Genomic DNA, 71,151 nt, shown 5'->3' on the forward strand with positions numbered 1-71,151 from the left:
CCCCATGACTTCTTATGGCTGTGGTTGGCTAAAGTTCACCCTGCCTGCCAGAACCTGGCATCCCCCCTGAATGACTGACAACAACTCTGTCAGGCCCAATCTCCTCTGACATCAGCTTCTCCCAGCCCCCTAAGCCACAGGACTTCTCAAACCCAGCCCATCTGCCCTAGACTCCTAGCTTTTGCGCTGGCGGGAATGTTCTGTTTCTCTTGAAGCCTCTGAATAGCATGTCTAGTGGGTACTCTCAGCTCCCACGAGACCCTGCCAACCTCTCCATGTAAAATAGCACCTTCTGCCCTATGAGGTACCATCCTGTTGTGTGTCTTATTTCCTTCATAGCAATTAGTCTTGGAAATGACTTCATTTCTTTGCTCGTGTTTTGCTTGCCTGAACTCCACACCAGCTCAGGGAAGCTCCAGGGAGACAGAAGGCTCACTGTCTTGCTCATTGCAACATGTTGTACAGACATAGAGGTAGATGCTCTCAGCGCCTGCTTGGAGCTGGGCGCATGGGACATGCCAGCAATTCCAGCACTTGGGAGGTAGCCACAGGAGGATGAGGAATGCTTGGCTAGCTGCAGCAAATCCAAGGCCAGCCTGGGCTACATGAGATCTCATGTAGAAAGTAGGTGCAACAGTGCACATTGATAATCTCAGCACCGGGGAAGCAGAAACAGGCAGATCCCTCAATCTACTGGCCAGCCATTCTAGCCAAATGGTGGGAATCTGTTCTTGGCTACTTTGTGTGTTCTTTCTTCCACCCTTCTCTATCCCTTTTCTTCCTCCCTTTCAACGCCCCACCCCCCCCCCCCCCAATGCTAAATAAGAGAGAAAGAAAGGATGGAGGGGAGAGAGGAAAGGAAAGAGATCCCTGAATCTAATTTTTCCCCTTTGTTTCTTCTTCAACCACAACTACTAACAAACTGCAACGAACCCCCCTGAATAACTGACAACAACCCACCAACCCCTCCTCTCAGGGCTCCAGCATTTACGTACCTTCTAAAAAGTCCCCAGAATTCCAAACATCACACAATCACAGAAACTGTCTACCGCTGGCAAAATCACAAGGCAAGACACAGTCAGCTGCTGTGGACAGTCTGAAGAAGGCCCTTATCCCACACCTGGGGTTAAAATGAGAACATATTCTTATAACATTTCTGTGTGTTTTAAAATAATTATTTAAGTTATTTATATGAGTACACTGTAGCTGTCTTCAGACACACCAGTAGAAGGCATCAGATCCCATTACAGATGGTTGTGGTTGCTGGGAATTGAACTCAGGACCTCAGGAGGATCAGTCAGTGCTCTTAACCACTGAGCCATCTCTCAAAATTGTTGTTATACTGATGAGCTCCAGGTTCAAGAAGAAATCCTGTCTCAAAAAAATAGAGGAGCTGTTGAGAAAAATACCCAGTGTAAACTTCTGTCCTCCACATGCACCAGTCCACGCACCTGCGTGCACACACACACACACACACACACACACACACACACACACACACACACACACGTTGAGAACATTTCTCTTTATAGCCAGTAGAATCTTTGCTGGCCATCCCTGAAGAATAGTTGTGTTTTGTAGGCAGTTGTAGATACACCTCTCTCTTATTAGCTGACTCTGACCAAGTCACTCACCTACATACAACATCTTTTCTCTAGGCAAGTTGACTGTGCTCTTGGTTTATAGGTAAATAATTAGGATATTGAAAGACCATGATAATAAGTATCATCTGTTTTTCCTGTCCAGGTTTTGATTGTGTGAGAAGACAGAAAGCATGACAGAGTAAAATATCATTTTTTATTTAGTTGCTTCTTTTCAGCCAAGTATAGAGTTACATATCTATAATCCCAACAATCAAGGGATTGAACAGAGGGAGCCAGGTTCAAGGCCAGCCTGGGCTACATAGCAAAAACAACACATAGAAAATAAATAAGTAAATAAGAACATAAAAAAAAGAGGTTGGGGAGGTAAGAGATGGTTGGATGAGTAAAACCTTTGCTCCATATAATAGCCACTAGGCATAGCGGCCACCTATAATTCCTATAATTCCAGCACTGAGGAGAGACAGGGATCCCCCTCTCCCCAGCAATCTGTCAAATTAGACTAACCAGAGTTGGCAAACTCTAGGTTCAGGGAGAGAAATCGCTTCAATAAATAAGGTGAAGAGTGATCGAGGGCGATATCTGATGTTAACAGCATGCTCTACACACACATGGGCACTCGAGTACGCATGCGCGCAGCACCCTCTCACGTGCACCTGCCAGTGTGTCTCTTCTTCCCCTCCCCCTTTCTTCTTTAGGCTTATTCTCTGCATACGGCAGGCTGGCCTTCAACTCAGAGTCCTCGGCTAGGACTTCCCCATACCGAATCTTTACCTTTCTGGATCCATAGTCCAGAACCCAGGTTCTTTCCCCAAAGGGGAAGTGCAGGAAATGAGGTGAGTTTGCGCTTCTGAAATAACTCCCTGCCACTCCCTTAGGAGTGTAAATTAATAAAGAAATTAATTAGGGTAAAATTAATAAAGAAATGCAGGGAGCTGTGAACCTGGCAGGAAGTGAGGCTCCTCCACGCGGAAGGAGCAGTAAAGAAAAGATTTCTCCTAGTGAGGCATTCTGTTATCCTGGGATGTGTCTCACTATCATAGTCCTGGCTGGCCTGGAACTCACTGTGTAGACCAGGCTGGCCTCCAAATCACAAAGATCCATTTGCCTCTGCCTCCTGAGTACTCAGGCTTCAAGGCTTGCGCTACCATGCCCAGCCTCCCTGATTGCCTTGTTGCCTATATTTTCTCCAGATAAGTCAGGTTCTTTCCCCAAAGAGGAAAAGACCTGACCTACGCGGAGAGTAAATCTAAAGAAGAAAGGGGGAGAGGAAAAAGAGGCACACGGGCAGGTGTACGTGCGAGGGTGCTGCGCGCATGCGTACTCGAGTGCCCAAGTCTGTGTAGAGCATGCGGTTAATTTTAGATATCGTCAGATGCTTGGCAGCCCCCTGTCCTTTCCTGATCATATTCTTTGTTCAGTGCCACAGAAATGATACAGAGGGTATCATTCTCACTGAGCAATATGGCGGTGGCAGCAGCCGACTCTGGTGCTGGAATACTACAGGCGACATTCCTTGCTACCTTTCTTTTTTTTTTTTTTTAAAGATTTAGTATTTTATTTGATGTGTATGAGCATTTGCTTGCATATATGTATGTGTATCACATGTGTGCTCTTTTAAAAACCAATCTTTAATTTTTATTTTTATTATTTTTTAGGCATGTGTGTTGCATTATGTGTGTGGTATATATGTATATTACATGCATGTGAGTTTGTAGGTACATGTGCCCATATGTGTGGGCCCAGGCAGAGGCCAAGGGAGAATGTTGGCTGGGTCTCTTTCTCTGTCAGTCTCTGCCTTATTCCCTTGACACAGGGTCTCTCCCTGAACAAGAAACTTACTGTTTTGGCTACGCTGCCTGGCTAGCAAGCTCTTGTCTCTGCCCCTCAAAGCTGGGGTTACAGGCATGTGTGGCCATGACATTTTTACATGCATGTTGAGGATAAGATTCGTATGTTTGCTACATAGTGAGACCCTATCTAATACATACATACATACATATATATATACATGCTTGCATACATACATACATACATACATACATACATACACAGAGAGACAGATAAAGAGATAGAGATAAAGGGGATAGGTGATAAATAAATGGAAGAATAGATAAATGGGGAAGGGGGTAACAGGCTCTTGGGACTCCAAAACAGAAAGACCATTTAATTTATAATAGAAAAAACTTGGACTGGGATGTAGCTCAGTGGGCAGAGCACTTGGCTAGCACACGAAACCCTGGGTTCAGTGCCAGAGACTGATGAACCAGACATGATGGCAGAGTGATATACGCCTATGTTCCTGGCACTTGGGAGATAGAGGTAGGAAGAGCAGAAGTTCAAGGTCATCCTCAGTCAACAAAGACAATTTCAGGCCAGCCTGGGCATCATGAGATCCTACCTCAAATGTGTGTGTGTGTGTGTGTGTGTGTGTGTGTGTGTGTACGCATGCAAATAAATAAAATATACAAGTGATTTGAACAGATAACTTAGAGAGGGAGACATAAATACCTAATAAGCACATGAGAAAATTCTCAACATCCTTTGTCATCAGGAGATGTAAACTAAAACTAGAAGGAGAAGGTACCACCTAATGTGCCCAAGCCAGCGGCTCCAGAAGTCCTAGACAGCCCTGGCAGAGATGGTAGGGGTGCTGGGGTGGCTTCTCCCTTCCTTTCTGCCACATGGCTTTTTCACATGTTAATTTTGCAAGGCCTTCTGGACCTCATTCTCTACCCGATGGTTTTACATCACCCTGAGTGTAGAAAAGCATTCCAAGGGCTAGAGAGCTGGCTAAGTGGCTAAGAGAACATCCTGGTCTTCTCAGAGGACCCCAGTTTGGTTCCCAGGACCCAAGTCAGGCAGCTCAGAACCACCAGTCTAGCACCAAGGCTCCTCTAGTGTCCCCTTGCTCATTTTTTGAGACAGAATCTGTCACTAAACCTGGACTCACCTTTGTGGCCAAGCCAGCTAGTCCTTAGTAGCCCTGGTAAGCTCCAGAATCTGCCACCCCACCCACACTGGGGTTAAACCCCTGCCACTGTATTCATCTTTTAACATGGATGCCGGAGTCTTGACACGGGAGCTGACTTTACTCACACCCCACTCCCCAGCCTCTTTATCGTAGTCTTTTTATTTTTTTAAGATTTGCTTTTATCATCTTTAAGACTGTGTGTGCATGCCTGTGCATGAATGCAGGCGCCCACAGAGGCCAGAGGCATGGATCCCTGGAACAAGTTACACGTCAGTTGTGAGTTACCTGGCCTGCATGTTGAGAGCAGAGCTCCCGTCGTCTGCAAAAGCAGTGTCTTTTTTTTTTTTTTTTTTTTTTTTTTCTTTTCTGCCAAGCCATGTCTTCAGCCCCCTATCGTAGTCTCGAGTGGAGACTTTGGGGGACAATAGGGAATTCTGAGCATTCATATAATTTTTAAATTGAGAACAGAGTTAAGAGTCAGGTAAAAGGGCTTGTGGATTGTTGGTGTATCTTCCTCTGGGTGGAGCTGGATCTTAGGAAAGGACTGGATTAAGCAAGCCTTATCAGGTGACAGAGCTGGCTCCTGAGATGGTGGGCGCTCTGGGGTGGGAGAACAAAGGGCTGAAGAAGCTTGTGGGGTGACAGGTGAGAACACCTTGATTCCCAGGATGACAGAGGATAATGACTAAAGGACCCGTTGTGCCAACTCACTGAGGTGGACTTCATTCTATTTCCCCAAAGTTTTTAGACTAATAGCTTTTCTGAGGTCAGTGTCCTGTTCTGGTGATTGACAGGCCCCTCTGGATAAACTCTTAGGAGAAGAGATGCTGATATGCTTTGTTTCTTCTCTAGAACGCCCCATCTCTACCCAGGGCCATGGCCAGAAGGCAGAGTTGAGCATGTAAGAATGATCGATTGGTAACAATGCCAGGAGGAGCAGCCTGCCTTCCCTTCGTGGGCCTCAGCAAAGCTGTTCCCCACCCCTTCCCTTCTTCCCCTCCCTTTTTTAAATAGTGAGGAAGGAATGCTTTTACTTGTTTAATCTCATGCTATAATGTGTGTGTGAAAGAGGGACAGAGCCTTGAACTTCCCATTCCAAATATTAGAACTACAGTCCTCTCCCACCCACCGCGCCCAGTTTATAGCGAATGCCAGGCAAGCCCTCCTCTATCAACTGAGCCACACATCCAGGGCCTCTTTTTCACATCATTCTTTAAATACTAAGGAAAAGTGACTATGATGTGTCCCCCCATTCACATGGTGATTGTTCTGTTGCTGTTTGTTTGGTTTTATTGTTTTTTTTTTTAAAGACAGTATTACTATGCAACCTTGGCTGGCCTGGAACTCTCTCTGTAGAGCAGCCTGGCCTTGAACTCCCAGAGATCTGTCTGCCTCTTCTGCCTCCCAAGTTTTCTCTTTTCATGTGGAATTTTAGATTCTATGGAGAGGCAATTGTGATAGTTAGCCCTTGTTAAAATTGGACACGCAGTGGGCCAAGGTGGTTATGGGAAAAGGAGTCTACCCTTGATAACCTTCAAGCCTGCTTCTAATAGGATCATGACAACTAGGGGTCTATGTCCAGGTAAAGTGATATGTGAGAACGAGGGAAGCTTGGAAACGCTATTTCTCGACGTTTCTAGAAGTGACCATTAGGAAAAGCCCAGAGTGGGAGTCCAGAGCAAAAGATGACACAAGTCAAGTCATAAATAGTTGGAGAAAACATGAAAATACTTTTTAGGTATTCTTGGAACTGCAGGTGGAGAAAATGGAATTCCTTACAGTCAAATGGGGGTAGAGGGAGGTGAGGGCCCAGGGGATGACTCAGAGGTAAAAGCATCTGCCACCAAGCCTGATGACCTGAGTTCCATTCCATGACCCTGCATGGTGAAGGGTCAAGAATCACCCTTTCCCATAATTCCCCTGCATCCACATGAGCACTGTGGTGTACACACACAAAATAAGTAAGTTGTCATTTTAAAACAGTTAAGAAGGGGTCGGAGGTAAGACAAGCATTCACGTCTAGATTACTGATGTGATCTAGATTACTGAGTGTTTAGAGACTGTGGGCTCTAGGGAGGTGATAGGTCTATCATTCCCAAGACATAGAGAGATTAGCTGAATACACTCACCTTTGACCTTGCAAGGATTTCTAAAGAGAACTCAGAATTCTTGAGTTGTCCTGGACTTTGAGTCAAAGTAGTCACCCTGAAGCCGGGCTCAAGTGACCTATCTCTGAGGCTGGAAGCAGCCTGTACTATACGACCAGATCCTAACAACGAATTGCTTTGCCTGTATCAGTTAATGAGTGGACTTTGGACTTGAAAGACAGTTAAAACTCCAGGCAGCTAAGGAGAGGACACATTTCCTCCTTGGATGGTCAAGCAAAAGCAGCCGACATGAAAGGCTTCCTGCTTCTCTCTCTCGGTCTCCTTTTGGTGATCTCGGGTAAGAAACTTCTTTTTGTTGTTTTGTGGTTGCTTCTGTGACTTGATAACTTGAATTGGCATTGTGGTCTCTGAAACAGAAAGCAGGCTTGATCCTACAACTTCTTAAAGCTACTGCGAGTCTTGACATGGGACCGTTTCTTGTCTAGCTCAGCTCGGGGTCTCTGACATTTTCATCTGTGACCTCAAAGAGCAGTAGCAAAAGAAGTCCATGGCTGACATTGGGACACAGCAGGGCAGAGGTTTGTCTGAAGTCGGATAAGGATGACTCAGTATTTCAAGGAGGAGGTACCCTACTGCAGCAAGCTGGATCTGTTCCTGTGATGATCAGAGAGCCAGGCCTGGAGAGGTGGGAGAGGGAGGATACATCTGTTTTCACCAACTCTTGAAAATGGAGGTCGCTGGCCAAAAAGAGCAATTCCAGTGTAGGTTAGACTTCATACAGGTGTTCTTCTGGACTGGGGAGAGTTTTTTGGGGGTTTGAGTAGGTAAGGAATTTGCTCCCCTCCACGCCCCCTTCCCCCAACCCCCAATGTCTGAGAGAAATCCAGATCTAGAAGCCAGATGCAAAAAAGGAATAAGGCATTTGAGGCAGTGGAAAGGAGAAGAGAAATTGATCTCAGTGTAAAGACCCATTTGTTTTATTTGGGGGACAGAATCTCAAGCTACCAAGGCTAAACTGAAGTCTATGTACAGTGGATGAACTTCTGATCCAGCTGCTTTGGAGCACTGGGTTATGGTATGAGCTAACATACATGGCAAGATAGGAGTTTTTGAAAACCCCTACTACATTTAATTACCATATATATGGCGGTCAGAGGACAACTCACAGGAAGTGGCTCCTCTCCCCCCACTCCGGGATTCAACACAGGCGGTCAGCCTGGGCAGCAAGCCTTCTTTCTTCTCCTATTGAGCTATTTCTGTGGCCCAAGATTTTATTTTACTTCTTTGATCTGGTTTTAAGACTGGAGGAGAGGAGCTGTCCCAACAGGAGAAGAGGACTCACCAGATCTCCCTTGCCAAGTCTGGGTCAGGTGCTGTGGCCAAGCCTTCAGGTCCTCAAAAGATTAAGGACTATTAAACTGATTAAGATCTATGTGACCTTTCAGGAGTCACCGTGAAGAAATGCCTTCTGTAAGACATATGGGTGCTGAGAAGGGAATGCTTTGCTGGAAAGGCTTGGGGAAGTGGCTAGAGGTGAGAGGATCCATATACTTTAGAGGTATAGAAAGGAGTCTTGGGCCAGAGAATTCCCCCAGCAGGGTACAGGAGCAGGCTCTACACTTCAGAGTGAGGCAGGCAGGCATCCAGATACGGTGCAGTCAATTACGAGCTGTGGCTTCTCCCTACGTGATAATAGAAGAGACAGCCCATGGCAGGAAACCAGTAGATAAGTCACCTTGGGCACTTAGTGTCCTATCTGCCATTGGATCCAATATTTAAACATTTGTGTTTGCTCTTGTGTGCCTATGTTATTTTAGTAATGTAGACTTGGTGTAAGATGTTCAGGCCACCCAGAAATGCGTGAGAAGGAAGGGAGCACCTGCCCAGCCGCACCATCTGCCCCACCCCAGCAGCCTACTCTCACGTAGACTACAGTGGACAGACTTGTTTTTGAAGGAAAAAAAAATTTTTTTCATCCCTACAGAATTTTTAGAATTTGTTTGGTGAGTGGGTGCAGCCACCATGTCAAACATGAGTTCCATGTCAGTCTCAGCAGCTGAGGACAAGAAGTGGATCTTGTACACCTGCATGCCCCACCTAGAGATGTCATAAATACTTCCTGGACAATGAGGACATGTTCAGATGACACCCGAAGCCCCCTCATCAGGAACCATTTGCCAGCATTTTGCTTCCCCTGAGCACTAGGGCCCCTCTCTCCCATGGCATCTAGTGGCACCCAACATCTCTTACTATTAAGGACTTCCGTCTGTCAATGCATTTTATTGTGGCTTTCAGCTAGCACTAGGTACCATATGCTCTGGACAGATGGTGGTCCTGGAGTGTTCTCCAGAAAAGACCCCATAGAGGGAACCTTTTTTTTCTCATTTAAGCCAATAGTTGGCACCCTATAGGTAGGTGCTCTGTAGCTGTAGGGCTCTTATTGTTGTGTTGGTTAGAAAGCAACTCTCAGATCTGAGGGAGCAGAAAGATGGAAGCTGGGGCTGGAGAGATGCCTCAGTGGCTAAGAGTGTTTACAGCTCCTGTAGAGGTCCTGGGCTCACCTCCCAACTGCAACTCCAGTTGTACGAGATCCAGCACCCTCTTCTGACCTCGATAGGCTCATGCATGCCTCTCCACAGACCTCTGGCAAAGTTGCAGTTAAAAGAGTGACATGAACAAATAGTCTCAACCAATGTCCATGGGCTTTTCACATGTGGACATCCATGTCTGCCTCACAGGGTCACATCAGGCACAGGGTAAGGTCTCGCTAAATGAGAAAGTCCCAGGAGAACAGTAGTGGGCCACATGTGACTGTGGCCAGCTAGTGGCTATTTTCTTGGCGATGGAAGAACCACTGCTTATGTCTTTGTCTCATCTGAGCTACTAGCAGCCAAGCCCTGTCCAAGGTGAAGAACCAAGGCTTGCCTGGAGCATCTGAGCAGCCCACAGAATGTTAGCATTCTATGTCATGGGGCTTGTAAGTGGCTTCCTCTCTACAAAGGTTTTCATTTAATACTTTGTGTAATCTGTTGTCATTATCAGAGTTCTTAGAGACAAGAGGAGTTCCAGGAACTGGGTCATGAAGTGGGTGACTAAAAGGCAGTCTTCTAAGCTTCCTGGGGAGGTCTAGCAGCGGTAAATGCGGCTTTATGACTATCATAGTCTTTAGGACAAGGACCATTTTATTTATCTTATTCTCTCCAACTAGATGGGTCTAAAGAAATGCACTAGAAAACAACAACAAAAACAAAACAAACAAACAAAAACACTGGTCCAGCACTCAAAAGATTGTGAATTTCAGGCCAGCTAGACTGAAATAGCAAGACCTGTCACAAAAAAAAAAAAAAAAAAAAAACCCAAACCGTGGAAGAGCTATAATCAGCACTCAGTGAAATATTTCTATATAATTATTTTTTTAAGACCACCTTCTAAGGTTCCCTTCAACAGAGAAAACTGCCCCAATATGGACAATCAGGTCTGTTTCCTTAAAATGTAGAAAGTGCCAAAGAAGCCACTTCCTGGTGGTAGCAGCGCCACCTTGTGGCACTTTCAATTGTCTTCTTCTGAATTTCCTGGGAGTTTAAACAGAGTTTCCCAGATAGAGCTATAAATTTTTTGATTTCTTGGTACTAATCTCTTTTTTGTAAATTGAGATAGAGTCTCCTGTAGCTCAGGCTAGCCTTGAACTTGATAGGTAGCAAAGGATGTCCTTGAAGTCCTGAGCCTCTTGCCTCCAAATTCAGGTACTTAACTCAGCGGGGGGGGGGGGGGGGGGGGGGGGGTTGTTTTCATTTTTGCGACGTGGCTTCACGTAGCCCAGGCTTGCCTCCACAGGCACATCCCACCACTCCTGACTTGATACTCTTTAAAAATGTTCTCACCACAGCTCGACACTCAGCTCTCCACCGGCATTATTAAGCCACAGTAGGTGTCCTAGTTTTCAATAACATTTTTCATTTTTGTCTGTTTATTTTTTTATTTTGTTATGTTTAGAAGGAGTCATGTTTTTCTACTTTTAACATAATCATATATATTCATTTTTCAAGAAAAATCCCAAGTTGAATTTTGATTAGAATTGACAGCACTTGCTATTATTTATCTAACACACTGTCCTCTGACGTTTGGCTTCCTTGTTCCCTTAAACAAAATCACCACAGCTTCTGCCTCAGGTATTGCCAATGATCCACCTAAGAATTTACCTAATGAGACCAGAGATAGTTCAATTCTGTCCTCTGTGACAACTAAGTCTGAAAAGAAATCTGGGACAATTCAGACCAATGGTTATTCACCTCAGCCACCTGGGACAAATCAGTCTCCTAGTGGTACCAGCTCTTCCACGGTGACTAGCAGCACTAACTCTCCCTCTGTGGGACCAACTCTGTCCACAGGTAATAGTTCATCTCAGCCAAATTCACGTGCCGACCCTTCCAACTCGGGATCAAATACTACCACCTCGGCACCAACCACTACCACCTCGGCACCAACCACTACCACCTCGGCACCAACCACTACCACCTCGGCACCAACCACTACCACCTCGGCACCAACCACTACCACCTCGGCACCAACCACTACCACCTCGGCACCAACCACTACCACCTCGGCACCAACCACTCCCACCTCGGCACCAACCACTCCCACCTCGGGATCAACCACTCCCACCTCGGCATCAACCACTCCCACCTCGGGATCAGCCACTACCACCTCCGCATCAACCACTCCCACCTCGGGATCAACCACTCCCACCTCGGGATCTACTATGTCCACCGGAAGTTCATCTCAGACCTCTGGGACAACTCAGCCTGCCAGCTCTTCCACGGTGACTAGCAGTAGTAGCACAGGTAAAAGTGGTCCCTGAAATTTCAATGGGGTGCACAGCGCAGAAGTTTGTGATGTGCCAGTTCGTCTGGTGAGGAAGGGGAGTGGCTGGGGAAAAGTTCAGTCATTGCTGGAGGAACCCCAAGTGAGCACTCAGTTATATTCCTTCCCCTCCTGCCCCTTAAGCTTCTTGCCAGCTGTGGAAGGTGTTCTTATAAGTTTGGTCTTTGTGAGAGCTACCTGTAGGAGAGCCGGCAGTAGCTTCAGGTTCTCCGAAACACACAGGTTAGACTGAGCTCTGGCTTCTCAGCCACACTGGTCCTTAAGGAAGAAATCAGTTCTACCCTGGAATCAGTCAGGACGGTGGTTGATCGCAATTCCCAAACTAAGTCAAGCCTTTGAAATTGGGCCCAAGGGTTAAGAAGCCAAACAATGACTGTCCTCAAACAGTTGTGTCAGTACAGCTTAAGCAGAACAAGGGGTGTGCAGTTAACACTGATGTCCTTTCCCCCTAAACCCCATGGCCCTTACAGAACCCTAGAAGCAACCTCTACTGCCAGTTCCTTGTATCCCCCTCCAGAGACAACCTAAGTAAACGCAGCAAGTACATCTGCTTTCTCATCACAGAGGAGCGTGTTACACATACTGTGTCTGTCTTAAAATGAACTCGTTGAACCAGATGGAGTGGCACACGCCTTTACTCCCAGCACTCAGGAGGCAGAGGCCAGCCTGGTCTTCAGAGCAAGTTCCAGGACAGCCAGGGCTACACAGAAAAACTCTGTCTTGAAAACCCAAACCAAACACCAACCAACCAACCAACCAACCAACCAACCAACAAAAAACCTTTTTGAAACATCTCCAGAATTTGTGGAGATGAGGAAAATGGTGAGCCAGTGGCTGAGGCTATAGCGCAAGTGAGGGCCTGGGATCAATCCCCAGTCCTGGAAAAAGGAAAGAAGGCAGGCAGGCCACCCAAGATCACATTTGTTCACCTATAGGATGTTTCTCCTCCAGTCTTGCTAAGAATCTCACCAATTTCCTGGCAATGGGGCCTGAGCCATGTGTGTCCAACCCAGGAATCTAGGTCAGGGTGCAGGATCTGTTGTAATACTTCGTTGTTCTGAATCCTCCCTTGCAGAGTCAAGGGTGCAGTATGTCCTTTCTGCTCCCCCTAGAAAGCTACTACTGGGCCATTCTACCCTGAATGTACCTGATTTCACAGGAAGCTAAGCAGGAGGGACTCGGTCCATACTTGGATGGAAGGAAGTTCTCTGGGTCAATCTGCATTCTTCTTAATTGTTTCCTTTCTTCCTTGGTTCTTTATTTCTTTTGAGACAGAGTCTTCTTCAATAGCCCAGGCTGGCCTGAAACTTACTCTATAGACTAAGCTGGTCTCAAACTCCCAGAGATCCAACAGCGTCTACCTCCTGGAGGCTGGGATGAAAGGCAGGTGCTACCATGCCTGGCTTTCTCTCCCTTGCTTGATGGATGTGTGACAGCTCTGCTCCTCAGATTATCACATCTAGTTTCCCTTTGGAACTTCTTGCTGCCCTGCCCTATATGGTGATTGCCACACCATTCTGTAAAAAGCTGCTTTATTTAACAAGGGTTTAGGGAACCTTACTTAGTGTTCAGGAGCAGGCACTGACAACCTCGAGATCTGAAGAGCCTCCACCCCTTACAAGTAGAAAGCTACTCTTCTTTCTCAAGCAGGGTTCTAAGAAAGCAGATTGGTGGCAATCTCTAACCTTCACTGTCAGCAAGCACTCAGCTCCCAAACCATTGCATCGCTCTTCCCCAGAGACCGAAGCAAACACACTGTTTCCAGGCCCTCTAAAGATGTGCTAATGAAGTCATACAGTAAGGGTATAGAGGCCAGGTACGGTGGTGCACACCTTTGATCCCAACACTTGGGAGGCAGAGGCAGGCAGACCTCTGTGAGTTCAAGGCCAGCCTGGTCTGTATGGGAAGTTGCAGGACAGCCAGGGTGAGACTGTGTCTCAAAAGACAAGCAAGCATTTCCAGAAAGAGGGCGTGAAGAGTGAATGAGGCTCCCCCGGGAGTTATTTGCTGAGTTCTGTGGAGTTGTAATATCTTTCTCCTCCATCTAAGGTTCCAGCGATCCTTGCACGCCTGACCCCTGTAAAGGAGGTGCTGCCTGTGTTAAGCTGTATAATGCCAGCTTCTGCTTGTGTGTAGAAGGCAATTACTACGATGAGTCTTCGTCATCATGTGTGAAAGGTAAGTTACAAAGGATAACCAAGGCCAGATCTCCTGAAAACTGACTACAAAATAAAAACTTGTCTACCATGTACAACTGCAACCAGGAGGCGCTCAGGCAGAAGGTAGCAGCCTGCGAGCTTGCCCTGAGCTGTCAGAGCTCCAGAAATGGGCTTAGAAAGTGCCTCGGTGCAAGCTGGGCTAGGTCACCCAATGCTACAGAACCCAAAGCCTGCTTGCTTGCCTTCTAAATCAGTGGTTCTCCTCCTGGGGGCTGAGACACAGGGGTCACCTAAGACCACCAGAAAATATGGATATTTACATTATAATTTATAATACATGCAAAATTACAGTTATGAAGTAGCAACAAAAATAATTTTATGGTTGGGATCACCACAACCTGAGGAACTGTGTTAAAGGGTCACAGCATTGGGAAGGTTGAGAACCAATGTTTTTGTTATTAGTAGTCATATTAGTAGTATTTATTGCATGCATGTGAATACACTGTAGCTGTCTTCAGACACACCAGAAGAGGGCATCAGATCCCATCACAGATGGTTGTGAACCACCATGTAGTTGCTGGGAATTGAACTCAGGACCTCTGAAAGAGCAGTCAATGCTCTTAACCTCTGAGCCATCTCTCCAGCCCAAGAAACAATGGTTTAAGTGATATTTTTTTGTTCTGCTCTATAGGTAGAAAATTACTTTTCTTGCTACAGCATGTCAGTTGTATAGAAAGCAGATGGGCTATGTTGTCCGCCATAGTTAAAGATATGCCTCCCCCCCCCAAGTTTGTATTTTTAGCACTAATAATCTGATTTCTGGGTATCTACCCTATGTAAATGTTGCCCCCAAAGTCCTTCCATTTTAAATAGCATGCACTAAATTCAAGAATAAAAAAATAAGCCCGAAACAGTGGCACATACCTTTAATTACAGCACTTGGGAAACAGACCTGGTAGTTCTCTGTGAATTTGGAGCTAGCCTGGTCTACAAATGGAGTTCCAGATCAGCCTGTGGACAGGACTATGCATGTTTAAAGCTGGCAGGGGGAGTGTGGGGGGGGGGAGAATGCAAAGGAAAAGAAAGAAAGAAAAAAAAAGAAATGTAACACATTTTAGATGCAAATTTGCAATGGCCCTATTAACATTAAATAATTCAGAAAGCGTTTGCCTGATTTTCAGGAAAGACATTCCCCGGAGAGATTACGATGAATGTAGGTAAAGCAGATGACTTGAAAAATGAAAACTCTGTGGGCTATCAAGAGTTGCACAACAGTGTTGTCCGGTTTGTAAGTATTTTCCCACTTTCTCGTCTATGAAGTATCTTCCTTCTCAGCTGGACCAGCAAAGCACCGGTCTTCATGTGGCCACATGACACAGTTGTACTTTTTGTTGGAAAAGTGAAATGTACCCCTCCTGGTGGGCAGGTAGCTCCCCAGGGATTCCTGGTCTTCCATACGGTTGTACTCCTGAGACAGAGCGCCTAACATAGTCCTGCTGTGCCTCCAGAAAGTAGGTAGCCTTAGGACACTGCTCCAGACCTGCCAGTTATAGAAGCTATCAGTGTGGTTTTAAACAAACAAGAGCTCTAACAGTGTCTTTTGAAATAAATTATTTTGCCAGGTGTGGTAATACACACCTTTAATCCCAGCAGAAGGCAGAGACAGGTGGATCTCTGAGTTCGAGGTCTATAGAGTAAGTTCCAGGATAGCCAAGGTTACACAGAGAAACTATCTCAAAACCACCTCACCCAGAGAAAGAGAGAGAAAGAGAGAGAGAGGGGGGGGGGAAACTCTCTATAGCATTCAGCCAGCCAGTGTTTAGACACCTGAGCTCAGTCAGGGGCGTCCAGGAGGTGGTCAAGCATTCTTACGGTTTCAAAGAGTTTGTTTATTTGGTTTTAAAGAACGTTTTTGTGTTATTGTTCACCATTTTTTTCTAAGAATTTTTTATTTATCTTATGTATATGAGTATACTGTTTCTGTCTTCAGACACACCAGAAGAGGGCATCAGATCCCATTACAGATGGTTGTGAGCCACCATGTGGTTGCTGGGAATTGAACTCAGGACCTCTGGAAGAGCAGTCAGTGCTCTAAACCACTGAGCCATCTCTCCAGCCCCCATGTGATTTTTCTTTTTAAAATATTTTATTACTCTGTGTGCATGCATGTGTGTGTGTGTGTGTGTGTGTATGCACTAGTGTGAGTATGTCATAGTGTTTGTGTCAAAAGACAACAATCAGGACTTGGCTTTCCTTCCACCTTGCTGGTACATGGTCTCTTGTTTCTTCCACACTTTGTATATTCCAAGTTAGCTGGCCTTCCAACTTCCAGATGATTCTCCTTTCTCTGCCTCCCATCTTGACATACGAAGGGAGGGAGGGGGAGGGAAGGAGGAAGGAAGAAGTGAGGGAGTGAGGAGAAAGGAAAGAGGGAAGAGGGAAGGAATGGAGGAAGGGAGAGAAAAAGAAAAGAAGAAACTAAATGTTTAAACCTAGAATATAATTTAAATTTGTTTCCCTTGTTATTACATCTGTTTTCCTCCACAGTTTCAGAAGACGTTTAATGAGCCTGACTATGGACAGACTGTAATTCTGAAAGTGAGGTAAGTTGGCTGTGGACCAGTGGGGTACTTTGGAGGCAGCCTATTTTTGCTTCACTTCTGCTCTTCTTGAGTTCCCCATGCCATAAGCCATCTGTGTTAAGTGATAAGTCAAGAAGAAATAGCCATGGGGCCGGGAAGGTGGCTCAGCTGGTAAAGTGCTTGCCCCACAAGCTCCAGGAATTGAATTTGGATCCCCAGTACCTACATAAAAAGCCTCACTCAGTGGCCCAGTGCTTGGGGAATGGAGACAGTGGGGTCCCTGGAGCTCACTGGCCAGCCAAGCTAGTCAAATTGGTGAGCTCCAGATTCAGTGAGAGACTTAGTCTCCTAAGGTAGACTATCCCTACCTCTTCACTGGTGGGCTGGGAGGTCTTTGTAGGGCCATGGTGTTCCAGGATGGGGTTTGCTAATGTCATCGAGGATAAAGGCTGCTTTAGGGGACATCGGGAGAATTTAGGAGATAATGAGAGGGCAACACTGGCTACTATGCTCAAAAATGCTTAGTGATCCAGGACAAAAACAAATACAACACACTCAAATATAGGGAGACAGCTCTTGTAGCTGATGGGAACATCATCTTTCAGATTGCTTGTGCTGGCTGAAAGGGAGTGTAACAGCCTGTGCTCATGAACTCCTGAGGTACTGTGTGAAAGCCACAGGCTACAGCGCTTGCCTGCTGCTGGCCGATAGGCTTCTTAGCAGGTTTGTCATGGCCAAGGAACACAAAGGCAAGTGGAGGTACATGGAGAAGAACACATCATGGAAAACCCTAGTGGTCAGCCAAGGCCTTCACTCACCCGCCATTGGATGCCGTTTGCCAGAATGGCAATTGGTAATAAAGTTCTGGGGCCCAGAAAGGAGCTTTGGACAGAGGCTTATCTGCCCACCGATCACAATTCCAGGCCACTCCTGGTCATGATCCAGTGAAGCACATAGGAAGCCCATCGTGGGACAGAATGTTACAGATTGTATAAGGGAAGAAGATAAAGATGCTTATAAAAACAGTTCTTGGACCCACAAGATGGCTCAGCGGGTGAAGGCACTTGTGACCAAATTCAGTAACCTGGGTTTGATCTCCAAAGTTCTAGAAAGTTGTCCTCTGAACTTCATGTGTGTGTGTGCACTGCAGCACTCAGGGACTCTCACACCTGCACATGTACACACACACACACACACATACACACACACACAGAAGAAGAGGTGACTAGCCAGAGTACTGCAGCGAGGGACCCATGTGACTCAGTGGTGCCTCTAAAAATCCTACTGGCTCCAGCCAGAGTAAGCGGGCTGTGGTCTGAGAAGGAACGCTGTTGATGGTTGCCTAGCATCTTGTTCACATTACCAGGCCATTGTATGGAGCAGTTTGGTTAGATCCTTTGGTTGTAAACCATACCTGGCTTGAGAACTCCAAGTACCCTCCAAAAGAATGTTGTTTGGGGGCTGGAGAGATGGCTCAGAAGTTAAGAGCAGTGATGATCTTCCAGAGGTCCTGAATTCAATTCCCAGCAACCACATGTTGGCTCACATGTGTAATGGGATCGGATGCCCTCTTCTTGGGTGTCTGAAGACAGCTATGGCATACTCACATATATAAAATAAATAATTCTTGAAAAGAAAAAGAATTGTTTTCATTATAGTTTTCTCTGAGCACACATCAAATAGAAGCCAGCAGGCTGAAAATGTGACACTGTGTTACCCCCGGGGTTTCCATATGTGGTCTACAGCTGTGGAGATAGGACAGTGGGTCAGGGCTAGAGCACACACAGCTGACTTGGGTATCAGGGAGGTTCAGATCCATTTGTTGACTCCTCAGTTTGACTGATCCATTGGCATCCCTATTTCTCTTTTAGCACAGCCCCTTCAGCAAGGTCTGCAATGCATGATGCTAGAGAGAAGGCCAATGTATCAATAGTAAATATGTTTGCAGAAAACACAGCTCAAACTGAAGACACTGTAGCTAAGAAGATCCAAGATGCAGTTAACAATGATACTAATGTGGACAGCTATGTCAGTAAGTACTAAGTGATTTTACTTAAAGTTTGCTTAAAGATCTAACTTTCAAGTCAGGAGATTGATTGCTGTCTCCAAACCTTCCCCCAGATCCTCTGTGTGTTTTGGGGAGCACATGCGTGTGCGTGTGTACATGTGTGTGTATCTGGAAGTCAATCTCTATAGGTGTTGTCCCTCAGGAGCCATCTACCTGAGCTCTGGCCCTCTCCCTGGGGCTGGGGATTAAACCTAGGATCCCCTGGATGCTAATCAGGTTCCACACTGAGCCACCTCCCAGAAGTCTACCTTTTTAAAACAGGTAACTCACTTAACTTACTGATTAGGTTAGGCTGGCTAGCCAGTGAACCCCAAGGTCCTTCCATCTCCACTTCTTCAGAGCTAGAGTTACAAGTTGGCACCACCACGCCTGCCTTTCTTTCTGTGGTTGCTTGAGATGGAACTCGGGGTTCTCATGCTTGGACAGCAGCACTTCATTGACTGAGCCACCCCCTCAACCCCTGAGTTTTGTTTTCTTACCATGTGTTAATATGCGTCAGGACCTAGAGTAGCAGTAGCCTCTGGGCCCTGAGCCCTGTGTTGCTTGGGACTAGCTAGGACTTAGCATACACATGAAGAAACTGAGAGTTCCCATCAGCATGGGCACTGACCACAGGTAATCATCAGCTAAGAACAACTTATTCGTTTCTTAGGATAATCTTGGGAACACCCCCGCCCCAACTGCAGTTTTCTCATTTCTGCATGCCTGAGTAATTGCTTTGCTTATAATACCTCATTTTCAGAGCTGAAACTTGTCAGTATCCACTCTGAAATGTGCTTTTTTCACCACCTCTCTGAACACCTCCCTCTATTCTGAAACCAGTCATGTACAATTACGTAGATTAACCTAATACCCTAAAATGACATCTAGAGATAACCAAAGCAAACTGCCACAGATGGGAGCCAATGCCTCGGCACCCCAGAGGTGCTGCTCTTCAGGTCTGGTCACAAAAATATATTCTCTTTCTCTAGATTTTGAATGGTAGGTGTGCTGGCTAGTTTAATGTCAACTTGATCAGAGCTAGAGTCATTTCAGAGGAGGAAACCTTAACTGAGACAATGCCTCCCTAAGTTCAGGCTGTAGGGAAGCTTCAAGGCATTTGCATAATCAGTGATTGATGGGGGAAGGCCCAGCCCACTGTGGTGGGGGAGAGGGGGTATCCCTAGGGCTGATGGTTCTGGGTTCTATAAAAAAGCAGGCCAAATAAGCCAGTAAACAACACCCCTCCATGGCCTCTGCGCCAGCTCCTGCCTACAGATTTCTGCTGTGCTTGAATTTCTATCCTGACTTCCTTTGATGAATTGTGATGTGGAAGTGTAAGCCAAATAAACCCTTTCCTCCTCAGCTTGCTCTTTGGTCATGGTGTTTCATCACAGCAATAGAAACCCTTACTAAGACAGAAGTATTTTCAAGCCAAGTGGGTTAGTTACAGCTTGGGCTCTTTATTAGAGAGGAATACCACTTTTCTAACTCCTTCTATCCTCTGTCCCAGTCCATTCTCAAACTCAACCTCTTATCTCCAGCACTTATAATCCACACCCAGACTAGCATTCTTCTAAGGCTGTTCTCTCATGGCCAGTTCCTGCTTAGCATCTTCCAGAGGATTCTCTAGCCTAGGAATAGAAGCCAAGGGCCGGAGAGGTGGTTGGGTTAAGAACCCTTGTTTAATTGTGAAAGCTGAGCTGGAACTTGAATCTCAGCAACCGTGTCAGGTGCCTAGCAAATGCCTTTAACTCCAGCTCCAGAGAATCTGACATCTCTTCTGGCCTCTGTGGAAACATGCACACACGGCATTGCTCTCTCTCTCTGTCTCTCTCTGTCTCTCTCTCTCTCTCCAGAGAATCTGACATCTCTTCTGGCCTCTGTGGAAACATGCACACACGGCATTGCTCTCTGTCTCTGTCTCTCTGTCTCTCTCTGTCTCTCTCTCTCTCTCTCACACACACACACACACACACACACACACACACACACGATAAATTTTAAAAAAATTAAAACAGTGTCAAAAGCTGAGTGTAGTGGCACACACCTTTAATCCCAGCACTCAGGAGGCAAAGGCAGGCAGATTTCTGAGTTCAAGACCAGCCTGGTCTACAGAGCAAGTTCCGGGACAGCCAGAGCTACACAGAGAAACCGTGCCTTGAAAAACAGAAACAAACAAACAAACAACAACAACAACAAAAAAAAAAAAAAAAAAAAAAAAAAAAAAAAACACCCAAAAAGCCTTTAGTCCTTAGCCTAACTTTTAAATGTCACTGTATCTACAGATAAACAAAATAATGAAGGGTTATTGAGGTCCCCGTGTGGGCGCCATCATTTACATTAGCTCCTTCTATTCTCACTGCAAACATGGGAACAAGATTTATGAAAGCCATTTTTAGGTGGAGGAAACGTGGACCCAGAAAACTCAAATAACCGAATGATTGCATAAGGAACAAGGGTGAAATGCTGTCATGAATTATCTATATGGGCTTCCTCAGTGTGCTTTTTTAATTTGGTGTTTTGTGTATTTATGCCTCTCACAGAACAAGATTGGTGTGATTATTATGGTTGTGAAAAGAATGACGATAATTGCTCGAATAGTTTACAATGCACATGCAAAACTGGGATGGAGAGGCCCAACCCACAGGTTCCTTTTTGTGTTGGTAAGTGTTACAGCTGCTTCCAAACTTCCTTCCCACTCTCGCTCCATCCTCTAGTATTTTTTAAAAGACAATCATGGCTGCTTTGAGTTCCCATGTGTATTTTGACTTTAGCCTAGGACCTGGGTGAGGGTTGACATGGTGCCCATGGTCAGCTTTACACGAGGTACATCTTTATATTACTTTCAAAAAATGCACAAAGTTGTAGTCTGTTACATGTCATCTTGGGGTTGAAGAGATCATCTCTGGGCTGGTGAGATGGCTCAACCAGCAAACACACTTGCCGAGCAAGCCTGGTGACCCAAGTTTACTCAGCTTACCTGAGAGAACTGACTCTGCCCATAAAGTAATTTGTTCTGTGACTTCCACACAAGTTCTGTGGCATGTGCTCTCCACGCCCCCACTCACACACACAACACACTAACACACATACACATTTATATTCCTCCTCCTCCTCCTTCTTCTTCTTCTTCATCTCCTCCTCCTCCTCCTCCTTCTTCTTCTTCTTCATCTCCTCCTCCTCCTCCTTCTCCTCCTCCTCCTCTTCCTCCTCTTTCTCCTCCTCCTCTTCCTCCTCTTTCTCCTCCTCCTCCTCCTCCTCTTTCTCCTCCTCCTCCTCCTTCTCCTCCTCCTCCTCCTCTTTCTCCTCCTCCTCCTCTTTCTCCTCCTCCTCCTCCTCTTTCTCCTCCTCCTCCTCTTTCTCCTCCTCCTCCTCCTTCTCCTCCTCCTCTTCCTCCTCTTTCTCCTCCTCCTCCTTCTCCTCCTCCTCCTTCTCCTCCTCCTCCTTCTCCTCCTCCTTCTCCTTCTCCTTCTTCTTCTCCTCCTCTTCCTCCTTCTCTTCTTCTTCCTTCTCTTCCTCCTCCTTCTTCTTCTTTGGAAATGACCTAGAAAATCACTCTGTTTTAAAGGTGTAAAGTGCTCTGAGCCCTGCAGTGCAGAGGAAAAGAAGCAATGCTTAAAGGCGGATAGTGGAGCAATGGAGTGTGTGTGCATGCCGGGCTACCAGAAGGCAAACGGGAAGTGTGAAGAGTAAGAAATCACTACATCTTTACTTTGTCACAACATAGCTAGGCCAAAGCTTGTAGCACATATATGGGTTCAGTATCAGGAAGCTGGCAAGCTGGCATGGGATGGTAGGTACAGAGCAACACTGTGTCATCACCATCCAAGAAGGCTGGCTTGGTTTTTTTTTTTTTTTTTTTAGATATATTCACTTTATATGTATGAGAGCTGTATCTGCATGCACACCTGTAGGCCAGAAGAGGGCATCAGATCACATTATAGATGGTTGTGAGTCACCATGTGGTTGCTGGGGATTGAACTCAGGACCTCTGGAAGAGCAGCCAGTGCCCTTAACCACTGAACCAACTCATCAATACCTAACCAAGAGTTTTTGAATGTTCTGTATTCCTAGAAACACCAGTAGGTAGAACCTATCACCTAACAGTTAGAAACCTATGTTAGGTGCCTATTACAAAATGAAGAAACAAACCTGAATGAATGACACAGGCCCTTGAGAGGGCCCATCCACTCCATGCTTTTACATTCAACTTTGCCTGAATGGCCAAGCCTTCCTTGCGTTCAGTCTTCAGCAAATAAGGCCACGCTGGATTGAGTGCACCTCACCCTTCTAGAACCCCATGGAAGGTGTTCTCTTGAGAAAATGGTAGCAGAAAGAAGATGACAGAAAGCAAGGAAGGAGAGAATGCATGGCAGACAGGAAGGGAAAAATGGAAGTTGGGGTGAGCATTAAAGAGACTCTTTAATGTGTCTTGCTACTGTGAATGTGTTCCAGGTGTCCATTTGGCTACAGCGGGAAGGATTGCAAAGACTGTGAGTATAGACGCCCTAAACTCCTACACATCCAAGAAACACATGCAGACCTCATCCAGAGTCTTGCCCACTCCACCCAAGGCTTCCCGAATTCACTGAGAGAAAAACTCAGCTTTGAGCTTGTCTTCTGGGCCCTGCACTCCACATTTGCCTGTGTTCGAAATAACAGGACTCAGACCGAGGGGTTCTGGTGGCTCTGAACCCACTTAGGACCAGAGAAAGGCATCCTTAGTCATATACTCAAGTTCTATATTATAGATGGTATGTTCAAAAATGATGAGTATTGGTGAACAGTTTAGAAATCAGGCATTTAAATTATTTATGTATGTATTTATTTAATGTATATGAGTACACTGGTGCTGTCTTCAGACACACCAGAAGAGGGCATCAAATTCCATTACAGATGGTTGTGAGCCACCATGTGGTTGCTGGGAATTGAACTCAGGACCTCTGGTAGAGCAGTCAGTGATCTCATCTCTCCAGCTGAGCATTTAAATTCTTAAGCAGGTCTTATCAAATTTCATTCATTCATCTTGGAGACAGGGTCTTACTATATAACCTGGGTGGCCTGAAACTCACTCTGTACACCAGCTGGCCTCGAACTCAGAGATTCACCTGCCTCTGCCTCTTGAGTACTGGATTAAAGGCATGTGCCACCATCGCTGGCATTTAGTGAGTTTTCCAATGCTTTTCAGGCTTTGTTTGGAACTTGTTTGCGTGTTACATTTATGGTCCATCTTATGGTCATGTTTCAAGAGTCACAGTAGCCAGGCATAGTGGTGGATGTCTGTAATCTTAGTACTAGGATTGCTGAGACAGGAGGACTCCTGTGAGTTTAAGGCCATCCTGGGCTATATATTAAAAGGTATATAGCCCTCATCTGGGGCAGTTAAAGAATGTAGACATTAACAGACTCCTGCCTAATAAACCATTCCCTGCCCCCTCTACTGGTGACATGTTTAGTCCCCACCTAGACCCCCTTATGAAAAAGGGGGTGCTTTGGAGGGCAGGCAGTGATAGGAGACATGGAGAGAGAAATGAGAGACCTCAGCTGAGGTTCCATCCCACAAAGCCCAGGAAGACTTTGCCCCCATCAGCCTCTTTTGTATCTGTGATTTTATAGCTGGAAAGGCTGCTTGCGATAACTGTGTGCTGCAGACATGGTTAGGGCATGAGGACCAGGAGATGGTGGCAACAGAGATGAGCAGCTGCCCTGCCTGTCTCTGTGAGGCTGGGAGACAAGAACCCGATGGAGCTCACAGTGGGAGCCACTGGGAACACAGCCTCTGTGCTGTGGATAACAGGAACCACTTGCTGAAGGCCGTTTGTTCTCGTTTCATTTCTGTTGCTGAGACAAATACTCTGGCCAAAGGCAATATAAGAGAGAAAGCTACTCAGGCAGTGGTGGCATGTGCCTTTAATCCAAGCACGTGAGAGACGGAGGCAGGTGGATCTCTGTGAGTTCTCTGTGAGACTGGTCTACAGAGTGAGCTCCAGGACAGCCAAAAGCCACACAGAGAAACCCAGGCATTGGGGAGGGGGAAGAGAGACAGAGAGAGACAGAGACAGAGAGACAGAGAGAGAGGGAGAGGGAGAGGGCCTTTGTTTGGTTTATAATTCCAGGTTACAGTCATTATTTTGAGGAAATCAAGGCAGGTACTCAAACATTGCATCCACAGTCAAGAGCAAAAAGAGAATGAACACTGGGATCCTTGCTCCCTGCACTCTTGCTCCCAGATAGCTCTCTTCCCTCTTACTGTTCAGAACCCCTAGGAACTAGGGAATGGTGCTCCCCACAATGATTTGGGTCTTCCTACTCAACACTCAAGACAACCCCTGACCCAGACATATGCCATCAGCCCACCAAATTTAGATAATGCTTCATTAAGACTCTTTTCCCAAGCTGTGCTGCACTGACAGTGAAGACTGACCAGGGCTCTCTTCTGTCTCCCCTTGCAGCGTTTCAGCTGATTCTCACCATCGTGGGCACTGTGGCTGGAGCCTTCATCATCATCTTGCTGATTGCTTTTATCGTCTCCATAAGGTACGGGGCTGGATAGATGCCACTAAATATGCTGCCCTCAGATGCTCCTAGACACTCACAGACGAGAAAAAGGAAACAATATATTTATTATATAAATTATATTATACTTTATTATATTTATATCATATAGTATATTATAATTATTATTTATGTAACATAAAGATATTGGTATATATCGTATAATATTATATAAATATTATAATATAGTATGTGACATAAATGTAATATAATATGTTCATATATAAAATGAATATTTATAATATATTAATTCTAGTAATATAGTATGTGTACTATACTGATATAGGCATTATTTATATTTTAACATTATAGTTATTATTTATATATTATATATAAAATACTTAGAGAAAAATAATAAAAATAAATCCTTTAAAAAGAAAGGAAATTATTTAAGTTTCTATTTATATATAAAATATTTATATATAATATATAAATAATAAATGATATTATAAATATAAGTAACATATACATAATACTATGTTGTATATTCTATGTATGATATAGAATATATATTATGTACTATATAGTATATATTATATACAATAAGTGTATGTGAAAGAAGGTGTTCAAGGAATTCAGAAAGGAGTGTCAGATGCCTTGGAGCTGGAGTTATAGGCGGTTGGAAGCCACCCAACCTGGGTGCTGTACCCTGAACTCAGATCCTCTCCAAGAGCAATGTATGTTCTTGCCCATTGTTTATCACTGGTCAATAGCCTTTACTTAATTCTGTCTTTTTAAGTGATATTATATACATGGTTAAATGTCCTTTATGATTAAAATTTTTTTTTGTTCAAGTTGCTTCACATCAATCAAATCCAGTAATCAGTTTTCTATAGCATTAACAACTCTTCCCTAGGGCCAGGTGTGATGGTGCATACCTTTGATCCCAGCACTTGTGAGGCAGAGGCAGGCAGATCTCTGTGAGTTCAAGACCAGCCTGGTCTACATAGTGAGTTCTAGGACAGCTAGGGCTATGCTATGCTGTCCTGTCTCAAACAACAGAAAGGCAACTTTCTGTTAGCACTATTTAATTCAAGTTATGCATAGCTGTACACACCTGTAAACTCAGTACTTGGAAGGTGGAAGCAGGAGGAGTAAGAGTTTAGGGCTATCCTAAACTACATAGCAAATTTAAGGCCAGCCTTGACTACATGAGAGCTTGCCTTAAAATACAAAATCAAGGGTTGGGGTTGGGGCTCAGTTGGTAGAGTGCTTGCGTAGCCTGCATGGAGACCTACATTTGCTCTCCTGCATAAAACTGTGTGTCTTCCCAGCTCAGGGAGTAAAAGCAGGAGGCTCAGAAGTCCCAGGTCATTGTTGGTTACATAGAGATTTTCAGGCCAACCTTAGCTCTATGAGACACTCTTGAAACAAACAAAGGAACAAACATGTTTTGAATTCCACTGATGTTTTTAAACAACTTTTCCCAAACCAACGTCCTGCCTAGAACTCTGATGAACAGTCAGAAGCAACCTCAACAGTGTTCCAAAGCAACTTCCTCAAGAAACCCTAGGATTTAAAGTAGGAAGGGTATCTCTTTACAGTTCTTTCTTGGCTTGGTGCTGTCAGTCTCTTAAGGGAAGGGAAGGGAAGGGAAGGGAAGGGAAGGGAAGGGAAGGGAAGGGAAGGGAAGGGAAGGGAAGGGAAGGGAAGGGAAGGGAAGGGGTCTCTTTAGTCATTCAGCAATATTTAGCAACGCTGCAGGAATTCCAGTAACTGGACAGAGAATACTGTGACCTTTTTTCCATCTACAAGTGACAATGGGATTCACTCTATGAGAAGCAGCTAGTTTCCCCCTAACATTTGTTTTCTTTTGTTGTTGTTGTTGTTGTTGTTGTTGTTGTTGTTGTTGTTTCCGAGACAGGGTTTCTCTATGTAGCCCTGGCTATCCTGGAACTCACTCTGTAGACCAGGCTGGCCTCGAACTCAGAAATCCACCTGCCTCTGCTTCCCAAGTGCTGGGATTAAAGGCGTGTGCCACCACTGCCCGGCTTCCCCCTAACATTTATCTCAGACCTTTTCCCACTGTAACTGTAGAATGGACAGATATTCATTTCTTTTTTTTCTTTTTTTTTTTTTTTTTTGACAAGGTTTCTCTATGTGTAGCCTTTGCTGTCCTAGAACTCACTTTGTAGACCAAGCTGGCCTCAAACTCATAGATATCTACTGCCCAAGTGCTAGGATTAAAGGTACGCACCACCATTGCCCAGCCACTGGTAGTTCTTATTTTTAAATTGGATGCATTAAGATATGCAATATGATTGTTTGATATTTGCAGAGCCAAGTTTGAACCAGCCACATGGCATCCTTGTAATATCTAGCTTTCTCACTTCTAGGAAGAAAGGCAGAACATCCCTGGTTTGGGAGCAAGCCTCAGTCCTCTTTTCTGAGGGTAGTTGGCTGACTATCCTGGCCCTCCAGGAACCAGAGTTACTAAAGGATTGTGTAGCCTTGGGACAGCTTCATAGCATGGCTCCCCCATTCTACTGCAGAGCCAGGCTATTAGCCCAAGCCACAGAGTCAGGGTTCTTGGGAATACAGCATGAAATTTTGCCTCCTTGATCAGTTCACAGGGAAGGGGAGAACCTTTGCTACTCCTGACAAGAATGTCAAAGGCAGGATCCCCAGAGTAAGCTGAGCTGGCCATATAAACAAGTCAAATGACAGTCTCCATGTGACTGAAGCACGTGGGTACTGGGAATGGCCTATGTCATACATATAGCTGTCCCTAGTCTCTTGATCTGAAAAGTGGAGCTATGGCCCATGGGCAGGAAAACAGCAGATTTATAATCAGAGATGAGATACGACGATGCTTCTGTGGGTACGAATGCTTAGAAGTCCCATACTAGAGGTCCTTGAAGTGTCCCCAACCAGTCCTCTCATCTTGCCAAGCCCTCCCTATCTCCTGTCCTCCTCATTGTGTGTGTGTGTGTGTGTAGTTTGTGTCCACTTGTGTAAACATATGTATATACTAGTGTGGGTACTATGCACACAAGTGAAATATGGAGGACCAGAGCTGATGTTAGAAGGCTTCCACTGTTGTAGCCTCTTGTATTAGCTGAGTCAGGGTCTCTCAGTTGCACCAGGACGCAGAGCCAGCTGCTCTGGCTACCCAGCTTACTCCGGGGTTCCCTATGGGGATCCTGTCCTAAGTGCTACAAGAGCGGGCTGGCCTCCATGCCTACCTGCTATTTGTGTGGGCTCTAAGGATCACACCCTGGCCCTCACACTTCTCCTGTGGCAAATGCTTCAGCAGCAGAGCCATGACCTGGGCTGCTTGTTCCCTTTCTAAGACCTTGGTATGCTAAGCTCATGTCACTCTCCGAGATGCTTCTGTAAACATTTACGTGGCTTGTGTCATTGTTTCTCTTTCACTTCTATTAGTTCCATAACTAACTGAAAATAACACTTAATGTTAATGTGGACCTGGGTAGAGGTGGTGCACACCTTTGATCTGGAGGCAGATGCAAGCAGATTTTTGTGAGTTAGAGGCCAGCCTGGTCTACATAATGAGTTCCAAGACAGCCAGGGTTATAGTGAAGCCTGTCTCAAAAAAAAAAAAAAAAAAAAAAAAAAAAAAAAAAAAAAAAAAATCCCTAAGAAACTGTGTTGCCCTCCCTGAGTTCTAATTAAATTTACTGATTATAGCTCAAAGAACAAAAAGAAGAATGTAGAAGAGCAGAAGCTGATTGAGGATGACTTTCATAACGTACGCATGAGGCAAACCGGCTTCTCCAACTTCGGTGCGGACAACAGCATCTTCCCCAAAGTCAGAACAGGGGGCCCGAGTCAGACCCCTAATCCCTACGCAAACCAGCGAAGCATGCCTCGCCCGGACTACTAGGTGAGTTAGCCTCTGGTTTGGCAGAATGTAATGCCCAGGCAGAAAGCCAAAGCACGGCTGGAGAGGTGGCTCAGTGGTTAAGAGCACATATTGATTGCTCTTACAGAGGACCTGGGGCTTGGTTCCCAGCACTCACACGATGATGATACACAACCATCCCCAACTCTAGTTCCAGCAGATCCAGTGATCTCATTGACCTCTACAGGTTCCAGGCAAGTACATGGTTTGCATACATAAATGCAAACAAAACACTCGTACACATAAAAGAAGTAAACAAATCTTTTAAAAAACGTTAGCAAACAAGAAGTTCCCAGCCATGGCACCTGCAAACAAGGAGGTCCCAATCACAGCACCAGCCACCACTTGGTTCCTAGCACTAATGGCCCTCTACATGACATCAGTCCTGACTCTCAATCTCTCGGGGCTTCTACTTACCCACTTCCCGGCTAGTGAGGTCGCTCAGCTGGGAAAGGTACTTGCCTCTGAGTCCGATGAGCTAAGCTCAATCCCAGGACCCACATGCAGGACCGACTCCCACAAACTATTCTCGAGCCTCCACATGCACAGGGTAGCATGTGTATTCTCCCTCCCAAGTATATAAATATAATACATAGACAAATAATTATCCACCTTGAACCAGGGCCCATCATAATAGCTACTCAAGAGACAAGAAGATAGCTAGTTCAAGGCCCTCCTGAGCTACAGAAGGAATTCACAGCCAGCCTGGAAACTTCAGTAAGATGCTGTCTCAAAAGAAAAGAAAAGATTTGATGGTGGCAGGAGATAAGAAATGAGGAGAACAATTAAGAACAAAACACACGGTGAAATTCAGCACTTTGCACTACTAAAATAGTAATTAAAGGGAGGCTCTATAGACAGTTTATAATACCAAAAATAAAACAAAATTAAAATTAAAACCAAATATCCACTTTCGTGACTATGACCTAAGTGCTTGGAACGGCAGCACCAGGTTGTAAAGGACTGGCGTCTAAATCAGGCATGGAAATGGCGGTGGGGGCAGGGTGGGGCTGTGGGAACCTGTCAGTCAAATGCACAGAAGCACAAAGCAGCTCTGTTTTTCCCACAACATCTCAAGGCAACAGTTTATTTCTAAATCTTTGCCAGGGCTGGAGAGAAGGCTCAGCAGTTAAAAGTACCAGCCGCTCTTCCAGAGGACCTGGGTTTGATCCCCAGCACCCACATGGTAGCTCACAACCATCTATAACTCCAGTCTCATGAGATCCAATGCCCTTTTCTGGCCTTCACAGGCAACAGGCCTATACACAGTAGTACACAGACATACATGCAGACACAGCACCCATACACATATAATAAAATCATACATATACATAATATATACATTTGTATATATACACACATACATATACATTATATGTGTATATCTGTATATATGTTATTGTGTATATATATATATACATAAATACATATCTATGTATCCAACTCTATTGATCGAGATAGATAGATAGATAGATAGTGCCTTAAGCCAGTTCTACAAAGTAGTCTATTTCAACCTTTCAAAAGAGAAAAGTAAGTATGACTGAAAACATTTTATTTCCCTTTGGAGAATTTGGGCTGGTAAGAAGTGTCTCTAGGGGAGGAGTGACAAAAGGTTGAGGTACAGAAAAGGAAGTGGAGAAAGGAGTGGGGAAGAGGTAGGAAGGGAAGAGAGTATAGAGATAATTTGTTTTAAAAAAAAAAAAAAAAAACTTAAAGGGAACTGAGAAGAAAATAGTCAGTCAGTAAAATACCAGTTGAGCAAGCAAGGGGACCTGAATTCAGATCCCCAGGACTCCATAAACGCTTGCCCTCCACATATATAATGCATGCAAACATACACATACATGAACATGTACATACACACACACACCAATGAATAAATCAAATATGAAAAAGGGGTCTTGAGGTATGTCTTTAAAAAACAATTTAAACATTGAAAAAACAAATAAAAAAAACAAAAAACAAAAAACAAGCTGGACATGGTGGCATATGCCTTTAATACTAGCATTCAAGAAACAGAGACAGGCAGATCTCTATGTAAGTTTCAGACTAGCTTGGGCTACAAGTGACTTCCAGGCTAGCCCAACTGAAACTACATATTGAGACCCTGGCACATAAAAATAAAGCAAAACACGTGTGATTGGAAATACCAACAGCAGCAAAACCCAGACAGCAAAGCATGAAGACCACACATCTGAAGCCAGGTGTCTTAGTTACTTCCTCTGTGATAAGACACCATGACCAAAACTCCAACATGTAGAAAAAAGAGTTTAGTGAGGCTTACAGTTTCAGAGGGTACGTGTGTGGCTATCATGGTGGGGAGCATGGCAGCAGTTGGGCAAGCATGGCACTGGAGCAGTAGCTGAGAGCTTACATCCTTATCGGAAAGTCGGAGGCAGAGAGGGCTAACTGGGAATGGTGTGGGCTTTTGAAACCCCAAAGCTGCCTCCAGCAGCATGCTCCTCCATCAGGGCCACACCCCCTAATCCTTCCCAAACAGTTCCACCAATGGGGACCAATTATTCAAACATGTAAATCTATGAGAGCCATCCTCACTCAAAACACCACATCAGGTTAGGCTATACAGATCCTGTCTCAAACCAAACAGACAGATAGACAGACACCCCAAAGACAGAAAGGAGAAAGCTGGAGAAGACAAAAAAAATGTTACAATAGTTGACAAATCTCAGTTTTCTCCTGTTGCTGTCTGGAAATCTTTTCTAAGCCTTGTCTCTGTCTCTGTCTCTCTCTCTCTCCTCCTGTATAGAATGACAAGAATTTGAAACCCTCCCTCACCCAGCCCACACAAACTGTGATCTTAAGGACAAGGAGAAATGGGCAGAGACAAAGGTTTGACCTCCAGTGTTCCTCTGCCAACCCCTCTGGGTGTGGACCTGTATGAAGAACGCAGCTTGCTGAAGACGCACCTATCAAATTAAATGCGCATAGACACTACAAGCCTTTGTAAGAGTTGATTTTCTCCAGTACAGAATGCTACGGCGGTGATTGGTGTGGGGCTTTTCTTTTCTGGTGGGCCAATTAGCATTTCCAATCTAGAGGGAGCACCCTCATAACTCATCCTTGAGCAGTGCCACTCCTGAGCTCTGGACTCTGGCCACCCTTGAACAGCCAGCTGCTTGTGATAGGGCCTCACTCCAAGAAGACAAGCAAGAGAGAGAAGCATCTCCCAGCATCTCCGGAGGACTATAGGGACCCAGGTACCTGCAGATGAGAATAAGAAGGCTTGGACTAGCTCTGTCCTCTGTGGGGACATTCGAGTCTTTGAGACGTTAGTTGGTAGGAAAAGCAGGGAGGAAAACCATGGGCATAGGAAGTAGAGAGAGGCCAAGGAAGCTATGCTGACAGGGGGAGAAGGTAGCAGGTGGCATCTTCTCCTTTGATCATGTCCCTCCAAAGATAGCTAATGGGCATTCTTGAGTGCTGCCGTCCCCAAGATATAGATCCTGGGAAAGCCATAAAATCAGAATTTAGTGTGAAGCCCCTGTGAAACCACAGGCCTTCTGTCTAGAATTCTGTCAGAGGGGCCAGGTGTCCACTGGGCCTCAGCCTGCTCCAAAATGGAGGCTTAACAGTGGCCACCAACATGTACACACACACACACAGATAGGATACATACATCCATATCTGTCTTTTTAAATGTTAATTGTGCCCTTGTGTCTGTCTGATGTCCAGTCCTCTCGAAAGGTATTTTTATTTGTTATTATTTGTTCTTGACTGTTCATTTTGGAAGGGAATGATGTAATAAAATGTCTTTGGTAGATAGTGTCCTTTCTTGTGTTGGGAGGCTCACAGCAGTGAGTCTCATGTATCCCAGGCTGGCTTCGAACGTTTTACACAGCAGAAGAGGACCTGAAATTTCTGCTCTTCCTGCCTCTGTCTTGCCAGAGCTATCTCCATGCCACTAGTGCGGGGATTACAGGTGTGTGCCACCACGTCTAGTTATGTGGTAGGTAGGGATGATGCCAGGTATACCAGGGCTTCCCGCATGCCAGACAAGCACCCTCGCAACCGAGTCCTTAGTTCCTAGCACAAGTCTCATTTTATGTTTAGAGATTTGTTTTATTTTTAAGTATGTGTGTACGGGTAGATAGCTGTGGGGGTCAGAGGCATCAGATCCCCTAGAGCTGGAGTCAAGACACATGTGAGCTGCCTGACTCAGTGCTGAGAACTCAACCCAGGTTAGTACATACTACCTACTGCCTTACTGCAGTAGCAGTAAGTACTCTGAGCCATCTCTCGGGCGCCCCCTTGAGGTGTCATTTGAAACAGAAAATGTGACTTGACACCCTGGAGTGGTTGACTTTGGCTACCTTCACCAGAGGTTTTCCCTCACCCAAGACAGCATTTTAGCATGCCGTAGATCATGTAGGCTTCTATCCCCCAAACACAACTCCATGACAAGTATCCAGGCCAAGGGATCCCATTCTTGGATCCAGGGATTGGCCCAGGCCAAACGCAGCGGAGGTTGACTTACGCTGATCACCTATGTAATCCGTTGGTAAACTGTCATGTGCTATTTCAGCTTGGTGAAAGCAGACTTTGTGAGCAAAAGCACATTCTTTGTCCCAGACTAAGAATGTTTAAATATCTTCTCGAATGGCTGGTGAGATGACTTGGCTGGTAAAGGGACCTGCTGCCAAACTGGACCACCTCAAGTTTGCCACGTGGGTGCTACATTGTAAAAAGAGAGAACTAATTCCCAGTAATTCTCTAACTTTACATGTGTAAAACATAGCATGTGCCCTGCCCCATAAAAACACTAAATTGGAATAAATTGTTTCTTCGGCTGGGTGGTGGTGACGAATACCTTTAATCCCAGTGCACAGGAGGCAGAGGCAGATGAATCTTTGTGAGTTCAAAGCCAGCCTGGTCTACGGAGTGAGTTCCAAGACAGCCAGGGTTACACAGAGAAACCCTGTCTTGTGGGGAGGGGGACCTCCATGGTGAGAAGAGGAAGCTGGAAGCTCATCCATGGAGAGAAAGCTCAATCAGAAACTCTAGCTGGCTGCCTCAACCTCCCTAGTTGACTTCTGGCTGGATGTTGGTAAGTCCTTGATTTGATGTGTGAACTAAAGTTTCCAGAAGGAGAAGGGAGGGAGAGAGAGGTGGTGGATAAGTGTAAAATACTTTCTTAAAGGCCCACGTTTGGGAAAATCCTGTGACAGAGGGAGTCTGGGTACTCTGTGAGTCACAGGAGGTTGAGCTACCTGATATAGGTGCCGAGACCCGCACTCCAGTCTTCTGAAAGAGCAGCAAGTGGTTTTAACTCCCCGGCCATCTCTCCAGCCTCCATAAAGCACACCTACCTTAGCTACTAGTCCCACAATAAAGAAGCACTCAGAGAAAACTGACTGACTAATACAAAGTCGACCAATCCATTAACAGGGTCAGTGCAAATGTAGGAATTGACTTAAACCAGCCAAACTCTGCCCCTCGTCATCAGAGGCTTCATTTCTGTGCACACAACCTCCCGAGTTCAAAGGCAGCTCCAGATCTAGTGAGTTTTTTGAGCTCCCGTTTCTTTTAAACCATTCCACCTGTTTCCCTCAGCCTCACAACGCCCCGCGGCTCCCATCACTTCTCAAATATCCGAGTCAGGCAAGTTTCCTAGACTTTATGGGCCATTCTTGAGAGACTCCCTGTTGCTGAAAGAAAACAATCTTTTAAAGAGCAGGAGGGGTGGTGGGCACCACTAATCCCACCATTCAGGAGGCAGCCATTCACCAGCCTGAATACACTATCTCAAAAGCAAGCAAGCAAGCAAGCAAGCAAATAAACAAACAGGATCACTTGTAGTCCAGGCTGACCCCAGACTTAATTTATAGCCAAAGATAACCTTAAACTCTGGTCCTCCTGTCTCCCTCCCAAGTGCTGGGGCTGCAGGTATGTGCCTGTAGTACAGGACTTTTCTGATCCAAATTGGCACCATCTTCAAGAGTTCTACCTGCCTGCTTGCAAAAATCACTACACCAGGGCCTGATGACTACTTACCTTCCTTCTAGAAAAAGAGGATGGGAGAGTCATGGGTCCTTCACTTGTCTCACCGACCCTCCCAAGCAGATGTACAAAATTCTGCCTTGCATGTGGTCCTGGGCATGGTGGGAAAAGATAAATAAAAGAGGCTTGATGCATCTACACAGCCATGAGGAAGCTGCCATCTCTGTGAGGTTCAGACCTTCCAGTGTGGCTTGTGGCTGCTTTTTTTTTTTTTTTTTTTTTTTCCTCCCCTTAGACAGGGTTTCTCTGTGTAGCCCTGGCTGTCCTGGAACTTACTCCATCGACCAGGCTAGCCTCCAATTCAGAGATCTGCCTCCCTCTGCCTCCTGAGTGCTGGGATCAAAAGTGTGCACTCTTCCCAGCTGAACTGTGGCTGCTTTAAGCTCCCCAGAGGGAGGAAGCCCTTAACTCCTCACTCTATAAGTAAGCCAGGTTAACTCAGTGGTTGATTCGGTGAACACATCTGTGTTTGTCATTGTGCCTTAGGACGGAAGGAATTTTAGCAAGACCACAACTCTGCTTAGCTTGAACACTGGGACTGCATGTAGGGCCAGGCATGCTACATTTTTTTTTTATCCTGAATGGTCCCCAGAGGCCCCATGTTGTAAGACTTGATTGCCAGTAGAAGGAAGTTAAGTCACTGGGGTGTGCCCTTGAAGAGATTGAGATGCCAGCCTTTCTTTCATTCTTTTGCTTCTTGATTTGCTATGAGGTGAGCACTCATGATGTTCAGTGCAACCACAGGCCCAAAGCTAACAGGCCTAAGCATCCCCAGACCAGAACCTCAGAGACTTTCAGCCAAAACATATCTTTACTACATTTATGTGAACGTTTTAAATTTGACTTTATTATTTTTGAGACACTGTTTCATCAATTATGGCTGGCTTGGAACTCACTATGTAGACCAGTCTAGTCTCAAACTTTACAGAGATCTGCCTGTCTCTGTCTTCCAAGTGCTGAGACTAAAAGCCTATTCCACCATACCCAGCCAACTTTCTTACTTTGGGTTTCCATTGCTGTGAAGAGATACCATGACCAAGGCAACTCTTTTGTTGTTGTTGTTGTTGTTTTGAGGCAGGGTTTCTCTGTGTAGCCCTGGCTGTTCCTGGAACTCACTCTGTAGACCAGGCTGGCCTCAAACTCAGAAATCCGCCTGCCTCTGCCTCCCAAGTGCTGGGATTAAAGGTGTGCGCCACCACCGCCCGGAGACCAAGGCAACTCTTATAAAGGCAAACACTTAATTGGGGTTAGTTTACAGTTTCAGAGATTATCATCATGGTGGGAAGCATGGCAGCCTGCAGGCAGACATGGTGCTGGAGGAGCCAAGAGTCTACATCTTGATCCACAGACAGCAGAAGGAGACTGTGTAGAACATTGGATGTAGCTTGAACATAGGCGATCTCAATGCCCTCCCCTACGGTGACACACTTCTTCTAACATGGCCACACCCACTCCAACAAGGCCAGGCCTCCCAATAGTACCATGCCTTATGGGCCAAGCATCCAAACACATGAGTCTACTGGGGACCATACCAATTCAAACCGCCACACCTACTAAAAATTTTGTTCAAATGTGTGGAAGTGTGTGTGTGTGTGTGTGTGTGTGTGTGTGTGTGTGTGTGTGAATGTGGACAGGCAGACAGATGTGTTCACCACACACACGGAGATCAGAGGACAGTCAGTTTTCTCCTTATATGTTCACATGGATGACTCAGGTCATTAGGCTTGCTCAGCAAGCAGCTTGCCTGCTGAGCCATCTTGCTGGACTCCCTTAAAATTAAGTTGATTTATCCAGTGCTTGTTTTGTCAATGGAAAGCGGATTAACATGGATGAGACATTCAGATAGCAGCACATTAAAAAAGAAATTATCTGAATAGATGGGAAACCATCTTTCCCTCTGACCAGATTTTCCCAACCACACCTTCTCCCCTAAGCTAGCGCTCTCTCTCTCTCTCTCTCTCTCTCTCTCTCTCTCTCTCTCTCTCTCTCTCTCTCTCTCTCTCTCTCTCTCTCTCTCTCTCTCACAGCTTCCCTCCTGTCCCAGCTTATTGTTAGAGGCCAGCAAATTTCATGGTCAGTAGATGGCGCTGTCTCCTACAATTTGCGGGAAAATGTGACGAGGTTTTTTTTTTTTCAAAAAGGCTATTTCTAACTGCTAACTTCCTTGCTTGCTTTCTTGCTTTTTTGTTTGTTGTTTGTTTGGAAACAGGATCTCACTTGGGAACATCACCGCCAAGTATAATCATTAACTTTATTTTTTAAGTGTATGTGTGTTTGTGTGTGCATGTGCATACTCCAATACCCCAGTGTACATGTGAAAGTCAGAGAACATATTTAGGGAGTCAGTTCTTCTCTCTTTCCACTGTGAACTTCAGGTATTAAACTCAAATTTTTCAGACTTTCAAGGGAAGTGCTTCTGCCCATTGAGTTGTGTTTGGGCCTTTAGTCAGAATTTATACAGTAGTGGGGATCAAACACAGGCCTTCACACATGCTAGGCAAGAACTGTACAACCGAGCTACAGCCCCAGCCCACTTTGTGGTTGTTGTGTTTTCACTTTTGTTTTTAGCCAGGGTCTCACTATATCAACTGTGGTATCCTGCCACGCATCATGCATGTTCAGGCTGGTCTTGAATCTGTGATGGTCCTACCGCTAACTCTAGTTGTTGGCACTTCAGGAGTTTGCCACCATGCCTAGTTCAGCTGGATTTTGTTGAAATATTTGCATCCATTTTACTAGAGCATTAGAGAGCCTTCGTTATCTCCTTTATTGGTCTTCTACTATAACTGAATATTCTTGGTGCTAGGGGTTGAAGCTGGTGTGTCGGCCATTTTCACTAAGCACTGACTCCACCGTGGGCTACAGCCCCAGTACCGAGCAATGCTACTGTCGCATCAGTGGTACTGAGTACAACCGTGTAGATAATAAACACTTTGTCGGGCAGTGGTGGTGCATACTTTTAATCCCAGCTCTCGGGAGGTGGAGGTAGGTGGATCTCTAAGTTCAAGTCCAGCCTGGTCTACAGAGCAAGTAGGGCAGCCAGGACTACACAGAGAAACCCTGTCTCAAAAAAAACAAAAAATAAAATGAGCAACTTAAAAAAAAAATAAACATTTTATTTAGTGGTAATTTTTAAAATATTTTTTAAAAAAGAGAGAGATAAAGATACTTACATGGAAAAATCCTTCAGTTAAGAAAAACAAAAGGCTCCTGGTGAGAAGTTTCTGTCTTTCATCAGTTTTTATGAGGTGAGCAAAGGCTGCTGGGACTTTCCAGTGTTGTCCAGGTATTCTGACTTGGCCTCAGTTGACGACCCACACACAGAAAGCAAGACTAGAGAGGAGGCCAGGGGAGCCTGGAGCAAATAGAGTCTCCACCTCACAGCTGGGAACTACTCTCTTCCATTCAAGGGCAGAGGCTCAGGCAAACCGTGCAAACTCTCATTCTACAGGCCTGGGAATCCTTTTTCCTGAGCTCATAGGCACAGCCCTGACCAGTTCCAGAGAGCTCTGTTGCTCCTAGCTGAAAAGCAGAGGCAATAGCTAGCCTATTAGAGAGCACTCCCTGGAGGCCAGGGAGCACAACTTAGTGGCTCCTGTGTAACCTCCTTAGCTTCTCATGGTGGTTATGAAGTAGGCAGCGTTATTACTTGAGCACGTCAGAAAGCTACTAAAAAAACCTGGCCAAGACTTGAGCCCGGACAGTCCAGCTCTTGGAGCCTGCATTGTGAATGTCAAATTATCCACATAGGTAACGCATGAGACCCACCTCCGAGCTGGACAGTGTTCTGTATTTCTCGGCCCTTGGTGACAGGCACAAAAGAGGAAATATGGGTAGCATTCCCGGAACACATGAGCCTTTAGTCCCAAAGCAGAACAGTTTTTCCATTACTAATGTTCAAATTCCACACAGTCCTCTCCCTAGTAGAGCTATGCATATAAAATCACCCGCAACAGGGCTGAAGAACTGCGCAGGGGCTGAGACACTGATTTGCTCTTTACAGAGGACCTGTACCAAGTATCCAGCATCCACAAGGTGGCTTGTCTATAACTCTGGTTTCAGGGGATTTGATACCCTCTTTTGCTCTCCACAGATATGTGCCTGTTGCATACACATACATTCAGGCAAAACACTTAATCACATAAAGTAATAAAATAAATCTTTTCTAAATTGACTATAATGGTCTCACTTGTTACGTATTACCTCAGGGCTGACTGAGGAAGGTCCACTCTGTGGGACCTTCCTCAGCTCTTTGCTATTCTGTCCTCCACCCACTGGCCAATGGTGGTGTCCTGTTCCTTTATGGTGATGAAAAGATCTTTGAAACTTCTTCGCTTTGGGTGGAAACAGCAATGCAAACAGCACAAGCCCTTGCCAGGAAGGATCTCAAAGATCATGCCTCCCCACCCCCATCTGAGGTCTCTACCATGCAGAAAGTTCTCTGTGGTATTTATATTCACAGAACATAAAGAGCATGCATGCTAGGGGCATGCTCCTGAAACATAAAAACAAATCAATAAAATCAAAGCTTAAAAAAAAAAAGGCATCTTTGGGGTTTTTGTTGTTTTTGAAACAGGTTTGAATGCAGCCCTGGTTTAAAGTCCTGATTCTTCTGACACCATCTCTTGAGTATTAGGGTGGTAGGCGTGTGCCACCATGTACAACTGAGAAGTCACCTTTGAGCCAGTTCTCAATAAGACTCATCATGGTGGTGGTTTGAATGAAAATGGCCCCCATAGGCTCACAGGGAGTGGGACTTATTAGAAGATGGAGCCTTGTAGGAATAGGTGTGGCCTGTTGAAGGAAGTGTGTCAGTGAGGGTGGGCTTTGAGATTTCAAATGCTCAAGCCGGGCCCAGTTTCTTTTTCTTTTCCTGCTGCCAGATGTAGAAATCTCAGCTCCTCCTCCAGCACCAGCCTGTGTGAGGCCATGCTCCTGGCCATGACGACAATGGACTGAACCTCTGAACTGCAAGCCCCAAGAAAATGTTTTCCTTTATAAGAATTACCATGGTCAGCTCAGCGGTGGTGGCACACGCCTTTAATCCCAGCACTTGGGAGGCAGAGGCAGGAGGATTTCTGAGTTCGAGGCCAGCCTGGTCTACAGAGTGAGTTCCAGGACAGCCAGAGCTACACAGAGAAACCCTGTCTCAAAAAACAAAAAAAAACAAAACAACAACAACAAAAAATTACCATGGTCATGGTGTCTCGTCACAGCAGAACTTTGACAGAGACAATTGCCATGTGAAAATGTCTGTTTGTTTATGTGTGAGCACGTGCATGTATGTGTGATGTGTGCTATGGCACACATAGCTATGGTGTTGTGGAGGTCAGAGGTCATACACAGGGTTCTTTTCTGCCAGCTCAGGAGATCCTGAGGTTGAACTCAGGTCATTAGAGCTGTGCACGAGGCCTCTACCAGGGAAGCCATCTCCCTGGTTCCCCACTTCCATTTTCTCTTCTTTTTCTCCTTCTCCATCTCCTTCTTCACCTCTCCAACAGATTTATTTGTAAAGAAATGACCTAAGAGCAAAAAAAAAAAAAAAAAAAAAAAAAAAAATGGGGCCCAGTGTATAGACTAGAAAATAAATACAAATAAATGTAAGTAAGCTGTTTTATAAATTCTTTTTTTTTCTTTTTTTTTTGTTTGTTTGTTTTTGTTTTTTGTTTGTTTTTGTTTTTTTGAGACAGGATTTCTCTGTGTAGCCTTGGCTGTCCTTGGAACTCACTCTGTAGACCAGGCTGGCCTCGAACTCAGAAATCCGCCTGCCTCTGCCTCCCAAGTGTTGGGATTAAAGGCGTGCGCCACCACTGCCCGGCTACAAAATTCTTTCATAACCACAAACATGTACAGAGGATGGTGTCCTGTACAAAACACAACAGATTCAAACGAGGTGTTCTCTTAGCAAGGCTGAAGATTCAGTCTCTGGTATTTGGAATTTAGGATGCAGTCCTTGTTTTTGGATGGATCAGTGGGTATTTGGCCCAGTCCATGCTTTTAACCAGGTTTGAACAGAAGAATGGCCACCCGACCCAGGTACAGGTAGAGGAAGTGTTTGGTCTCGTGTGTAGGGCGGAGCTACTGAGTTCTGACCCACACGCAGTGCCAGGTGGACTTGTACTTTTTGTCAAACTCCTTGATATGGGCCGAGCTATCCTTTTCTATGCTGTGCTTCTCCTACGCCTAAGTACCACACGCCACTGAGTCCTGTTGCATCTCTTCCAACATGTCTGCACTTTTGATCACCGACTTCCGGTCGCACATGGTCACACATTATCATTGATCTGGGTCTTAGGGCCCCTTCTTTGTGGCTCCAATTCCTCCATCCTGCCGCCGATCTCCACTTCCATTTTCTTAGTGAGAACAATTAAGGAACACAATCACCCTCTAAACTGTACACAGTGTCATCCCACTGTGGGATGTCTGTCATTTTTCAAGGACATTTTTTTTTCTGTTATTAATCTAAGTTTCAAACTTAGAAAAAAGCTTACAGAATAATTGCAAGTAGACATTTGGACAATGGACCCACCTGAATATTTTAATAATGTAGGTTCTAGTTCTTTTTGAGACACGGCTCTACTAAAACTTCCACACTGGTGATTCAGAGTCTCACCTTCTGCTTCTGGCCAGGAGGGGAAAGCGCAGGGGATCTTGAGAGAGAAACTCTTAGCTGTCTGGTCAGGTCTGGCAGTGACTTGGAAGGCTTAGTCCTGAGGTGGGAGCCCTTAGCTTACTGTCTGTTGCCAAGTGTTGAAAGGCATTGTGTTCCCTCCCAATAAAGATTCAATTGTGGTTTAGGAATGAATGCCTCTAGAACAGCTATAAGGGGAGGGCCATCCATCCCAAAAGGCCTGGTTTGCCCTGAGTCACATGACTTAGGAGACTAGTGGTCAAAGGCAAAGCCCTAGGGAATTCTTTGCTAATATAAAATGATATTTATTTGTGTATGCATGGCTGTGGGCATGGGATGCCCTGTAGCTAGAGTTACAGGTGGTTATGAGCCACTCAACATAAGTGCTGGAATGTAACCACAGTCTTCTTTAAGAGCAGCAAGCATTAATTCACTGAGCCATCTATCTCTCTGGCTCCAAAGGAGCTCCAGTTATGTGGAGATTGTCACGGTCTCAAAAAAGATCAAAAATTCCATTCAAAGGGGAGGCAGCTCCGAAGCAGTAAGAATGTGGATCTTGGACTGAGGGGACCTCGACACTACTGTTTATTGTCACATCTCCAAGCCCCACGGTCTAATGAGTAAATGTTTGAGCTTGTTGAGTTGTGTGAGTTCACACAGTAAAGACCTGACAGGGTACGATCCTTCAAGGTTTTCTGAGAGTGGTGATAGGTCAGAGTCTTCTGATTCAGCTACTTACTCAAGATGTCTGCGAGACGAAGGATACAGGTCTTGTCCTATAGGTAGAGGACTTGCCTGGCATGCCTGAGGCTCTGGGCTCAAACCTTCTTAATCCCCACATACGTATGACATCAGCTTTCTCCCTTTCTCTGTATATTTGTTTTCATTCATTTCACCTTTTTTATTAAAGTAACTGGAAAATAGTCTGCACCCTTCAGGTTCTGTGAGGAAGCATCTAGAAAAATAAAAATCATGACTGCTTTGTTGGATTGGAAAAGGGAGATTAGATAAAGACTCCAGTAGAGCTTTCCTCTAGGTTAAAGACCTGTTGACAGTTTAAAAAAAAATTAAAAAGATATATATTGTATATACAAGCACAGGCCCTCACATAGACACACAGAATCATATATATGAATAAAATAATAGCAAACCTTAAAAAAAGATTTTGTGTTTTTGGAGTCCTATTTTTTAATACATGTTGGTATTTTGCCTGCATATATGTCTGTGTACCACATACATGCAGAGTCTATGGAGGTCAGAAAAGGATGTTGGACTCCCTGGAACTGCAGTTACAGACAGTTGCTAACTGCTGTGTGGGTGCTGGGAACCAGACCTGGATCCTTTGCAAGAACAGCAAGTGGCCTTAACCACTGGGCTATCTTTCCAGCCCTTTATTCCCACTCCTTTGTTTGTTTGTTTTGTTGTTGGTTTTGTTTTGTTTTTCCAGACAGGGTTTTTCTGTGTAGACCTGGCTGTCCTGGAACTCACTCTGTAGACCAGGCTGGCCTCAGAGATCAGGTTGCCTTAGCTTCTAGAGTGCTGGTTTACAGCCATGAGCACTGTGCATAGCCATGTTTCACAGCCATCTTCTATAAAAGAATCTTTTGAGAGAGAGAGAGAGAGAGAGAGAGAGAGAGAGAGAGAGAGAGAGAGAGAGAGAGATTATTTTTATTCTAGGGTATGGGTATTTTGTCTTCATGTATGTCTCTGTGATATGCATGCAAATATCTGTAGAGTTCAAAGGAGGCTGTCAGACCCTCAGACAGGTGTGAGTTCAGACTGCTGCATGGGTTCTGGGAGTTGAACCCTGATCCTCTAGAAGAGAGGCCATTTATTTTCACCACTGAACACATAACTATTCTTTTTTTTTTTTTTTTTTTTTTTTTTGGTTTTTCGAGACAGGGTTTCTCTGTGTAGCCCTGGCTGTCCTGGAACTCACTCTGTAGACCAGGCTGGCCTTGAACTCAGAAATCCACCTGCCTCTGCCTCCCAAGTGCTGGGATTAAAGGCGTGCGCCACCACTGCCCGGCATAACTATTCTTTTAATGGTAAAAGAAACACAGTGTAAAATGTATCATTTTAGCCATTTTAAGTGGACCATTCTGTGCCAATACTGCTATCCATTTCTAGAACTTTCCCACCATCCCAACTTGAAACTCTGTACTCATAAATAAACTCCTCTCCTCTCCTCCCACCAGTCTGTGGTAACACCTGTTTTATTCTTTTTATCACTCTGTTGGTTCTAGGTACTTTACATAGGTAGACTGTCTGGGTGTGGTAGCTCCCCCCTGTAATCTTAACACCCAGGATATGCAGGCAAACGAATCAAGAATTCAATGTCATTGTCTATAGAGAATTCAAGGCCAGCTTGGGCTGGATGAGAGCAATCCTTCCCCCCCCACACACACACAATTATATAATATTTGTCCCTTTGGGTCTATTTCACGTCACATAGGGTGTTTTTAATTTTGTGTCAGAATTCCATTCCTTTTGCTTTGTATTTATTTTGAGACAGTCTCTCTACATAGCTCTGGCTGTAGACACCCTAGCCTCAAGTTTATAATTATGCCTGCCTTTGCCTCCAGAGTGCTGGGATTACAGGTGTGCCATCGTGCCCAGGTCCATTTCATTTTAAGATCAAATAGATCATCATGTGTATCTGACGCTTTATCTGTGAGCACTTAGATGAAGGACTCGTGGGAGTGGGGCACAAACCACAAAGTAGAAGTTCTGAATTAGACAAAGGCATCTTCAAAATGCAGCTTAGATTGCTCAGGTCTCATGGCTTATGGCAGGTCTGGGCAGGCTGGGGACCCAGAGAACCACCAGGTAAGACAGGAGGGGGCTGGTGAGAACGAGGGCAAGTTGGATCACAGCACTCTCCAGGTGCAATTTAGATAAATGGTGGTCTGTGCCAGGTGTGGGACAAAGTGGGATATTTCAACGGCTACAAGGTGCTCATTTTGGGTGCAGAGAAGATGGGATATTATGGGCTCTGAACTCAAAGAATGCAGGACATAGGAAAGCCACTGTTGTACTTAAAGCAGTGTTCCACCGGCTCTCAGGACTCTCCTAGCTCATCCATCCTACACATTCCTGCCAGACAAATCAACTCTTGGCCCAGGGTATCTTCCAGTTCAAACTCTTTGATCAGCTCCCATAACGAAGAATCACCACCTCTAAGCTGGGATAAATATAGCCCCAAGGCCAATGCCCTGAGGGGCAGGTAATTCCAAGATCTACCTGGGCTGTTTCTGCAGCATGAATTCTGGACAATGGCTGGCAGTAAATATGACTTTTAAGTCATAACAACGCAATATACGACAGAGTATGATATTTGCATATGGGCTAAGGATGAACTTTGAAGTTTGCTCTGGATTGGATCACTTTCCCCTATGCACACGATATTACTAAATGGCTTCTGCCAGTGCCACCCAGTCAGAGTCTGGAAGGTGGGCACAATAAAGCTTTTAAGATCCAAACGCTTTTGTAGGTTTTGCACCCATACCTCCAAGTCCTGACCTTCCAGCTGGTTCTTGACCTACAAAAGTTAGGATGCCTTCCTTAAATCATTCCTGATTTCTGGACAAAACATTCCAGCAGTCGCTTCCTCCAGCATATTAACCCTCAGTGGCTTAGTTTCCTCACCTAAGCAACGGTAGGGATGTTAAGAGTACTCAGGGGGTGAGTTCACAGACATACAGACAGCACTTAGCACAGTGCCTGCTCAGCTCACCTGAGCTTCTATTTTCCATGTGTCCTCCCTTGCCCAACCCAAGCCTGGCGTCTTGATTGAATATGCCGGCGCCTCTGTCCTGTCTCGGGTGAGGCCTGGGCTGCCATGGGCTTGTGGCATGACGAAATGGCAGATCCAAGCTGTACCTGCCCTCGATCCTGAAGTCATAACTGAGATTGCTTTGGCCCAAGTAATCTCTGCAGGCCTAATGGAGCGCGCCCCGCCCCCTCCCGTAGATGCCAAGACCAGGGAGGGAGACCTTAACTGAAAGTTTCGAACCCGCGATCCCCACAAGTGCGTCAGCTGTGACAGCCACCTGGGCAGCCCAGGACCTAGGCGTGCTGGCGGGTCCCAGCGCAGGGCGGAGCTGGTCCGGCCCGGAGCTCGCCCCGCCCCGTCCCGCCTAGCCGTAAACTGACCGAGTGGCGGCCCGCGGGAGAGAGGGGAGGAGAAAGCAGAGAAGAGTGGGGCCGGCGGCCGAGGGAGAAGGGAAGGAGCGCCGGGAGCAGACGCGCGGGGACTCGGCGAGGGTGCGTCCCGAGCAGCGACAACTCCGGGAGTCCCAGCCGGGGCAGCGAGGAGGATGGTGGCGGCGGGGCGCGGGCCAGCCCGACCGTGGGCGCCGTGAGCCGGAGCGCAGCGCCCGGCATGCGGCTGCGGTCCCCGGCCTCGGCCCCGCTCCGTCCCCGCCGCGCGCCCCCGCCGAGCGGCGCGCACCATGCCGCGGGTGCCCGCGACCCTCTACGCCTGTCTGCTCGGGCTCTGCGCGCTCCTGCCGCGCCTCGCAGGTAAGCCGCGCCGCCCCGCCCCGCCGCGCGCTCCGCAACTTTTGCTCGCCCGCCGCGGCTTGCGGGAGCCGATGGTGCAGTGCCTTCCCGGGCGTTCACTCCCGGGCGCTCACTCCCGGGCGCTCTCAGATGGGACGGCGGGGCGCGGGCTTCGGATCTGCGTGTGTTGGCCGGTTCCCTCCCGGGCTGAGGAGGAGCCTTCCCTTCCTGTGTAAACAGCGTGCGTCTGGTGGCCGAGCCCGAGGGCGCTGGGGACTTGGGAGGGAAAGCCTCCCCGCCCGGTGCTGGGGCCCCAGCTCTGCGCTCGCCTGCACAAAGCAGCCCTTGTAGCCCGCGGGGAGTAATGTGGGGGCCACAGTGCGGCGGCCCGGTCATCCCGGAGGTCTGTGGATAATGCAACTTTCTCTAAGTTTGCTCAAAATTAAAAGTTGTCACCACTCTCCGTAAATCCGAAGTCACGGCCACACATGGGACACCGCCATCTGATCCTGTTCTGTGCGGTGATTCATAAACACGGTGTCACGACTGCGTAGGGACTGCAGGCGCTGCCTTAGCCGTAGGCTCCCTGGCGGTGATGCAAGAGCCCCCAGCTACCTGCGTTAAGTTTTCAGACTTGGGAGTGGCAGTTAAGTCTTTAGAGCCTGGCGGTGGTGGCACTTGCCTTTAATCCCAGCAGGGTGGGGAGGGGCAGAGGCAGCCTGGTCTTTAGAGCAAGCTCAGACAGCTAAGGCTACACAGTGAGACCCTGTCTCAAAAAAAAAAAAAAAAAAAAAGTCCCTACAAGAAGGATGAATGATAGTTGGCGCTCGAGCTGCCAGGGACGTGAGCTTGTCCTACCTCCTCCAAACCTACCCACTCAAAGCAGGCGTTTCCTAACTTTCTCCTTCCCGTCGGAAGTAATTGTGTATTGATTAAGGGTGCGCTATTCACCTTCAAGCCCGAAACACTCGCTTGCCTTTCAGGCCCCAGCGGTTGCTTGGCCTCTAGAACTCGGTTCCCCTACCGCGTCTCATTTACATGAAGGAGGTTGAGGTTTCCATCTGAGAGCGAGGAGGGAGTTGAGGAAACAAAAACGTCGTTCAGGCCCCAGTCCAAACTTAATACTGTAGCAAGGCTGCCTTTATGGGAAAATAAGTAGATCAGTGGGTCCCACCCACCCCTTCCCCCAATCTGGCAACCGGTGTCCATCTTTCGTGTTCCAAAGGGTCCCCAGGGAAACTCAAAGAGATGTAACTTGAATCACCATCCTCTGGAATATATCCCTGTCAACTGTCTTTAGGACTGGGTTTTAGTTTGAAGTTATACTCTTGATAGTTGGGTGGAAACTTTTTCCTTTGTGTGTGTGTGTGTGTGTGTGTGTGTGTGTGATGGTGTATTTTATTTTTTTTTTGTCAGAATAAACACTCAGCAACCTTACCTTACTTTCTCCTTTTCTGTTAGCATTCTATGAAATTCAACTTTGGGATGGCTCACGTTTCTTTCCGGTTAGCCATTTGATTCGAATGAAAACTCAAACGTTTCCCCATTGCAAAAATTCTAATCTTTATTTAGTTGAGTTTCCTGGAAACCTGTTTTTATCTTATTTCTATCCCATCCCCTGACTCTTCCCAGATCCATTCTCCTTCCCTATGAGCCCAACTCTGTGTCCATAAAAAAAAAAAAAAAAAAAAAAAAAAAAAAAAAAAAAAAAAAAAAAAAACCACAATGGCCTGGTCCTCAATTTGAGCCTTCTCTACTTAGGAGGAGGCAACGTTCTTAGAGAAAACTTTCCTCCATGTATTCAACTACTGTCAATAGCTCCATGGCTGGGTCTTTATCATTATTTTAATGTATCCCCCACCAGGCCTGTAACTCACTATGCAGACCAGGCTGGCTTCTAATTTCCAGAGATCCCTTTGCCTGTACCTCCCAAATGTTGGCTTTAAAGGAGTGCCCCACCCCCAGGTGTCCTTCAGGTTATTAGTTTTTCATCTGCATGTGATTTCCCCTCTTTGAAAGTTGCAGTGCCTCAGAACAGGCTCTTCCAGAGAAGGGCCATGGGGGCCGTGTGGCTTTGTCTCTTGTCTCTGGGTGGGAGAGTGGTGAGCCCAAGCCCAGGGCTATTTGGTCTTTTGTACCCCATTTTGGAGCCTAGGTGGTTTACTTTCAGGGTCTTCAGAGTTAGGTTTGTCCACTGTGCTGTGATCACAGGCTTGCCTTTTGCCATCCCTTGCCGCCAGCCCCCAAAAGTCAGTAAAATGGAATAAATCTGTTACCAGCCTCCGGACTGGGTCACCTCCTTCTTAGACTGCCAGGTCAGAAGGAGTGGCTCATTTGGACAATTTGACTTAGCTTCCAGTGTTACTGACGTACCTTCATTCCGTTTACTCTTCCTCTTGTCCCCTCCATTCCCCTCCTCTTTCATTCTTTCTTGAAAGATGGCAAGACCCTTCTCCAGTTCATCTCTCCCTTGCTAATGGGAACATAATTTGGAAGGAAAATAAGTTACCTTGGGAAAGAAATAGTATTGTGAAGAATAGTGCCTATATGCGGGGGTGTGGGGGTGTGGGGGTGTGGGGGTGTGGGGGTGGTGTTTCCTAGTCTTGTCACCCCGCAAGTAACAAAATCTTAAGTTTAAGGGCTCATTGTAAATAAGCCTTTGTTGTGTTGCCCTACCCTTACCCCCCACCAGGAGTTATCTCCTTAATTATTCCAGGCTAGAACCTGATACACAGGCTCTTCTCCCAAAACCAGGGAAGGGCTGCGCTGGGGAGGCCTTCCATGCCCACTTCCGTTCTAAAACAGAGGGAGGAGTCTGGTCTCGCTCCTGCTGCATGGCTGGAGTCATACTTGCTGCCGTGGTTTATTATTTTATAAGCAATCAGATGTTCTTTTAGTGAGTGCCCTGCAAATTAGTGTGCTCCGAATACCAAGAGCCCTTTGTTGATTTAGAGAATTCGAATTGGCAGCCCCGGTCCTCCTCACCCTGTCCCTGGCCCACCGTGGCTGTAGGCAGATGCGGGATGGGGGTGGGGCTGGAGCTGCTGGAATTTGGCTGAGTTTGCAGCTCCCTTTAGGTAACCAGGCCCAGTCGCGGAAATGCAAAGGGTGGCCTTGGTTCTTAGGCTACTGTTTACCTTCTGGGATTTGCATTTTAACTTCGCCCGCCTTAGTTTGTGGGGGCTTTTCATGTAGGGGATCGAGGCAGAAGAGGGCAGGGCCTAATTAGTCCTAATTAGTATTCCTCCCTTGCTTGTTCTCCATGCTTATTTAGCTACTGAGGCAACGAAGAATTAAAATATCTAAGTAGTTTGGCAAATCGCCCTTTGTGCCTGCCTACCCCAGTAACAACTTTTTCTTCTTCAGCCGGGTCATGGAAATATTCTGGGAGGTTTTAACAAGATCGGCAATGTGGGATAATTGCGCTGTTCTTAAATGATAAGGTGGCTTTCAGAGGTTGTGTGCTGCAGGGGCTGGGAGTCTGGGGGGCCCCTCACAGGTGTTTTCAGTTGGCTGGGCGAGCGCTTTGGAAGACACAGATAATTTACATCTCCACACATAACAGTAGCAAAATTACATTTGTGAGGTAGTGACGAAGATAATTTTATGGTTGGGTCACCACAACACGAGGAGCTTTATTAAAAGGTCGCAGCATTAGGAAGTTTGAGAACTACTGCTTTAAAGGGTCATAGGCACCCATTTGTTTTTGCTTTGATTGAGTGCAGGTTTTGGTCGGCTGGGGCAAGACTCTGCACCAGGGCCATCGAGCTGACTCACCCCGTAGGCGGAGCCTGCAGCGTGGGGCCAGCCTCACTCCATCCCTTCCGCAGCTTTGTCATAGTTGTCCCTGGTAGAGCCAGGACCTACTTCTGCACAGGATCCTTTAATTATTCTTATCCCTCACTCAAAAGTAATCCTGTTAGAACTCCTCAGATCACATCGAACTGCCTAGAGCCTTCCAGGCTTCCGGTTCTGCTGGAAGCCCCGTGGCCTCCGGCCCTTCTTCCCTGATCTCTCACCACTGTCTCCTCACAGACTTTATATTGTCCTGCCCGCTTGCGTTCTCCTGCCTGGACTGGTTTCCTAGTAGCTGCTGTCGGGCCTGGTCATGGTGATTCCCGATCAAGCGCAGTGTCCTCAGCCGTTCTCATCTAAAGCTGCCTCCTCGTTCCTCGTAGCTTCTTTCTTGGTTTCTCTCCCTCGGCGTTTTACCCCATCTACCATCCCACCTTGTTTCTTCTCCTTTTCTCTCAATTGCTCCACCCCACCCACCAGGCCTCACTTTGAAGTCAGGGTCAAAATGGGCAGCTGCTACCAGGAGGAATCATTCTGGGGGCTGGGCAGCCACGTTGCAAGGTGTCAAGATTCCTTGAGCTGGAATCCATGATAAAGTCTTGTTGCTTCAACCACTGAACTGTGTATGCTGGAGAGGCTGGGCGGGGCGCTCAGAGTCCTTTTTTGTTTTTGTTTTTTTTTTTTTTTTGTTTTTTTTTTTTCCTCAATTGACCTTTCTTTCCCATAGCTTTAAAACCTCAAAGAATATGGAAGTTTTAGCTCTTCAGACCCAGTTTCCCTGTTATCAGCATCTTACACGTTAATTAGTGTGGTGTAGTTGTTAAAGTGGATGAACCAGATTGACACACTGATTAACCAAGGTCCTCAGACTTCCTGAGGTTTTACCCTTTCCTGTTGGGGGATCCATTGGGGGTGCCACATTACTGTCATTGCTCTCTTGGGTGCCTCTTGGCTGGGGTGGTTCTGTCTATACTTGCTTTAGTTGCTTTTGACAGTTCAGAGTTCTGGTCAGTTATTCTGCAGACACTGCCCCTGTTTTACAGACACTGATTTTGTTTTTCTTCTCTTGAGTAGGTGGAATCTTGTGTGTGTGTGTGTGTGTGTGTGTGTGTGTGTGAGGATTGTAAGGGTAACTAGTTGCCTCCTCTTTTCTCGTTTGAGAAAGAGACTCATTTATCACAGGCTGGCTTCAAGCTCTCTGCGTGCCTTAGGTCCTGAACGAATCCTTCTGCCTCTACCTCCTGGGTGCTAACTATTCCATTTACATGGTGCTGGGTCCTAAACCCAAGGCCTCTTGAATCTAGCACTATACCAGTTAGCTGCATCCCAGCCTTCGATTGCCTTAGTTGAGCTGGCTCCAGGGTTAAGAGCACACGCTGCTCTCGTAGAGGATCCTAGTGTGTGAGGTGGCTCACAACTACTTGTAACTCCAGCTCCAGGGGCTCTGATGTCCCTGACCTCTGAGGGCACCAGCATGCATGTGCACAGTCCCACATACAGACCCATTCACATAATTAACATAATTGTCAAAAACATTTTTTCCTTTAAAAATTTTGATGTGTGCGTGCATACTTGTGAACATTGTGTGTGCACATCTCTATGTGCAGCTGGTGAGCACACATACATGTAGAAACTTCTGAGGAGGACATTGGGTATCTTCTCCAGCCTGCTGTGTAGCTTCCTTCATAGTGACACTGAGTCTCCCTGAGCCTGAAGCTCACCATTGACTGAGCTGGCTGGCTGCCTGTCTCTGCCTCCCAGGGCTGGGTTTTCTTCTAGCACCAATGAGCACCTTATATAATTTGTTGAGTGTATAAGTAGGGTATGCTGGGAAGACTCCTCCTGTTTTTTCTCAGCACCCATTAGCCCAGGCTATTCCCCTAATGACCCCTGTTCTGCATAATTGGTCCCCATTGGAACCTTTTACGTCAGTGTTTCTCTGTTACAGTTACATGTCCTCCATTTTCATTCAAAAGCAGCATTAAATACACTAATGCAACTTGCTTTTTTTTAGATTTGTTTGTTTATTTATTTATTTATTATGAGTATATTTATTATTATATACGATGTAGCTGTTTCAGACACACCAGAAGAGGGCATCAGATCTCATTACAGATGGTTGTGAGCCACCATGTGGTTGCTGGGATTTGAACTCAGGACCTCTGGAAGTGCAGTCAGTGCTCTTAACCACTGAGCCATCTCTCCAGCCCTTGCTTTTTGTTTTTAACTCAACTAAACATTGGGGTAAACTTCAGATCAGGGTGTCCACTCTTTTTATAGCTTCACAATGTCTCATTGTATGAATTGCTGTTTCAAAATTGGAACGTCACCACCTTGAGAGGTACTGTGTACTAGAATTACTAGCATCAGCAGTTCAAGGCCAGCCTTAGCTACATAGTGAGTTTGAGACCATCCAAGGTCTATGAGACATCAACAACCAATCAACCAGAAAAAAAAAAAAAAAAAAAAAAGCAAGTCCTATCTGTAAAGCTTACAGTATTGTGGGTGTTTGGTAGATGTCTGACGTTCTGAAAGACAATCTTAAGACAGACCTGATTGAGGGAGAATCTTCCTAGGAAATACTTGAGTTTTGGGGTACCATCTTTAGATGTGACCATGTAGTTGCTGGACATGTGTGGGTCATAGTTCGGATGTGGGGAGAAGCACCCCAGTGCCTCACTCCCTTCAAGTTGTAGAACTCATTCTGATTTGGTACCTGCTTTTACTCGCTTCTGTTGCCCCCTAGAATGTTTTAGATCAGGCAGTTACAGCTGCTGGCTGTCTCCTTCAGTGATAGTTACCCAACTTCGGATGTTCAGGGTGGGCAGAAGTGAGAGGTGCAGCCTAGAGCAAGGGGGATCTAGAGGGTCCTGCCGAAATTTAGGTCAGAGGGCTGCTTTGAGCTATTGGCTCTGGGGGGGCTAGGCAGGAAGGGTTGGGTTAGAAAACTCATTTCACACATCTTGGATGGATGCTAGGCTGGACGTAGACTGTCTGCATGTGATTGATGAGAGAGGAACTGAGTCAGTGAGTTTTGGAGCATATTTTTTAGATCGTATTTTGTAATACCCCCCATCCCCCTCCCTCCCCCACATCCCTCCCCCCCCTCCCCCCCAAGACTTGAAGTTAGAGAGTTGAAGCTGAGAGCTGAGCTGGGACATGTCTGCAAACAACCAAGAGGAGACATGGCTGCTGGCTGGGCCAGTGACACTTATCTCTGTGACCTAGACACAACATTGCGACATAGGTGAACTCTGTCTGCTTGGCTTTCTATGTGTTGTTTCCTTCCTTTTCAGACTGCTTAGTGGTGCCGGTGACTCATGCAGCCAAGTCCAAACTCTGAAATATTAATAGGTGGAGAGCAGAGATGCCAAGGGAGGTGACTGGCACTGGGAGGTCATTGGCACACAGCCAATGGGTTTGGGTTTGGGGCTTCTTGCTGGACACCCCTCCAGCTCCCAGAAGCAGCACCTATAGTGTGGGCTGTAGCCAGTGCGGAGCTCAGAGATTAGGCAATGAAGCCTGTCTGGAATCTGGATCTGTCCCAAGGGCAACCTTAATTTTAGGGCAGATGAATGTTGTAAATCTAATCCATTAGTGAGTATGAATATGCAATATTAGTAGAAATAACTAGTAATGCAGAGGCGCTTGATGTTTTTATGGATGTACAGTATGATTTTTGTTCTTGTTTTTTTAGACAGACACTCACTGTAGCTCAGGCTGGCTTGAACTCATAGGTGCCACTTGTGACAGCACTCCTGGTTGCTCCTCTAGAGTGCTGGGATTGCAGGCGTGAGCCAACACACCCTGCTGACTGACTGTTGTCCTACCAGGTGTCCCTTGTATCACTGAGCCTTTATTGTGGTTCTGGCCTTTTGGAGGAGGTAGACCAGGAGCCTGTGGATTGTCTGGCCTAGTCAGAAAAGAGTTTGTACAAACAAGCCCTGGGTCCCCAGCCTGGACTCCTGGGGCTCAGGTAATCAGGAAGTACTAGCTGTGAATTCATGTGGTTTTGAGCTGAACCCTAAGTGAGGGACCAAGAACTTGTTCAGACCTCGGTGTGGTTAGCAATCTCCTCCAGAAGCTGTGTGTGAAACTCAGAGGACCACAGCCTTCCTGGAACCCCTGTGGACCTGCTTCTGGTCAATTGGGGTCCTTGTTCCCAGTCATCTTCTCTGCTTTACTTCTGTTTTATGTGAACAATGTGGCAGTTTAATTACTCTGCCTGGAACCACCTTCAGCTCACAGGCTCCCAAGTTTTATTACATTGCCAAGCTAATTTTGTGCATGCACATACACACACACACACACACACACACACACACACTTCTTTATTTTCTTTCTTTCTTTCTTTCTTTCTTTTTTTTTTTTCGAGACAGGGTTTCTCTGTTAGCCTTGGCTGTCCTGGAACTCACTCTGTAGACCAGGCTGGCCTCGAACTCCTTTATTTTCTTAAAAAAAAAAAAAGGCCAGGAGGGGTTGGTTTGTGTGTGGTGAGGTTGAGGAGGGACAGAGAAAAGCAACTTTTGTTTAAGAGTTGGCTTTTCCTTTCCTCAGATGGCTTCTGACAGGTAGGGGGATTTAGCCCAGACCAGATTTTTTTTTGCAGCACACACATCTGTTCTCAAGGACTTAGGTATTTGGAAATCACTGCTTTAAAACTGGAAAGGAAGCCGGTGTGCTAGCATGTCTGTGCCTGTACTCCTGACGTTGGGGAGGCTGAAGCAGGAGGGTCAGGTGTTCAAGGGCAGATTCAGCTGTATGAGATTTTGTCTAAAAAGCAAAAACCAAAAAGCTAGACCAAAGTAGAAAGGAGGCTCTGTCAGGGAGAGCCTGTGAGTCCTGCTTCCCTGGTCCTGAAGATCTAGGACCTTGCATGGCTAGGCCCCTGTGGCTCCTTCTGCTGATGTGGGTCCTATCCAGAGGATGAAGCTGCCTGCCTGCGAGCAATGCTGGCACTCTGCTCCTGTCCCTGGGGACAGCTGCTGTGGATGAGGGGGTTCAGAGTTCAGAGTCAGGGTCCTGCCTGGCAGAAGCCACTGTTCTCTCCAGACTCCAGAAGACTCCCTCTCTTCCTTGCTTTCCAGGCTCCAGGCCCTCCTCTTTTTGTCTTTCCTATCTCAGCTACCAGTTGTACTCCAGCAGGTTTTCCCCTTCTCTTCTCCCTCAGCGTGGTCCTGCTGCTTCTTAACCTGCCCCACCTCCACCCTGTCCCAGCTCCTCGGCCACTTATGATGTTTGTGGGTTTTTACAGCAAGTGACAGAGGAGAAGCAGAATGTTAAAAACCGTAAATTAGGGAACTGCTGGGGTTCCTTTCCCCAGCTTTTCTCCCTTTATTTTGATACTTCTCTTACTTTTTACAGTTTTGCTTATTTTGATGTATTTGTATGATTGACAAGTACGGGAAAGAAAAAGTATAGATTTACGTTATACAGCGATGTTTTAATGTATTATATATAGTATGACATGACACCACAAGCTAAGAGATGCTTATTACTTCACATGGGGACGTGTGTGTGTGTGTGTGTGTGTGTGTGTGTGTTAAGACTGCTTATGATCGACTTTCTCTGGGCTGGAGAGATGGCTCACTGGTTAAGAGCACTTGCTACTCTTATAGAGGACTTGGGGTTGGTTCCCAGCATCCACATGTCTGTTCCCCCAGTTCCAGGGTATCTCACGCCCTCTTCTGGCTTCCATGGGCACTGCACACATGTGGTGCACAGACAGACATGGAAACAAACCTAACACATTAAAAAAATCATGAAAAAAAAAGGAAGGTCTTTGTCATGAGTTTTCAAGCACACAGCATATTAGTCATGCAGTACAGCAGGTTTATAAGATGTGTTCATCCAATCTACAATTTTTACAGTTTATTGATTCTTTGTGAATTTCACATCACCCCAATCCCACTCATCCCCCATCCCTCCATCTCTGCCATCCACCCTTGCAACAAAACCAAAAAAACTATCTCTCTGTGGAAGCTGCAGTGTGTCACCGTGTGTCACACTGTATACCCTTTTGCCCAAACATCTTTACTTGCAAATGTTCATTGGTCTGGTTTGAGGCCTCTGGCTTCTGCTACACCATCAATACTGGCTCCTCACTGGGACTCCTCAGATATCCTGCTGTTGCCATGAGTCTCGGAGATCCTGTAGCTTTGGATCTGCAGGACCAGCCCCTTGACATGCTCCAGAGATTCATAGTCTCATAGACGGGTTCACAGTTGGAGTGGACCAACTCAAAGCCCTGGATCTGGGCCTGGGTGGTGGCTCTCCTCCCCTCACACCATTGGGGCCAGCTCCCAGCACTGCTTGGCAAGGGCCCTGCTTACCCGAGTGCCAAAGCCAGCAAAGGAGCAGGCCAGCTTTCACTCAGTTTACATCCTCAGGCCAGCCCTCAGACATGGATGATGATAACATGGGCCAGCAACATCAACACAGACCCCTGCTGCTGCAGGGCCGTGAACCCAGACATGGTCCTCGGTGGCAGCACAAGCCAGGACCTCACATGGCCTCAGGTGGCAGTGCAGGCTTCTGACATCAGGCTCTTCTTCACTACCCTTGAGTCTCCAGTCCGCCTCTCTTCACTGTGCGCACACCTACCCCTCTCTCCCATCTCGCCACCACTTCCTTACACCTGGTTGCCCTCCACTCCACCCTCACTGTGGTAGTGGGCAGGGTTTCTCCCATCTCATTCCCTGCCCTGTGCGCCCTCAGCAACCACCATGCTGTTCTCTGCTTCTGTTAAGATTGAGTTTTAGATTCCACGAGCCTGCTGCGTGCAGCTAACAAGGCTGTGTCCTTCTGTACCTGGCTTATTTTATCACATACTCCAAGCTGGGCAGTGGTGGTACACGCCTGTAGTCCCAGCACTTGAGTTCGAGGCCAGTTTGCTCTAGAGAGTGAGTTCCAGGACAGTCATGACTATACAGAGAAACCCTCTCCTGAAAACCCCCCAAAATAATATCCTCTAGATTTTTTTCTTGTCACCCATGATTGAATCTCATTTTTAAAAGCTTAATGTTTCATTATATTTACAGTCTAAAATTTTTTATATCATTTTATTGTATATATTCTTGAAGAAAAAAAAATGAGGTGGGTTCTCACTATTTAGCCTGCATCTGCTTCCCAAATGTTGGGGTTAAAGGCATGTGTGTCCCTAGAGCCAGAGTTACAGGTGATTGTGAGCTGCCCAGCCTGGGTTCTGGGAACCAAAGGGGATCCGAGGCATGGCATTATACACTTTTTAAACTGCCTGGTCATTTCTCCATACCCTTGAGATAGGGTCTTAAGTAGTGCAGGCTAGCCTTGAACTTGTTGTGTAGATGAAGATGACCTTGACCTTTGGTCTGCTTTCTCTTCCCCATCTGGGTTTGCAGATGTACCCAACTTCACCAGGTGTAGGAGGTACTGATGGGGCCCAGAGCTCGCCGCTCGCCAGACAAGCACTGGACTGAGCGACTTCCTAGCACGAAGTCTGTAATCCATCTTGAGTTGCTTTTTGCATGTGGGGTGAGTTAAGGTTATAGTTTCATTCTGCGGGAGGCCACTCGTCTCAACACTGCCTACTGAAGAGACTAAGCTTCTAACGTGGCTGTTAGCACCATCGTTGAGAATCTGTTGACCATAAATGTGAAGGTTTATTTTATGGACTCTGTTTTGTTCCACTGTGTATCGCCTTTCCGTTTTGGGGGTTGAGGTGGGGCAGAGACAGTCAATGCAGGGCTGGTCTGGAGGCAGGATGAAAGGCAGGGAAAATCTCTAGGACATGAGGAGAGGAGCCCCTCTGCAGAAAAGCAAGAACAATCGCCAGCTGCTTAAGGCCTTCCTCCTTCCCTTCTGTAAACCTGCAGTTTTCTAGGAATCCCAGAAACCACATTTACTGAGAAAGGCTGTCTAAAACCCTGCAACCCTAGTGGCTTCTGGCTCTACCTTATCAGATTATAATCCGCCGCAAGGCATCTCTCCTGCCAAGAGACAAAGGGGGCTGGAGAGATAACGACTCAGTGACTCAGAGAGCTTGTGGCTCTCGAGGACCCAGGTTTGATTCCTAGAAGTCTGTGGAGGCTAACAAACCATCTGTAACTCCAGTTCCAGATCTGATGCCCTTAGGCATTCGTGCTGTGCACACACATACATGCAGCCAAAGCATTCATGCACAAAATAAAAATAAGTCTTTTAGTAACTCCTTGAAGTACCTTGAGAGACACCAGAATAGCCTATACAAGTAATGCTAAGACAATTGACTGCCGGGCGGTGGTGGCGCACGCCTTTAATCCCAGCACTTGGGAGGCAGACGCAGGCAGATTTCTGAGTTCGAGGCCAGCCTGGTCTACAGAGTGAGTTCCAGAACAGCCAGGGCTACACAGAGAAACCCTGTCTCAAAAAAAAAAAAAAAATCTTCTGACTTTGCTTGACAAACTGGCTAGTCCTGAAATTCTTTCCAGTGTTGAAGCCATGAACCCTGGTTTGGGCCCAGTCAAGGCTCTACAAGATTAGGGAGCTCCAGGTGGCTGAGGGTGACAGTGGGTGTGTGTGTGTGTGTCTCTGTCCCTCCCCACCGACATTGTAGCTTGGTGATATGTTTGAAATTGGGGAGTTTGATCCTTGCAGCTTTGTTCTTTTTCTTTAAAACTGCTTTAGCTCTTTAAGGTGAATTTTAGGATTTAACAGTGATCATTCCTTCCAACCTGCACACGGCACTCCATTTTGTTTTTACGTCTAATGGGTATGAATGTTTTGCTGCATGTATGCACATGTACCGTGTGTGTACCTGGCTCCTGCAGAGGTCAGAAGGCAGCACAGGATTCTCTGGAGCTGGAGTTACAGGAGATTGTGAGCTACCCTGTCCACTTCAAGAGCAACCAGTGCTCACAACTGCTGGGCCTTCTCTCCAGCCCCCCTCCCCCCCTTTAAAGATTTCTTTATTTATGTGGATGAGTACTCTATTCGCATGCATGCCTACAAGACAGAGAGGGCTTCCATCCCAGGGTAGATGCTTGTGAGCTTTCTTCCTTCTTCCTTCCTTTCTTTTAAGATTAGAAATCTCCTTTGTTATCGGAATTTTGTCTTTTAAACACTGATTGGATTGTTTTCATTCAGAGAAAAGCTCTGCTCTTGGCCAGAGGCCATCAGCTCTGTTTCTCAGAGGAAGGGAAAGGCTGGGCATGGGCAGGTTTACCAAGGACACCTGTGCTGTTGGTGCAGGTGAGGGGGGAGGAAAGAGCAGTAACTTTCATCTCATTCCCATGCTCGAGACCTCTCCCTAGATTAGTGGGGTGGGAGACGGAGGTTCACCTGGCTTTGAAGTTTTCCTTCTAATATTAGCTTCTCATTTTTTTTTTAATGATCAAAAAGATGTGTTGAGTTAATTTTTAAAAGTCACTTATTGCCAGGTGGTGGTGGGGCATCATGGCTTTAAGTCCGGCACTTGGGAGGAAGAGGCAGATGGATCTCTGTGAGTTGGAGGCCAGCCTGCTCTACAGAGTGAGTTCCAGGGCCACACAGAGAAACCGTGTCTCAAAAACGTCATTTGATTTATCGCCCGTCGTGTGTGTATGAGCATGTTGGATGCCCTGCTCTGTCTGTCACCCTCTGCCTTCCTCCTTGAGGCTTGGTCTCTCACCGAAGCTGAGCTAGGCTGGCTGGCAGCAAGCCCCAGCCATTTTCTTGTCTCTGCTTCCCCAATAGTGTTGGGGTTACAGCTGTGTGTGGCCTGGCCAAGCTTTCTAGGGATTTGAACTCCTGCTTACACTTCTGAGTCATCTTCATAGCCCCTGAATAACTGTCCCTCCCTCCCTCCCCTCCTTCCTTCCTTTGATAAGGTCTTACTATGTGGCCCTGGCTAACAGGGAACTCACAGAGGCCTACCTGCCTCTAGAGTGCAGGGATAAAGGCACCACCACTCGGAACAAGACTTGAGTTTTAGAAGAAGTCTCCCTATGTAGCTTAGGCAGCCTGGAAATAAATCCCTCTATAGCTCAGGGCTGGTCTAGCTCCTGATTCTCCTGCCTTTCCCAAGTGACTGACTACACCCAGTGTTTTCTCTGTTTTCTTGTTACCTATCGAACACTGACCGGTTTTCCCTATTTGACCTGTTAGTAGATTTGCTGTATCAATGGATCCCTTTATCTTAACCAGTGTTGTGTTTCTTCTTTAAGGGTGTGTGTGCTGGGCTTCTTTGAATAACTGCAGATTTTGATAAGATGGTCTCCTGAGTAATTGGATTTGGGATTTTTATTTATTTTTAACATGTAGGTGAAACTCTTTTTACCACCACCCCCAACTATTTTGGGGTACCCTAAGTGTAAAAGGACCTTTTCCATCATAAAGGGGAGGGTATGCTTACTTACAGAGAAATGAGATGGAGCCCACATGGACCCAGCAGAAGCAGGAGTTGCTTACAGGAATCACATGTGGTTGGCAGAGATTTCAGAGGTGGCCTTAGCCCTCAGCAAAACCTGAAGTTAGCACTGGGGTTCTTTATAGCCTCAGACCTGTTAAGGGAGTGACTACCATCCTGTTTCTCCCCCAGGCACTCTAAGACTTCATAAGTCATGTTATTTATTTGTTTATTTATTTATTTACTTATGTTGTTAGTGTATGTGCACCCGGGAAGGCCAGGAGAAGGCATCCAATTCCTTGGAGTTGGTTACATGTGGTTGTGTGCTTCCTCATGCCAGTGCTGGACTCTGGTTCTCTGGCAGAGCAGCCAGTGCTCCCCCTGAGCCATCATCCCGCCATCCCTGTCTATGATGCTCACAGCTAGAAACTGACTGATGGCCTTTCCTCTTGCTTTGAAGGGCTCAACATATGCACCAGTGGAAGTGCCACCTCATGTGAAGAATGCCTATTGATCCACCCAAAATGTGCCTGGTGCTCCAAAGAGGTATGTGTCCTGGGGTGGGGAAGGGGATGGGGCAGAGTGGGTGGGACCAAACATTTTCATCAGAAGCTGAACAGGTGCTGGCTCTTTCACACAGGTCTCTGACTTGTTCTAGATGTTTTCGAACAAGGGCTCTACTGAACCTCTTTAGCGCATTGCCTTACCTCTCCAGGTTTTTTGTTTTGTTGTTGTTTTTCTTTGTTTTTTACATATGAGATAGTCTTACTAAGGGCTGGCTTTGAATTTGCTCTCTAGCCTAGGCAAGCCTTGAATTTACAATCCTCCTACTTCTATGTTTCCAGCACTGGGGGTTATAGACCTGAGCCAGTAGGTCAAAGCTTTCTTTTCTGGGTTCTTTCCTTCTTGTTTTGTTTGTGGTGCTGAGGATTGAACCTGAGGCGTTGTGCATGCTAGGTAAGTGCTTTAGCATTGCGGGGCGTTCCGTCCTCTTTCAACTGGGTTGCTCACAGGGTTAGGGATTGATTGCAGGGCCTTGATCTGCACTGAGTTGCACACTCAGCCTACAAGCTCTGGTCTCTTTATAATGTTAAATGTTAATCATATTTGGAGAAACCAGACGTTGTTCTCTTTTGTGTAGGAACCAGTTAGGACTCAGCTATAGACTCCTGATCTTTGGATAAGCACCCGAGGAAGGCCTGAGCTAGTGAAGTGAGTTTCTTATGTAACAATTCAAAGCAGGCTTGGGCTGGTGTCTGTAAATACCAGAATGTTAAATAACGGCTCTTCCTTTAAAGGAAGTTTAAAAAAAATAGTTTATTCTGAGCTACTGTGGCCTGGGAACAAGGATTCCAGTATGTTCTACCCTGGACAATTAATTGAACTTTTGTAGTTCCAGAACAAAAGGAGGTCAGACATATATTTGTTGCTAACATTGGTGAGAGCATCAGCAGGCTGTACTGGAAGGCTGGGGAGTCTCTTTAACAGGTTTTCTTTTTCTTTATGTTCCTCTGTCTGTCTGTCTGTCTATCTATCTATCTATCTATCTAATTTTTTGTTTTAGTTTTTATTTTTGTTTTGTTTGAGACAGGGTTTCTTTGTTTAGCTTTGGCTGTCCTGGAGCTTGCTATGTAGAGCAGGTTGGCCTCAAACTCACAGAGATCTGCCTGCCTCTGTGTCTGGTGTGTTCCCTACCCATAGTGCTGGAATTAAAATCGTGGGCCACCTCTCTCCGGCTTCTTTTTACATTTTTAATTAGAGACAGAATCTCACTGTATAGTTCTGGCTATCCTGGAACTCTCTATTTAGACTAAGCTGGCCCGACACTCACAGAGCCAAATGCTGGGATTAAAAAAGCATGTGCTACCATGCGTGACCCTTATTTATTTATTTATTTTAATTATGTGTATGTGTGTAGATTTATTCTTGTGAATGCAGAGGCCAGAACCATCAGCTCCTCTGGAGCCAGAGTTACACGTGGCTGTGAGCTGCTCAACATGGTTCTGGGTCTCTGTGGAGTTTGCTCTCACCAGCAGAGCTAGCTCTCCTGCTCTCCAGAGCTGGCAGTCTTTTCTTGTGTTTTTGTTTTTTTGGTTTTTCAAGTCAGGGTTTCGTTGTGCAGCCTTGGCTGTCCTGGAAGTAACTCTGTAGACCCGGCTGGCCTCGAACTCAGAGTTCTCTCAAACTCACAGGGCCTCTGGGGATGCCTAATTAATAGAGTGGAGAAGACCCACCCACTATGGTTGGAACCATGCCCTGCCTGAGACTGTATAACCTAGGAGATGAGTGACAGCTTGCTCTCGTCACACTCTGCTTTCTGATTGGGTGTGATGCCTGGAGCCCTGCTGCCTCGACTTCCCCACCATGATGGATGGTACCCTAGCACTCTAAATTGCTTTTATTAGAGTCTTTCATCACAGCAACAGGAAAAGAAAGTGAGACAGGTTATCTAGCCCAGGCTGGCCGCACTCCTGATGTAGGAGAACTTCTGATCCTCCTCTTTCTGTTTACTGAGTGCTAGGACCACAGGCTGTGCTACCACTCTTGGTTGACGTGATGCTGGAGGTTAAAACCAGGACCTAGTGTGTGTTAGGCAAGCAGTCTGCCGGCTGAGCTGCATCTCCAGTCCCCTCTCACCGGTCTCTGATGCTACAGCATCAGGAATGGTGGAGCCCAGAGGTCTGCCACACTTAGTGATGCAGTGGGAAGCTTATTTGCTTTGAAGTTGGATCGAATACTAAGGTTAGACAGATATGAAAGGGCCCAGGACTGCCCAGGAGAATTTTGACTCCTTGATCCTGGTGTTCTCATCAGGTTGCAGGATCCTTAGTGTCCAGCATGCAGACATCCTTAGTAAGCACCTTCAGAGAACACTGTTTCCCCATGGCCTGCAGGTGGTAGCCGTCATCCTAGTTTGGTTTATTTAACCCTTACTAGATAATTAGGTTCATGGAATTTTATTTAAAAGAGGACTGTAGCCAGGCATGATGGCACATACCTGTGACCACAGCATGTAGGAGGCTTAGGCAGGTGGACTTTGGGTTAGACAGCAAGACCCTGTGTCAAAAGCAAACCAAGGTTGTCTCAGAAGCTAAGAACACGCACTGGTTTTTCAGAGGACTCAAATTTGGTTCTCAGTGGCTATCAGACAGCTCACAACCTGTACCTCTGGCTTCCTATGCTCACATGTGCACATATGCACACATACAGACATACACTTTGTAAGGGTCCATGATTTGCCAAAGAATGATACCCCAGATTCAAATAGTATGTAAACGCAAAGAGTATTTTATTCGGTAGAAGTCCAGGATTCTGGGATCTCCCATTACTAAGATAGAGAGACAACCAAGTGAGCCCAGGACTGATTTAAAATGAAAGATAGAAAAATCATAAGTTGATCCCCTGAACCCTACTTTTAAAGCAAAGACATAAAAACCTGTAAGTCAAACACTGTGTTGCCTCAGTCCCAGGAAATTAGCTGACCATTTGAACAGATGGCCCTAACTAAACAAATCTTAAGATTCATGGTGTCAGGATGCTATGGGCCCGAGATTAGCTTGGCCGGGCTTTGAACTAACAGCCCTGAGACAGTTGGTGCCAGGATGCTAAAAGTTTGAGATAAGCCTGACCCCCTTGAACTGGAGCTCATGATATATAGTGTGAAACTACTTCGAAATAGCCAATTATAAAGTGACACACCATGCATCTTAGGAATTTGAGATCAAATGTATCCATGACCTAGTGACCTGTTCTCCCTCCTTCCCCCTTCCCTAACTCCACTCTCAGCCTTCCCTCTTCCCTAACTCCACCCCCACCTGGTTTGTAGATGCCCCCTTAAAAGCTGTAAACTTCTTTTGTTCTGCTGCTGAATTCCGCTGCCCCTGCGCGGGCTTGAAGGAAAGACAGCCCTGGCTAGCCAGTAAACCTCTTGCAATTTGCATCAAGTTGTGTTTCTCGTGAGTGATTTGGGGTGCGTCTGCAGTTCTCCACGGATTGGTGAGGTCCTTTTCATTTGGGTTTTACAAAAACATCGTGGGGGTGTCCGGGGTAGATGTGTAAGACTCTAGCGAGCAGAGCCTTAGTTTACTGGAGACCCCCTGAGAGAACCATGTGGCTATGAGAGATCGCTGCAAAATGCATGAGGGATTTTTAATGTTCCAGAATGCTGGGGCCACCCTGCACCCCAAAAGGAAAGGTGACCACGCACTGCTTCTTCAGTAAGCTTTTATACAGTCCTTAGGGTGGCAGCCATTAGGCACAATGTGATTGGCAGAACAGTGTGACTTTTTAAACTGATTGTTCTTTAGGGAATGAGGTGGCAAGGACTTCCTTTGTCTGTAGGTGGCAAGGGTTGGTCCTTCCTGCGGAATGTGGAATGTGTCTATGCGCTCTGGGCCTTCCCCACCCGCAGGTGGGTTCCCTTCCTTGTGGTCTGAGAAATCAGCCTCTCGATTTCTCCTTTGACTGTTCATCCAGCAAGTGTCCTCTGACTGAGGAATGTTAATCAGCCTTTCCCACGGGGGAGGGGAGGAGGCGAGAGACAAGTGTTCGAAAGTTCCTCTTCTGGTGACCTCTATCTTACTCCATCTCTAGGACATTCCATTGCCGGGGCATGGAAACTTGCTGGGGAGGCCTAGAAACTGTTGCTGAGGAAGTCTGGAAACTGCTGCTGACCCATTGACCTTGCCTCAGGCCAGGTGGTGGGACAGCTTAGGAACTGACTTACCTGGGTTTGCTTGGCCTTGCCCAGTTCTTAGACCTAGTCTCCTAAACTGCCAATTTAAAGCCTGTCATGGAGTCAGCCTACCTAGCCTTCTCAACTTAACACAAAATTAGGAAGTAAATCTTATTTTAGAAAGTCAAAATGAGAACAAGGCTGCCTCTTTCTTTCCTTTTCTTTCTTTCTTCCTTCCTTTCTTCTTTCCTTCCTTTCCTCTTTCTTTCTTTCTTTCTTTCTTTCTTTCTTTCTTTCTTTCTTTCTTTCTTTCTTTCTTTCTTTCTTTCTTTCCTCACTATATAACCCTGGCTTGGAACTTGTAGACTAGGCTGGCCTGGAATTCCTCTCACGTGCTGGGATTAAAGAAATGGTGTGGTGCCCAGCACGATTTAAGTCCTATAGTAAGGAATATGGTTGGGTAATGTTAGATATATTATCACAAAGCAATGCAAATATTAGGCAGGCCAGTGTTCTGGTGAGTGTTGTATTGCTGTGAAGAGGCACCGTGACCGCGGCAACTCTACAGCAGAGCTCTTCATTGGGACTCACAGTAGCAGACGTTTAGTTCATTATCAGCATGGAGGGAAGGAAGCACGGTGGCATGCAGGCAGACGTGGTGCTGGAGAGGAGCTGAGAGCTCATATTTGAATCCATAGGCAGCAGGAAGAGACGCTGTTCTTAGCTTGAACACTGAAAGCCAAAGCCCACCCCCAGTTACACACTTCCTCCACCAAGGCCACACCTCCTAAACTCCCTCCAGTAGCTCCTCCCTAATGACCAAGATTTCAAATAGTTTGGAGCCTATGGGGGCCATTTCTATTCAGACCACCATACCAGTTTTCCTTGCTTCCTTCCTTTCTTCCTTCCTTCCTGCCTGCCTGGATTTAGAGTCTTACAAACACAAACATGATACTTGGTTACTAGGAAAATGACACCAGATAGACCAGAATATGTTTAGCACCAGAACTGCTGCCACTTTGGCACAAAACACAGTGGAAGCAGAGGCGTAAAGTCCTCTTCATCTTACATCTTGGTTCCGGAGGGAAGTGTGCTTTGGACAATGGTTTGCATGAATTAAGCACTATAATAGTGTCAGTGTAAAATTTTAATATTTGTCCTAGGCTCTTGTAGTGTTTGGGGAAAATGATCAGTTTCTCAGCTGCTGCTTCTTTTTTTCTGACAGGGAGGAGGAGGGTCTCACTGTGTAGCCTGGGCTGGTCTGGAACTCACAGATCCCTTCTGCCTCCCTACTGCTGAGACTACAAGTGTGTGTTGCCATACCCGGTTAAGCTGCTTGTCTTAAGAGAAGTGTCAACTTTTCTAAACTGTTGTTAGAACCATGGAGCACAAGCCCCGGCTTTGTGAGTAAAAGGAGGCAAGACTTATAGTCTGGGGCTGGCTCGGTCTGTGTGGTGTGGTCTGTGGTCCCTGTGGGAGGACCAGAGATGGCTTCTGGAGGAAAATACACTGTATTATTGATGATATTCTGAGAGATGGCTGAGATATCCCAGAGGCGTAGAACAACTTGTTCAAAGCCAAGAATTTGCTAGAATTTGCCAGTCTCTCTTCTGAGCCTCGGGTCATCTAGATGACAGCACAACCTCTGTGCTCTGGGGAGATTATGACCCAACAAGCTACTCCAAGAAATTAATCTTTACAGAGCTAGCCCTTTCCTGTGTGTTTGTAGTGCCTTTGTTATGAATCTTCTCTGGAACCATTTGTGGGTCTCTGTGACCTCAAAACAGATCTAGGTGCTAAGGCACCGGCTCCCTGCCCACTGCTGTCCCTTGTACATTCTCAAGACTTTTTACCAGGAGAGCTACAGAGGCTCCTGGGTGTCACTTGGGAAAGCCCACATGATTCCCCACACTGTGAGCTCTGCCTGGGGCCCTTCAGCTGTCTCTTCTTCCCTTTGCTAACAACTTCCTGTTCTTAATAATCAATTCAAGGGGCTGGAGAGATGGCTCAGCAGTTAAGAGCACTGGCTGCTCTTCCAGAGGACTGGGGTTCAATTCTCAGCTCCCACATGGCAGTTCACAGCTATCTGTAACTCCAGTTCCAGGGAATCTGACACGCTCCCGTAGACACACATGCAAGCAAAACACCAATGCACATAAAATAAAAATAAACTATATATACACATATATAAATTATATGAATATAATTTATACATATACATATAGCTTATTATACATATAATTATATACATATAATTCATATATGTGAACATAAAATAAAAATTTTATATTTTATATACACACATATACACACATAAATGATATATAATTTATAATATACACAATATGTATGTGCTACATATAAATCATATGTACACATGTACATATAATTTATATATGTGCGCACACACACACACACACACACACACACACACACACATATATATATATATATATATATATATATATATATATATATGCATAAGTCAGTTCAAGTCTTATCTACTCTTTGAAAACTTTCCATGATAGACCCGTCTCTGTCCATCCATCTACCCACCTGCTCATTCATTTGCCCATCTGATATATAAGAGAAATTCACTCCATTGGAAACATGGGGTGTGAGTGTAGTCTTTGCTGTATCCTTCTCGAAGTGGTCCTATGCAGTGGCAGTTGCTCAGTGGGTTCCAGCTGAAGGCTTTCATTGGATGGCTGTCCTTTATATGCACCAATCATCAGGTCCTGACTTGCTCTTGGCCTCTGTGTCTTCTAGTACCTCTACATCATAACCTTTCCCCCACTCTCCTCTCACTGGGTAAATGTGGTTTTGTATCTGTTGCCAATTAAATCATCTTTTTGTCTTATTCATGCCCAACGTCCTTCCAAGGTTGGGGCAGGAATTCATATTTGATATAAGAGGCCTGCTAAACAGACACGGAATTAGGCAAAGTTACTCTTTATCTGAGCCAGGGCCTTTTGTAGCTCAGGCTGGCCCTGATTTGCTGTATACTTTAGGATGATCTTCTGATGGTCCTGTTTCTACCTCCTACCCATAGGATTACAGGGGTATCACCATACCCAGTTTGTTTGTTTGTTTGTTTGTTTAGATAGTGTCTTAAGATATAGCCCAGGCTATCCTCAAATTCAGCCATCTGCCTCTGCCTCTTAGGGGTTTCAGGTGTGAGGTCTTTCACTGCCCCACAGACTGTTGTTAATGTCTTGAAACATAGAATGAAGCTGCCACTGCCCAGCACCAAGCCTCACTAGATGCACATGAAGTTGGGGCAGGGAGGGCTTGGGGATAGGACTCCTAATGAGCTGACCCCAAATGGCTGAATGAATCATCCAGAAAATGACCACTGTGACCTATGAACATATTGTGGTGAAATGGGTAGTGGGATCTAGGAGCCAGGGTTCTTTTTTTTAAAGATTTATTTATTTATTTTATGTATACGAGTATACATGAATATGTATACATGAGGACACTGTAGCTGTCCTCATGCTGTACCAGAAGAGAGCATCAGATCCCATTATAGAGGGTTGTGAACCAACATGTGGTTGTTGGGAATCGAACCTCTAGAAGAGCAGTCAGTGCTCTTAACCGCTGAGCCATCTCTCCAGCCCCAGGATTCATTTTGGATTCTAAGTTTCTCCTTTTCTTGTCTTCTCTTTTTCTTTCCTTTCTTTCCCCTTTCTTGTCTTTTCTTTTTTTTTTTTAATAGTTTGTTTATTTTTATTTTATGTGCATTGGTGTTTTGCCTGGATATATGTCTTTGTGAAGGTGTCAGTTCCCTGGAACTGAAATTATAGACAGGTGCAAGCTGCCATGTGGGCTCTGGGAATTGAACCTAGGCCCCCTGGAAGAGCAGTCAGTGCTCTTAAACACAGAGCCAGTTCTCCAGCCCCAGTTTCTCCCTTTCTTATACGATACTTCCAAAAGTCTGACCTGATATTGACAGTAAATAAGACATGCTGAGTGACACATTTTTGGTCTGGCCCATACATGGGTTCCCTGCCTAGCCGACTGGGTGCCCTTTGCTTGCACAGAGCCTCATTCTTGACTGTGCTGAAATGCTTCCCCAGGGGCAGCTCACCTCAGAATTACCATTTCTGGAGTAAGCTGTCCCGGGGAATCAATTGCGTTTTGGAATACCAGGGCTGGTGAATTCGGGAATGGTTGTGATCTAACTTGTGCTTTAGCAAGACAGAGAAAGTACAGCTTGTGCCTTCTTAACCACATCCTGGGATGCTGTCAGAGGTGCAAGCCTCTGCCAGGAGCATGTGATACATGAGCATGCTCAGGGCTGGTACCCAGTGGACAGCCTCTGTGGATCCCAGCCAGAGTTAGCCAGAGCGGCTTTTTAATGTATTTTCCAGATGGGATCTTGATCTGCCCTTGAATTTAGGACCCTCCTTCCTCAGCTTTATGCATGCTGGCTGGGATTACAGTTGTAGAACAGGTCCATCCCTCTGTCACCCCCAGCCTCATGTCTTTGTTAATCCTAGAACAAAGTCCCCAGGGGTGCTCTGCCAGGGGACCCTGTCTCTGATTTGACACTCACTGTGACCTAATGTCCATCTTTCCTGCCACTGTATTCTTCCATAGGAACCGAGTTGGAGACAGCTCTGGTCCTGTCTCCCTTAGTGCTTTCTGCTGGTTGTCTGCCTTCTTCTGCACCATGGCCTTGTTTATTCTGGTCTTCTTGATTTTGCTTCCTGTGCTTTGCTGGGGGTTTCTGCCTTACTTTCTCTGCCTTTAGTGCCAGGCTCTCCAGACCCTTTCCTTCTTAGACTGGTGGTATAGGCTGCCCCCTGTTTTACCCTGTTCACACTGCCCTACCTCTGTCCTGTGGTATGCTCCCTGGACCTGTTCTGGCCTGCCTGACCCTGAGGCTCTTAGAACACTGACATTCTTTGTCCTTCATAGCAAGAGACACACAACAAATGCTATTAGTTTATTATCTGTTGGGATAATTTTGTCTGTCACTTTTTTCTTCTTTCTTTTTTCTTTTCTTTCCTCTTCCTCCTCCTCTTCCTCTTCTTCTTTTCTTTCTTTTTTTTTTAATAGTTTTTCCAGACATGATCTCTGTTTAGCTCTGGCTGTCGGGAAACTCACTTTGTAGACCAGACTGGCCTCAAACTCAGAGATCTACCTGCCTTTGCCTCCCTGGTGCTGGGATTAAAGGCATGTGTCTTTTAATTAATCATGAATTAACTACTGATTTTTTAATTAATAAATAATTAATAAATAATTCAAAATGGTGACTGCCTAGCATTCATAGCTTTTTTTAAACGTAATTCTGCTCTTCCCTCTGGAAGTTTAACTACCCAGCCAAGACTGAGAGTGGATACTTTGTGATAGGTTGGGGGCAGCTCTGTTCTCTCCTTCTCTCCACGTGCACATCACTGTCTAAAACTGGCACCAGGACACCCAGCTACAATGTGAAAGGAGAAATAGAGGGAGTGTGGCCGTGTAACAGGAACCAAGGGAGAAGGAGTTGGGTGATCTAGTAGTCTGCACTCTGGGCAGGCAGAAGGACAGGCTGAGGATGCTTCCAGGAGGACAGGGGCCAGATCAGAGAGGATACAAAGGACAAAGGTAGGCAAAGTTTGCACTCTGGTGTGGGAAACATGGGCAGGTTGCTCGGGTGTGACAGTGTGGCCGTGGACAGTACCAGGCTCCTGGGAATTCCAGGAGAAGCCTGGAATCGGGCAAAGTCACCACAGTGGGTCTGAAGACCTGTGGGAGGGCAGGGATTTGCTTGGGCAGAGAGAGGTCAGAAGTGGGAAAAGACTGGTGAGGGCTGAGCTGGGGGAGGTGCCCTTGGCCTTGATTTTGGCCTTGGCAGGTGTGGAAAGGAAGAATGAAGGAGTGGATAGGATAGGAGAGGCTGAAGAATGAGGGAGACAGGTAAGAAACTAGGAAACAAGGTGAATATTCTGGTATATAATGGCGGCAGGACAGGTAGAGAAGCCATTTTTTTTTTTTTTTTTTTTTTTTTTACGATAGGTAAGAAATGAAACACCCACACCAAAAGAAAACAAACAAAACCCTACAAAAACAGTATTTGACCAACTCATGATAATTCAAAGAAAAAAGAAAAAAAAAGAAACAGTTTTGACAGAAAGCTATTAAGATAGTCCTTAAAAACTGTGATAAAGATGCTGAAATATACTTCTTCATAGTTGAAGGCTTCTGGCAGGAAGGATCCAGTTTTTTTTTAAGGTGCTGTCCACTGGGAGTTTGACCATGCTCCAATGAGTATATGGGCAACACAAATTGCTGTGGGTTTTTTGTTTTTGTTTTTTTTGTTTTTTGTTTGTTTTTGGTGGGTGCACAGGGATGGGAGGGAAGACCTGGGAAGAAAGAGAATGGCGTGTGATTGGTGTGCATTGCATGAAATTTCAAAATAATTAAT

At 46.0% G+C, this 71,151-nt stretch overlaps 2 protein-coding genes and 1 pseudogene across 3 annotated transcripts in view; 2 read left to right on the forward strand and 1 right to left on the reverse strand.

Annotated features, from left to right (window-relative positions):
• Positions 1–6,865: 6,865 nt before the first annotated feature.
• On the forward strand, positions 6,866–32,551 carry Muc13 (mucin 13, cell surface associated). Its single transcript, XM_034515519.2, has 12 exons — positions 6,866–7,020; positions 11,072–11,524; positions 13,614–13,742; positions 14,905–15,011; positions 16,271–16,326; positions 18,177–18,337; positions 20,899–21,018; positions 21,924–22,044; positions 22,811–22,848; positions 24,808–24,892; positions 28,559–28,754; positions 31,540–32,551. The coding sequence occupies exons 1-11, from the start codon at positions 6,972–6,974 to the stop codon at positions 28,752–28,754; spliced, it is 1,515 nt and encodes a 504-aa protein (XP_034371410.1). The 5' UTR covers positions 6,866–6,971; the 3' UTR covers positions 31,540–32,551.
• A 7,953-nt stretch (positions 32,552–40,504) lies between these two features.
• LOC117718315 (dynein light chain 1, cytoplasmic pseudogene) lies at positions 40,505–41,054 on the reverse strand (annotated as a pseudogene).
• A 4,527-nt stretch (positions 41,055–45,581) lies between these two features.
• Positions 45,582–71,151, forward strand: part of Itgb5 (integrin subunit beta 5) — a 111,831-nt gene continuing 86,261 nt past the window's right edge. Inside the window, exons 1-2 of one of the 2 annotated variants that reach the window (XM_034514919.2) lie at positions 45,582–45,945; positions 60,522–60,607. In XM_034514919.2, the coding sequence (XP_034370810.1) occupies positions 45,876–45,945; positions 60,522–60,607 (156 nt within the window). In that variant the 5' untranslated portion in view covers positions 45,582–45,875. The remainder of the gene's footprint in view (positions 45,946–60,521; positions 60,608–71,151) is intronic. The other variant, XM_034514918.2, reaches the window with a different exon arrangement.

Source organism: Arvicanthis niloticus, chromosome 12, assembly GCF_011762505.2.
Source record: "Arvicanthis niloticus isolate mArvNil1 chromosome 12, mArvNil1.pat.X, whole genome shotgun sequence".
Lineage (NCBI taxonomy): Eukaryota > Metazoa > Chordata > Mammalia > Rodentia > Muridae > Arvicanthis > Arvicanthis niloticus.

Coding starts and splice junctions, on each gene's coding strand:
- Muc13 (XM_034515519.2), top strand. CDS start 6,972: ATGAAAGGCTTCCTGCTTCTCTCTCTCGGTCTCCTTTTGGTGATCTCG. Junction 13,743..14,904: donor TTCGTCATCATGTGTGAAAG/GTAAGTTACAAA, acceptor CCTGATTTTCAG/GAAAGACATTCCCCGGAGAG. Junction 22,849..24,807: donor CGGGAAGGATTGCAAAGACT/GTGAGTATAGAC, acceptor CTCCCCTTGCAG/CGTTTCAGCTGATTCTCACC.